Here is a 72,089-nt window from a genome sequence, read left to right as displayed (position 1 = left end):
TGGTGCTGTTCCCACCACGGTTGGGCCCCCGCCCTGCCCTCCTTTCGCCATATTGCTGCATTCCTCAACTGGCTTTACTTCCCTAGACGGTTTAGGAAAGGCACTTGGCTCAAACTCAGCTGCAGAAAGTTCTTGAAAATCTTTCACACTCGACTTAGAAAAGGTCTTTAGTTCAGAGTTTGCTTGGAGAGAAGCCCGTGGAAGAAATAAAGCCGTTGTGCAGAGAAACTCAGAGCATGGAGCATGGGGTGGAAACCTCTGAGGACTGTGAGCAGCCAGCTTGTGCCTGCCTTTTCCATAGCTGATCATGTGAACTGATGTGAGCCTGTCATGGTAGAATGTTACACATGACACGACAGAGCCCCGAGAGTAGACACGTGGTTTAAAATCTGAAAATGTCAGCAAAAGAAGCAGTTCATATCATTAAAACCATTTCCTAGTATTTTCCTTGCATGTTTACTGGCTCAATCAATAACAATGTGTAAGGTTCACCATGGGCCAAACACTGGAGGTATGAAAATGAGAAAACGTGGCTGAGAACTCCAGAGCCTGCAGGATGGTAAGGCACCCGAACCTCTTGTTACAACGGGAATGGCAGAATCATGACAAATACAGCCAGAGTGTGTAACTGCACATGGGACTTAGGAAGGCTTCATGGAAGAGGCTGCACTCTGAAGAGTGTTGAAGGGTGCATTAGCTACTTTCCTCAGTGCTGTGACCAAATGCCTAACAAGAAATAAGTTGAGGGAAGAGGAGTTTATCGTGTGTCTGTGAGTGGGTTTGTGCATGTGTGTGCAGTGCCCAGAGAGGCCAGAAGAGGGCGTAGGATCCCTGGAGCTGGAGCTATAATGGGTTGTTAATTGCCCAACATAGGTGCTGGGAAACCAACGCAGTCCTCTGGAAAAGCACTCTCTAGATCCAGGCTTTGCTCTCTCTACAGCTTGGAAGTCTGTGTGTTTGCTGGAAGATAAAGATGGTGTTGAGAACCACAAGGGAAGAAGATCTACTCAATAAATGGTGGTGGGACAAGTGGTTGCTCCTGTGGTAAAGCACAGAATTAAATCCATACTTCATACGAAACAAAAAAAATCAGTTCCTGACAGGCCAAGAGCTTCAAGTTACTGCTCAGCTCCTTTTAAAGTCAACACACTTCATAATCGTGGAACAGTCACCAAACCTAAAAGCTCAGTAGTGAGACAAAGCAGCTACCTAAACTACCAACTTTATCTGATTAAAAAGATGCATACACTAAACACAAAAAGACTTATGTTAAGTCATAAGAAAATGAAGAGTTCTTAGTCACTAAAGGGCACCACAAAAAAAGTGAAAGAGAAGAAGAAAAAAAAAGAAATCACACACACACACACACACACACATAAAGGCTTAATTAGAAATAAAGATGGGACTGAAGAGATGATTCAGTGGTTAAGACCACTGGCTGCCCTTATAGAGGACCTGAGTTCAGTTCCCAACACCCACATCCAGTGGTTCACATCCTCTTGCAAACCCAGCACTAGGGAATCCAATGCCCTCTTCTGGCCTCTGCAGCTACCTGCACATGTGTGTACATACATATATACATACATACATACATACATACATACATACATACATACATACACACAATTTTTTAAATAATAAAATTAAAAATGGAAAAAGAAAGATAAATGCCCACAAAGCAAAAGGCAGACTACCTAAAGAAAAAAGAAAAAAAAAAACAGACAAGAAGATACATGTGAAGAGCCAATAAACATACAAAAAGTTAAATTAATTAAAAAGTCTGAGGAATGTGAATTAAGATCTCAAGATTAACAGCAGCAAATCGTTGAGAAGATATTCACCAAAACATATCTCTGGGGAAGTGTAAATTGATGCCCCACTTCAGAAGGCTTTGTAGCATCCTTGGGCACTGTTGGCCAACCATCAACAAAAGTCTTGCTGCTGAAGTGTGGTCTGCGGACTCACAGGACTGATGTCACTCCAGGACCTCCCTCCAAATTCACTGATTTGGAATCCACATTTTAACCAGATCCCTAGGAAATTTAGACCAAGCTTGAGACCTGTTGGTCTGGAGAAATGCTCACTCACATGCAGCAGGAGGTGTGTAGGTTATACGAGACCCTGGAATGTGAACCACAACTGTGACTACCTGGCAGAGAAATACACAAACACCCAGGATGTGGTGGCTTTGGCATCTCCAGGAACACCAAGACAATTCCTTTCCCTCTTGACCAACATGTATTTTATTCCGAGATTCCTCCATGCTGGCGTTGTTCATGTTGGAAACCAGACCATCCTTTTTGTTCCGTGTGCACGGGTGCTTAGCAACATCCTTGACCTCTACCCACCAGACACCTACAGACACCTATAGTACCTTTTCATTGTCACCACCAAAAACCAACCCTAGACATTGAGAACCGGTCTCCACTGAACAAGCTTGTTGCCCAAGAATATATTCATCCAGAGAACGGTGTTGTTCTCTCCTTGAAAACAGAGCTCACCTTTAGATATGATCTTCTTGCGGTTTCTAACACTTCATGTCAGGGACCAGGAAAGCAAGGGAGGGAAATAAAACACATGATAGAAGGCTAAACTGATGTGTCATAATCCCAAAGCTCTGAGGAGCTCTCCCTTTGCCATCCCCATCTCTGCTTGGGAAGTGGGGAGGAGGCAGTGGTTGATAGGCTGTGCCCAGTCCTCAGTCAACCCTGGAGAGTGGCTTGCCCTTGTTATTGAGGGCTTTCTTTCCATGAGCGAAAGCAATGCCTGTAGCTAGAGTTTTCCTGCCTTGCCCACAGTCAGGACAAATCTCTGTCACCCGCCAGTCCCACAGCCGCTCAGACCCAACCAAGTAAACACAGAGACTTATATTGTTTACAAACTGTATGGCCATGGCAGGCTTCTTGCTAACTGTTCTTATAGCTTAAATTAATCCATTTCCATAAATCTATACCTTGCCACGTGGCTGGTGGCTTACCGGCGTCTTCACATGCGGCTTGTCATGGTGGTGGCTGGCAGTTTCTCTGACTCAGCCTTCCACTTCCCAGCTTTCTTCTCCTCCTTGTCCGCCTGTACTTCCTCCTGCCTGGCCACTGGCCAATCAGTGTTTTATTTATTGACCTATCGGAGCAACAGATTTGACATACAGACCATCCCACAGCAAATGCCTCTTTATCCAAGTTTCAGGCACTAGTGGTTGTCTTAGCTAAAGAAAAAAGAAAGTGTCTCTTAGCATTCATTTACCATCTGTGTGTGTGTGGCACATGCTTACATATGTATGTGAAATTTCGTATGGTAGATGCACACGCACATGAATGTGGAAACCAGAGAACAACCTCAAGTATCATTCCTCAAGACATTGTCCACCTTTTAGAGACAAGGTCTCTCCCTGAACCTGGAGCTCACTCATTCAGCTAGGCTCGCTGACCAATGAGCCCCTGGGATCCACCTGTCTCTACCTCCCCAGCAGTGACATTACAAGCCCGTGCCACTTGGCCGGGCGGTGGTGGCGCACACCTTTAATCCCAGCACTCGGGAGGCAGAGGCAGGCGGATCTCTGTGAGTTCGAGGCCAGCCTGGTCTCCAAAGCGAGTTCTAGGAAAGGTGCAAAGCTACACAGAGAAACCCTGTCTCGAAAAAACAAAAAACAAAAAACAAAACAAAAAACAAAAAAACCAAGCCCGTGCCACCACACCCATTCTTACCTGAGTTCTAGGGATCAAACCGAGGTCTTCCTCATGTTTGCAGGGCAAACACTTTCCTGCCGGAGCCATCTCCCCAATGCCCAGGGTAATTTTTAAAGCTGTGTTCAAGGTCCTTGGACCAGGCATGCTTGAGAAAGAGCATTGCACAAGTTAGTCTGATGTATTAACCTGTCTGCAAAGGAGCCTGTGTGCTTCTAATTGTTGTAAAATAAACATAGGGCTCTGAGCTCAGGGGAGGCTGGGCTTTGTCAGGGTCTGGCTTGATCTTGCCCGTGTTGCCCTGCCTCTGAAAAATGAACAAGAGGCCCAGAATATGGAACTTGGCTCTCAGCAGGAAAAGAAAAAGAAAAAAAAAAAAAGTAAGATTTGAATTTTAAAACCTTTTCTCAATACGATGGCAAAACTCTTGAATGTGCTACCTGGGCACGGAACAGAAAAACAGCGCTAGACTCGGCCAAGAGCCGCCAACACACACACATAGAACAATCCTTGCATCCCGATGGGGTAAATCTAAAAGGGGGGACCAAGAGAATCGAGGTACATCTTAAAGTGGGTGAGAGGTCAGCAAGCAAGAACTCTGAGGAAGGACTGTTGCCGTGGAGAAGTGAGGAAGACTCTGCAGGCTGAGCAGAGTTGGAAGGGATGAGAGGGAGGGAGCCCGGGGCATGCTGGGGAGGGGAGGATGGCCAGCCTTTTGTTCTAAGCTCTGTTTCTGGAGTGTCCATTGTAAGCATTCCGCAGTTTCCTGATCTGAGATACAACTAGAGGTGTAGGTTGTATTTGATCTCGCATCTCCTAATCTCTTTTCATCTAGAATAGCTTCTCATCTGGGTGGCAGGCATTCCAAAGAGACTTCAGTTCATCAGTGAGCACCAATGTGGAACGATAGTTAAAAGACGGCAAAAGACATAGTGGCTGCTGGCTCCTTAGACAAGCTTGGGAAGCCTGTTGAGATACAGAAAGGCTCTAAGCCCTCAGTATCAGGTACCCTGCAAAATGTGTGTGTGTGTGTGTGTGTGTGTGTGTGTCCCCGTGTGTGTGTGTCTGAGTACATGTGTCTGTGTGTGTGTCCGTGTATGTGTGTGTGTGTGTTTGAGTACATGTGTCTGTGTGTGTGTCTGTGTATGTGTGTGTGTCTGAGTACATGTGTCTGGGGGGGGGCGGCAAGAGAAGAACATAAGTTTTGGCATTCTGGAGACATTCACTTTGTTTTTTGAAACAAAGTCTATCATTGGCCTGGGACTCACCCATTTGGCTAGGTTGGCCTTCCAGAAAATTCCAGGGCTCTGCCTACCATCACCATCCTAGCCATGTTTTTGTTTGTTTGTTTGTTTGTTTTTGTATACAGTTTCTGGGACTCAAACTCAGGGCCACTGACCATAGCCCTGGACCCTTGAGGAGTCTTTAGAACCACAGAACAGGGAAATGCCTCTGAAGTCATTTGGTGTAGCTTCCTAATGCTGCAGGAGAGTTACCTAAAGCCCTGGATGAGTTAAGCAATCAATCATTTACACGTGAGAAACGTAAAACTCACGGAGATAGCTTGACTTACACATAGTCACAACCCTGAAGAGAAGGCAGAGCCTCTATCAAGACCCACATTTCCCTGGACAGCCCTGAGCTCCTGGCTCCATCCAGGGCCCCTTCCACCTTACAGAATATGGGTTAGATTCACCCACTGTGAGGAGGCTGTGAGACGTGTCCAACCAGCCTTCCCAGCATTAACATGGGAGCCGTCAACAGCTCAGAAGAGGGTGCGGGCTGTGGTGGACGACAGCTGAGGAGGCAGCTGCAGCCGCCTGAGTCTCCCCTGAGGATGGAGGGCTGAGCCAGGAAAGCTGGCGGAGGCGGCCTACATACCGGGCCACATACAAATGGCCTGCAGTTTCCGCTGGCAGGCTGCAAGACTCCAAATCTCAGATAATTGACTTTGGACAGAGGTTTCCATGGATTTTTTTTTTTTTTCTTGCCCAGAAAGGCAATCGTGTCCCAGGAGTTCTGGTCAGCTGCAGACCATGTAATCCTTTTGGGCCTCAAAGGAAAAAAAAAAGACATTTCTCAGAAATGTCCATCAGTGAGAACCAGGCCGCAGCAAGTCTGTATTGCTTCTTTTTCCTATATGGTTCTCTCTTTCCAGGTACTCGCTCCCTGCCCAGAACAAGCCCACCTCAGTGACAAAGTGACACTGATCTGCTTTTCCTCCCCTCCACATCCTTTTGTCTGGATTGTTTGAGAGAGAAGTGCTATAGACTAATTCATACGTAAAGGACCTGCTGGGTGATTTACATCCATGAAGAAAAGCCCGGAAGGTCTTTCAACCAAGAAGGTGATCCATTTGGGAGCCTTTCAAACGCAGGCCCAGGCTGAAGGGCGGAAGTCGGGCCTTCAGACCCCATTTCCCTCTGCCTTGTGTCTCAAGGATCTACCTGGGACATCTCTTAAGACTCTGCTACTTTTCTAACAAGTAGAAAGCAGCGGCCAGCGCCACATGAATGGACCTTGACTCTAAGTGGAAGAAGACAGACCCAGGGGCCCAAGCATCACGTGATTCCATTCATAACTGAAATGCCTAGACTAGACAAATCCACACATGAGGAAAGTAGATTAGTGACTGTCAGGAGAGGAGGGGGAGTGGGGACCTGGGGACCAGGGACATGGCTTCGTGGGTAAAGGCACTTGCCCCCCAAGTTTGACGACCTCCGTGGTAGAAAGAACCAATTCAGGAAAGTTGTTCTCTGACCTCCAGATGCACACCATGACATGCACATGTACACACACACACACACACACACACACACACACACACACACACACACTAAATAAATGTAATAAAACATTTTTTAAGGGAACTGATAGAGACTGGAAATGAATACCGGCTTTCTTTCCAGGATGATGGACTGTGTTGGAATTAGATAGTGACAAATGACTGCTCAATTGTGTGGCTGAACTAACAATCCCTGAATCATCTGCTTGAGGGTGTCTGCTTACTGTCCTCTCGGATACCACAGGAACTGGCAGGAGTTCCTATTAAATATTTACCGGAATGACCCAGAAACTTAGCCTCAAAGGAAGAAAACATATTCCATCTAGATCTATACAGCAAAACCTACTGTTCTAGAAACCTGTTGAATGGGAGCATTTCTGGCACATGGGGCCTCAGGAAGAATCTATCATCAGGGAGCTGTCCCCAGGGAAATGTGGCTGTCGCTCAATTCAAAGGGCACATCTGAGAATCCACTTGCAGGAGTTTGAGGAGCTGCCCAATACATAATCTCCTAACAGTCTGATTTGTGTGTGTGTGAAAGAAAATCAAAAGGGGGGCCCAAAAAAAAGGATGGCTATGTTTTGGGGTGTCGTGTATTTGTGTTTTGAATAAACAGAAGGAAGAAATCGGGCTCAGACCCTACTGGTACCTTCACCCCATTCACAGATGGTGGCTCTTCTCTGTTGGAACCACCTTACCATGACACACACTGTTATCATAGGGGCCTCATCAGCCAGGAAAGGAAGACTTGTGTTCAGTGAAACCAGTGGCCCTGAGTGAGAGGTAGACATGTGAAGAAAAAATTCCCTGACCACCTCAGCTGTCATTTTGTGAGCTTCAAGACTTTTTGGAAATTTTGTTGGAATTCACATTTGTATTTGACAAAGCAAGCCAAAAATTTCTACATGGTTGACATGACTTCAGAATTCATGAAGTTCCAGTGGATACAGGTTACTCTTTTCTTTTTTCCTTTTCTTTTTATTTTATTTTTTTATTTTTATTTTTATTTTTTTGAGACAGGTTTTCTCTGTGTAGCTTTGGCACCTTTCCTGGAACTCACTCTGTAGCTCAGGCTGGCATCAAACTCACAGAGATCCATCTGCCTCTGCCCCCTGAGTGCTGGGATTAAAGGTGTGCACCACTACCACCTGGCCAGGTTACTCTTTCTACCAAGGTGGACAATCAGGAAACTATAATCCTCTCTCAGGTTAGAGGGGAGGAGAGAGCTGGTAACACTTGCGTGGGCTGTGAAAGATGAAATATGCCGTTATCATGTCAGCCAATGTCAAGGTCATTGCTGGCAGGGACTCCAAGCTGCAGCAGCTCAAACCCTTGTGATGGGAAGCATATTCTTCCTGTAGTAGATCGACCTCCAGTGTTCACAATGTGCCTGACCCATAAAACATCTCAGTAAGTGTCTTAGTTAGGGTTTCTGTTGCTGCTGTGAAGAGACACCATGACCACAGCAACTCTTAGAAAGAAAAACATGTAATTGAGGCGAGCTTACAGTTCAGAGGTTCAGACCATTATTGTCAGAATGGGAAGCCTTGTGGGATGTAGGCAGACATGGTGCTGGAGAGGTAGCTGAGATTTCTATCTCTGGATCCAAGGCACCAGGAAGAGAGTGAGACACTGGGCCTGACTTGAGCATCTGACACATCAAAGCCCATCCCCAATGACACACTTCCTCCAAGAAAGCCACATCTACTCTAAACAAGTCCATACCTCCTAAGTGTGACACTTGCTATGGACCTATAAAGGCCATTTTTCTTCAAACCACCACAGTAAGTCATCACTGAGTTCATAAATAAACAAAGGAGTTGGTATAATTTTGTTCTCAGAGACCCATGCATGGCCACATGAAGTATGATCTGTCACCTTACTGGTGTTGAGTGCAGATGTATTTGAAGTTTTTCTTAGGGACAATGCAAACCAGTCTCCTTTTTGAAAATGCTGCATCAGTTTGAGGGTCAGTGAGATGTCTCAGCAGGTAAGAGCCTTGACACACAACCCTAATAACCTGAGTTCAATCTTCACATCCATATTTAAAAAAAAAAAATGGGGGTGGGGGTTGTCATGGCATGCATCTGCAGTCTCTGAGCTTCTACCTAGAAATCAGAGGCAGAGAATAAAAAGAACTACCCAGAAGCAGGTGGGCCAGCTAGCCTGGAGTACACAGTGTCACAGAGGCAACATGAGGGCCATAACCTCAACAGGGCAGAAGGAGAGAGCCGACTTCTGACAGTTGTTCTCTGGCCTCTGTGTGTGCTATGACATACACACATCCATATTCACACCTACTACACACACAGTCATCATAATCATCATCATCAAAAATAAAAACATCAGCTTGACTGTTGGAACATGAAGCTACATTTGGAGCCATTAAAATCTGAAACTCCAGATACTTGCTTGAGAAGTTAGCCAAGAACTTACCGCAGTCTATACCCTGCCAAAGACCTCTCTGAGACACTGCCTGTCCCAGATCATGATGACTGACACAGTTCCAATGACATAGGAACAGGGCATCTCTGGTCTCCCCACACTCCACCCTGAACTGAAGTAAGACCTGTGCGCCTTAGCTAACAGGGAAACCAGGGGCTGCGTGTGGCTCTTAGGCACTTGAAATGTGGCAAGCCAAATGCAGATATGCTATATCAGTGTGAAATATACACTAGATAGCATGGGTGTCCTGTGCAGAAAAGAACTTTAAATATCTTAATAAATGTTTACAATGCTTACCTACTGAAGTAATTTTTAAAAATTGTGGCTATAATAGGTTGAATAACAAATTTTTAAAAAATAACTTCATGTCTCACTTTATATCTTAGTGGCTACTAAAATTTTAAATTATAAATATTATTCATAACAGACAAAAATCAAAAGCAACTGAAATATCCATTAATACACGAGTGACTAAACAATCATGCGAGAGCCATACAGTGGAATCTTGTCCAGCCTTAAAGAGAGAGAGCCTGGCTGTTCTGGAGTCACTTCCATCCCTGAGATAAAATATCCTGACAAAGCCGGGCGGTGGTAGCGCATGCCTTTAATCCCAGCACTCGGGAGGTAGAGCCAGGTGGATCTCTGTGAGTTCGAGGCCAGCCTGGGCTACCAAGTGAGTTCCAGGAAAGGCGCAAAGCTACACAGAGAAACCCTGTCTCGGAAAACCAAAAAATAAAAAAATTAAAATTAAAAAAAATAATAAAACCAGCCAGCACCCCAATACATGCAGATGAACTTGTAGGACATTATGCCAGTAGTCGGCTCGTCGAAGAGCAAACACGGTAAGATTCCACTTTGGTGAGGTACCGAGACTAGTCAATTTCATTAAATAGAAAGTAGAATAGAAGCCACTGGGAACTAGAGGGACCAAGGAGGCCCAAGGGCCCAAGTGCCTCCTTTGAAAAACTGAAAAGAGTTTTGAGGGTGAGCAGTGATGGGTACACAACCATGTTAAGTATACTTAATACCCCTGAGCATTGTGGTTAAAACAGTAAATTGTACCTTGGTTTTACTAAAATAAAGAATATAATTAACTGAAAAGACTTTTAACGGGCTCCAAGAATGAGGACAATGTTCATTTTATTAGATTTTTGGATTGCAAATTTAAAAAAAAAAATTTACTCATTGCTTCGCAAATTTGAACTCAACAAATGAAGGGAGGGAACCTTCTCCATGACAAGGCAGAATTTTCTAGGTCACACAGCAGACATTCATTGCCTGTGGGGTACTGAGGCGCCAAGGCCTGCTTATGTCTGGATAAGAGTCAACCTGCGTCGAGAGTTTGAGGGGGCAGAGTCAGAGAGAACTGTAGTCTACCGAGACAGGAACGAAATAAGAACAAGAAAGCCCACCTCGAGCACTCTGTTGTAAGTTAGGTTAGCGAGTCAAGGACTGTGGTCCAGAGAACGTGTGAGTCTGAGCGAGAGTAGAGGCCCCGTGGCCAGTGTCACACGGAGCAGGGGGTCTCTTCTCCCTCCCTTGGGCAGGCTGTGCGTTTGACTCCTCTTCCCCTGCTCCTGTGTAAAATGAACCAGAACCCTCTCCCAGGATGAAAATCGATCTGACAGGGGCCCGGGGGACGATAGTTCAGTCAGTAAAATGCCTGCTGCCCCAGCATGAAGACCCAAGTTTGCTATCCAGAACCAACATAGAAGATACACACCATGGAGACCCTTGTAACCCCAGTGCTGTGGGAGTGGAGTAAGGAGGATAGGAAGCCCACTAGATGGCCGGTCTAGACTAATTCTCAAGCTTCGGGTTCAGCGAGGGACCCTGTCTCAAACAAACAAACAAACAATAAATAAATAAATAAATAAGCAGAGTGGAGCGCAGTTGAGGAAGACACCCAATTGCATAGGCACCTACAGACAGACAGACCGACACACACATACACACAGGAAGAGGGGGAGAGGGGGAGAGGGGGAGAGGAGATAAGAGGGAATCAAGACATTTTGTTCGTTCTAGATGGGGATGAAAGCCAAGACTTCCAGGTGTCCGTCATTAATGACCTCTGATGCCTGTTACAGCTGATCCTTCCACATCCTCTAGGCCTTCCAGATCATTAAAGGTGGCTTGGACTGTGTACGTTACCTTGTCTTTGACCTCTGTAAATCTGGGATCTGGCTGCGACCTGGTGAGAAGTGGGTTGTACATTCCATTAACCATTTGAGCCAGAAACACTTGACCCAGACCACTTGAACTCTCACGGCCAGTGCCAAGGCCTCCCTGTATCTGCCCTCTCCTCCCCGACCACGGATCCAAGGACGGGTTCTCCTGGTAGCCTTCAAAGTATAAACTGAATCGCAGCAAAACTATACTTCCATGGGTCATTTGATGTAAGCCAAAGTCCTTTAGGAAACATTACAGTAACAAGGATTCACGACCGGACTGATTCTCTTCCCCAGCACCCTCCCAGCACCCTCCCGGCACCCTCCACCTGCACACCCTCCTGACTGCACCCTGATGCGGAGGGGGTAATCATTATGATCACCTGCATAGGATTCTGTCATTTCAGAGTTCTCCCAGTTTTAAACGTCTCTACTTGAAGTAAGCTAGGCTTACCCCTTCCCCACCCCCACCCCCCACAAAAATGTAAATGGTCAACCTCTCATGCAACACTAACTAAATGACAGGGATTTTTCAAATTTCATCCCTCATCCCATTAACCATCTTTCTGTCAGGCATCTGATCCTGGCTCCAACTTGGTACTAAGCTGTCTCTCATACTTCCTGAAATCCGTCAGAACCGGTGACCACATCTAACTTCTGGACCTGCGGTATGTGAACATTCTTCCTACCATAGGGCACTGGCAGCCAGCGAAGGTTGGAGATTGGGGGATGGGGGAAGGAGGAGGAGGAGAGGGGAGAAAAGAAGGAATACAGGAGGGGGAGGGAGGGAGATGGAGAACGAACAAGATGTACACTTCAAAGGCACGGTCCCACTCTCCAACCAGGCCCCCACCCCTAACAGCCATCCATCAGTGAATTAACTCATGGATGTGGTCAGCACCCTCAAGTCCCAGCTGCTTCCCAACAGTGCCACCAACTAGGAACCCAACGTTCAACACAGCAGCCTTTGGGGGGCACTTCCCAGCCAAACTATGCCTCTGTGTTTCACATTCACATTTGTTCATTTGTTGGTCTAACATACCAAATGAGAGATTTTTTACCAAAAGCAAGTTTCTGATGTGTCTCAAAAATTCCGACCTGCTCAAGAGGCTAAGAGGGGCCATGAGTTCAAAGGCAGCCTGAGCCACAGAACAAGAACCTGTCCAAAAATGCAATACAATAAACAGGGTAGAGTGGCATGCACAGATCTGCAACCCTGGCACTTAGGAGGCAGAAATAGGAAGATTAGAAATTCCAGGTTATCCCTGGATATATAGATTCAAACTGACAAACAAAAAAATAAAATAAAAATATCAGACCTGTCTCAGTGGATTTGCATTCCTCTAGCCCAGCAACATCAAGTGGATCTACACAGAAGCAGACCCCCTTGGGAAGAGAGTATGAATGACGTAGTCAGACGCAGTTCCCACCACTCTCTCGGGTCTGCCTGACCCTGAACTAAGAGCTTACCCCCACGTACGCTATAGTTTTTTTCTTACAGTTGACAGATATTTCTATTTGCCTCTGTCAGGAGCTGAACACAGAATTCACAAAAGCTGTGTGCAGTAGAATGAGAAGCATCCCCTTTAGGCGCTAGCATGGGAACACTTGGCCCCAGTTGGGGGCGCTATTTGGGGACATCTAGGAAGTTCGGCCTTCCTGGAGGAAGTACGTCACTGGGAATGGTTTTGGAGGTTTCCATGCCTCCCACCATTCCCAGTTTGCTCTCTCTACCCGCCACTGAGAATGTGAGCTCTCTGCTTCCTGCTTCTGCCAACTGCTGCCATGCTGGCCCTACCTTGCTGGACTCTGACCTTCTGGAACCATCAGCCATAACAAACTCTATTTCGAGTTGCCTTGGTCATGGTGTTTTTATCACAGCAACAGAAGAGTAGCTAATACACCATGTTCAGAGAAATGTGCACATGCCTAGTCCTTTACAAACATGGACTTTTTCCCCAACACACTTTGTAAACCAAAATTGTGTCAAATTTTAAAATATACAAGTCGAAGTGCCCTCACCTCATTCATTCTTTTTGCTTCCCTATCTAGCCTAGGATTACAGGCCCTATGGACTCCATTCTTGTGGCTCCCCCTGCCCAGCAATTTTGAGCTATTTTTTGCATAATATAACTCTCTGTCTCTTATTTCTCATTGATATCTTACAAGTAGAGCAGCTATCTATAACAGCTACGGTTTAGTCTGGTGCTAAATCTTAATCATTAATACTGATCAGCATCATTCATTCTAAAATGTCCACATAAGCAGAAACACTGCAGCTGAGAAGATGCTGCAGCTGTCAGAGTCCCTGCTGCTCTTAGGGAGGACCAGAGTTCTGCTGTGGGGGGATGCTCTTGTACACTGTAAAGGTTTGTCACACGAATCGGTTTAATAAAATGCCGGAAGTATAGGCAGGGCAACCAGACTAGAAGAATCCTGGGAAGCAGAAGGGTGGAGTCAGAAGTCACCAGCCAGATGCAGAGGAAGCAAGATGAGAATGTCATACTGAGAAAAGGTACCAAACCATGTGGCTAAACATAGATAAGAATTATGGGTTAAGTGTGAGAGCTAGTTAGTAATAGGGCTGGGCATTTATAATTAACATAAGCCTCAGGGTCAATTATTTAAGAAGTGGCTGCCAGGTATTGGGGAACAGGCAGGTGGGAGAGAAACTCCCCTGCAAAGTTCAGTTCCCAGAACCCACATCAGGCAGCTCACAACCTCCTGTAACTCCAGTTGCAGGAGATCAAGTGCCCTCTTCTGGCTTCTTCAGGTACTGCACTCATAGTGCACATACCTGTACACAGACACACAGACAGACAGACAGACAGACAGACAGACTAACACACACACACACACACACACACACACACACACATCCACACATATAGTTAAAAATAAAAAAGAGAACAGTTGGCATATATATATATATATATATATATATATGTATGTATGTATAAAATCTCTTCATAGGCCAGCTTTGGTTAACATCACAACCAAAAATGACTACCAGTCTTCATTTATAATTCATCCTGACTGCAATACTGTCAAAAGAATTCATGGACAGACATGATCCCAGGTGCCACCCAGCAATTCAGTAAACTGACACACACTATTATGAGTTGGAAAAATCTGTGTGACAGCATATATTTTGAATAGTATTAGGAACATGCTGACATTTCCTCCTGGAGGGTCAGGCTGTGTATACATTTCCAGAATCATCTTAGCCAAAACAAAACTGATCCCCCTTTAGGAAAGATCTGTACTTGGTTGAGTTCAGAGTAAATGGAGAGGATGAAGAAAAGACTTTTTCACTTAATGGATATCTGTGGGAACAAGATGATTACTGGCACCATCATGCCTGTGTCAGATCCTCTGGGCTAGGAAAGTGCTGGGTTGGGAGAAAGGGAGGAGAAAGAGCAGAAGGGATGGAGGAGGTGGAAGGGGCCCTCTCCTGGCCCTGAGAGCCCGATATGATGATGAGGGCTGCAGGGAGCAAAGTTTTGACAGGTCCATGAAAGATAAGAGATCCAGTGGAACAAATTTTCACAGTGTGGTTTCATTAGTCTGGGTTCTCTAAAGGAACAGAACCCAGGAATATACACATGCATTTATTAGAGTGGCTTACAGGCTGTGGTCCAAGAAGTCCAACAATGGCTGGCTCCTGACAGAAAGGCCAAGGATCCCATAGTTGCTCAGTTCCCAAAGCTGGATGTCTCAGCCGTCCCGATCTGGTGCTGGAGTCCCGAGGATTCCTAGAGAGCTGCTGGCTGGTTCAGTGGTGCTGGCATCTTCAGGAAGCAGGTTCCAACACCAGCAAGGGGGCATCTCCGAAAAAGGAGAGACAAACTTGTCAGCCAGGGAGAAGGCAAGCAGGTCAAAAAGCAAAAGCTTCCTTCTTCCTCATTCTTGTACTCACACTGCCACCAGAAGGTGTGGTTCAGATTTAGGACGGGTCTTCTTGCCCCAAATAATCCATCCAAGAAAAATCCCTCACAGTGTACCCAGAGGCTTGGGTTTTAGCTAATTACACACAACCAAAATTAGCTATCACATTGATGTACCAATACCACTGTGTGTGCGTGCATGAATGTGTGTGTGTGTGTGTGTGTGTGTGTGTGTGTGTGTGTGTGTGTAGGCACATGTGTGTCCATGCACATGGAAGCTAGAGGATGACCCTGGGTAGCATTCTTCAGGAGCTGCCTACCTTAAGTCTTGTCTTTCTGTTTCACTTAATTATTTAGGTATGCGCGTGTGTGCGGAGGTGCCCTTGAAGGCCAGGAGAGGGTGTTGGATCCCACTGGAGCTGGAGTTACAGGCAGTTGTGAGCTGTCATGTGGGTTCTGGAACCAACCTTCGGTCCTGTAAAAGAGCAGCAAGTGCTCTTGGCCACCGAGCTGTCTCTCCAGCCTTGTTTTTCTGAGATATCATCTATTCATTGGTCTGGAGCTCACCAATTAGGTTCACAAACTGCCTAGCCAGGGAGCCCCAGGGGCCTGCCTGCCTCTGTGCCCATCACTGAGATAGTGAGTTTGAGGCGCTCTAGCTTTATCACATGGGTTCTGGAGATTAGACTCTGATTCTTGTGCATTTCCAAGTGAGCCATCTACCCGGTGCCTGTATATCATTTTTTAAAATTCCCTGTTCTTTCAGAAAAGGAAACTGTCTGAGGGTTTGAGTTTCCAGAGAACACAGAACAGACAAGAGCTGCACCAGCTACTGCCCTGCATGGCCCCTTCCCAACACTTTTCTAAGTGTCTCTGTTTCACTGACATCCTCACATTGAAAAGCCACTTCAGAGTTACATGTACGTGACCCCTCCCTTCTCAGCAAGTGAGCAAGAAAGCTTGAAGCAGCCCAGTGTAATGAGTAATGACTGCCATGACGAGCACCTACTGTGTGCCACACATTGTGCATACACGGTCCCATTGGCTTTCTACAGTGATCCCATGGGATAACTTTCTACATTTCTACAGTGATCCCATGGGATAACTCAGGTAACATTACCCCTGCTTTGTGGCTAAAAAAACAGAGCTTCAGAGTCCACCATTTTCCTGTGTCTTCATCTTTTGTGGTACTGTGCCACAATGCTACAAACTGAGAAAGTTATGAAGAATAAATTCGTTTCACAGAGTTCTGGAGACTCAAAGTCCAAGATTACCTGCATTGCAGTTTGGTGTCCGGTGATGACTGCACTCTCTAGAGGGAAGAGCCGACTAGGATGGCTGTAGTAATGGGACCACCAGCCCACACATAGCAACATGGAGACTTATTATTAATCATGAAATTTGGCCTTTAGCTTAGGCTAGTCCCCATCTAGCTCTTATAACTCAAATTAACCTGTTTCTATTCATCTACATTCTGCTGCATGGCTCGGTTACCTCTGCTCTGTACTGTATGTCTGACGTCATCAGAGTCTCCCCGGCACCTTGCTGGCATAATCCACTTGCCGAAATTCCTCCTCCTCTTCTTCCTCTCTCTCTCCTTGGAAATCCCACCTATCCTCTCCTGCCTAGCAATTAGCCATTCAGTTCTTTATTAAACCAATCAGAAGGCGCCTTGGCCAAGACACATCTTCACAGTGCATAAATATTCTGCAACAAGTGGTCCCGCTTCCAGCACAATCCATAACGCTATTTTTTTTTAGGGCCTCCCTCCATTTGTGCAAAAAGAGCCCCAACGGCCTGATCACCTCTCAAAACCGTTCAAATGATAGCACCCTGCATCAGAGTCCACTGGCCTACACAACTTCCTCACCCTTTGCCAACCACTCTTTTGTTCACTCACAGCCCAGCCAGAGAAATGGTTCGTCTCTCCTCATGCATGGCACACACGCCAGTGAGTTCCAGCCTCTGTTGGTCAGTGATGAATGCCTTTCTACTCCCACCCCACTGTGAATGGACAGCCTTTCTTGCTACCTCGGCATGGCATGGTTGGCACTCTGGAGCTCTGGCGCTCATCCCACAAGAGAAATTATACACACACACACACATACACACACACACACACACACACACACACCACCCATTGCTCCCTCCTGCCCCCGTACCTTTTATCATGCTTACTGTTTTCTCTCAATTTGTCCTGTCTTCTATAGCCCATTATTGGGAAGACACGAGCTTCATAGCACAAAACCTTGCAGACAGCAGGCTCTACAGTAGACACTGGATTAGGTCAGCAAGCTGAAGAGAGCCACTAAACTGTGAGAAGGGAGCAAAGAGTAAGTCTATGGCTGACAACCACCAGCATGCCCTCTGTTCCATTCCTGGGACCTTCGAGCTTTGTTGCAGCATCCTGACCTTCACCAAGATGAGTCCAGTCAAGTGTCCTGACCTCCAGGACGGGCAGGTTCTCTTCTCCCTAACTGGTAGACTGAGGATGTGTCTCTAGTGGGCTCACAAACTCTCAGGATGCCACACACAGTGGAGAGGGGGGGCTGGGACTGGAAGCAGGTCCTCTGCTCCAGATCTGTCTCGGTTTCTCTTCCTGTTGCTAGGGTAAAATATTCCGACAAGCAAACTAAGGGAAGAAGAATTTATTCTGGCTCACGGTTCAGGGATACAGTCTATCATGATGGCAGAGTTAAGGGAGCAGGAGCTTCAAGCTGCTGGTCACGTGGCATCCACAATGAGGAGACAGAGAGTGAATGCCTTCTACTGCTCAACTAGCTTTCTACAGTCCAGGACTCCCTACCCAGGGAATGACTCCACCCATCATGAAAATGAATCTTCCCACATCAATCAACATAATCAGTGTTACCTACCACAGGCATACCCAGAGACCCTCTCCCAGATGATTCTATTCCATCACAAAATACCACTGTTTGATGAGATCATGTTATACATATAACATCATCTTGGGACATTCTTGCCTTTTCATAAGAAATCTCCAAGAGATACGCTAGCTGCTGGTTTTTTTTTAAATTTAAAGCTTTTATTATTGGGCTGCAGAGGTGGTGAATCAGTTAAGAGCACTGATTACTCTCCCAGGGGACCTGGGTTCAATTCTCAGTACCCACATGGCAGCTCACAGCTGTCTGTAACTCCAGTCCCACAGGATCTGATGCCCTCTTCTGGCCTCCGTAGGCACCAGGCACACAAGTGGTGCACGGACATACAATGCAGGCACAACATCCATACACATAAAAAATAAAATAATAAAATACTGTTGATATTATTATCATTGTGTGTATACATATGTGTGAATGGCACAACTTTGTGGCTTGGTTCTCTCCTTTCACTGCTTCCCATTTTACATGGGATAGAACAGCACCTTCATGCCCACTTAGCCATTTCCGGGCTCCTATCTGTAGTCTATTTTGGATGGTGGGGAGACGGAGGAGTCTCACTGTGTAGCCCTAGCTGGCCTGCAACTTGCTGTCTTGCTGTGTAGACCAGGCTCACCTCAAACTCACAGATAACCACCTGCCTCTGCTCCTGAGCGCTGGATTAAAGGTGTGCACCACTGCACAGCCGACCTGCAGTTCTTGGTCCAAAAGATCAAGAGAGTAGAGCAGGAGGTGGCTCCACTGCCCGGTCTCTTGTCCAGTGTGATCTTTAAAGCCACCACCAAATGCTGTGTACTGACTCATCCTTTTTTTTTGGTTTTCGAGACAGGGTTTCTCTGTGTAGCTTTGCGCCTTTCCTGGAACTCACTCTGTAGCCCAGGTTGGCCTCGAACTCACAGACATCTGCCTGCCTCTGCCTCCTGAGTGCTGGGATTAAAGGCGTGCGCCACTACCCAGCCGTTACTGCCAGTCTTGACCCCGGGCTGGGCCGTGTAACCAGGACTGGTCCAGCCCCCTCTGCCCTGCCTCCTTTGATTAATGTCAGGCAGACTCTTCTTGCACCATCTTACACTCACTCTGCTACTTGAAGAAGGAAAGGAAAGCTCTGGATTTGCTTAATCTTAATCTTGGCAATAGAGAAAGTTTTTTTTTCCTGGTTTCTCGCCCAAAAGGATATAGGCATTTGTGCCAGTTTAAACAGACAAGTCCCCTGGCATTCCCTTAGATGGGTGATTCAAGTAACCGTGCCTGTGGACCAGAGAGGACTCCAGCACTCTCTGACCCCATCCCCCACCCCTACTCCCTTATTCCCTTAGTCCACCATCCTCACTCCCACCCCACCCCCACCCCCCCACCCCCACCCCCGGGGCTCTGTGAATTGCAGGGAGTCCCACCAGCACTACAGCCTTGTCCTAAGAAAGCCACTTACTTCTGGCTGCTGTGGAAGGAGGCACAAGTGAGCCCATGGGGCCTCTGAGAAGTTCAAGGACCCTGGAGAAGCATCCTTCCTAGGTCCGGGGCTGAGGGAAGGCCAGAGAGCTAACTTTTAAGGGCACATGGAAGAACCCGGTCGTCAAGGCACATAGGACTTACATGCAACATGGACATTAATGCACAAAATTAGAGGCAAATGGGCAGTCTTGATTCTTCTCCGAGTCCACAAAGCTGCCCACTGATTTTCACACGCGCCCATTCTCATGTCAGGACGGCTCACAGCACCAGGATGGAGTTTTTGCACTGAATTTGATTTTTTTTTTAATTTATTAGAATACCTATTTCAATTACTGAAGTTTTGGGGGCCCCTTGTGCTTAATGCAGGAGACAAGAGCTACTCTTGTCCCAGGCTCGTTCTGACCAAAGCCAAGTGACACAGGGGTGCTGAGAGTCCTGCCTCATCCCTGAGCAAGTGCAGAACAGTAACAGAAAGCACGCCACCTGTCCCTAAAGTCACCCAACAGGGCCCTTCTACAGCCAGCACTTCTGCCCACGGTCATTTGGCCTCAAGGTGGGTCTAACTTTGGCTAGAAGCAGGAAACACCAGAAAAGCATGAAGAATCCCAACACTGAGCTGGGTGTGGTAGGGCAGGCCTTTAATCTCAGCACTCAGGAAACAGAATCTCTGAGTTTGAGACCAGTCTGGTCTACAGAGGTAGTTCTAGGACAGCCAGGGCTATGCAGAGAAACCCTATCTCCAAAAAAAAAAAAAAAAAAAAAAAAAAAAAAAAAAAAAAAAAAAAAAAAAAAAAATCCCAACACTCACTTCACCAGCATCTGGAAGTGGGATTTGGTATCTGGAATTGGAACCCAGAACCTGGAAGTTGAACCCAGCTCCCAGAAGTCGAATCCAGCATCTGGAAATGGCAATGCATCTTAGTTTGCCCCCAAAGGGGAAAAAAAAATGTGACCCAGAACATGGGATTTTCACTACTTAAAGCTGAGACAGTCCAGAGCAATTTGGGGTGATGGCCCCTTGAATTCTGTTTTTCCGTGTGAAGGCCTGACAGAGACCCATGGTGAATAAACATTTTCAAGGAATCGGCTGTGCGTCTCCCAATCCTGGAAACCATCTATTTTCCTGAAACAGCTAAAGGGATATAGGTAGATATGGGAAATGAAAGCAGATTCCCAGAGATGGTGGCTACTTGTTCTGGGCGGACACTGGGGGGGAAATGGCTGGAAGGCCTAGATCAGGCTTCTAAACTGCATCAATGGGGGGCGGGACGGGAAGGGACGGGACGGACACCCAATGGCCCTATCAAACACTCAAGCCAGCCTCTGGTTAGGGACTCCCAGCCTCAGGCCTCTCCCCTCCTGAGGGGTAGAGCTGTTGCTGTCCCTTGTCTCTGTCTTCTTTGCCTGTGCCGGGAACCATACCCCCATGAACCCACAGATGACTACCAATAGCCCCTGCCACACTTCCCTCTAACCAAAAACACTGTTCAAGGGATGGCGGGAAACGGTGTGGACCGACCTCCACGGCAAGCTGAAAGAAAAAAAAAAAAAAAACCATAGCAAGTATAAAAGCCAAGAACCAACCTACTTTGAAAATAAGGTTTTACAACAAAACTATGTATTTTTGAGGACAAAGGAGTATGTAAGTAGAGACACCCCCACATCTCAGCAAAGCTGCGCTAGCTTGCATGACCCTGAGAGTGGGCAGGCCGGAAGGACAAGGACGGGAAGGAGTCATCTGAGGTATTAAACGTGGTAGATGGCCACGTCAGAACATTCCTGGGCTCCCAGCTCCCGGCACCCTCACAGGAAAACTCTGTCTTATTCTTTGACCTTGTCATGGTTGTCTGTGGTGGCCATCAGAGGGTTAATTGAACAAAATCGGAGATAGATTTGAGGAGACAGCGGTATATTAAGTTAGGAGGAAGCATTCCCACGGTTTTGATTTACAGAAGGAAGCAAAACATTGGCCATCTTCTATTCTTTCACTCTTGCCTGGAGGGTAAATGAGAGATAAACTTGCAGAAAATTCTAAAAAAGCTGCTTTAATCCCCAGAGTCTCTCGGATGATGTTTTCATTTACAGACAATACCAGGTCAGTTTTTAAATGCAGACAGACACACCTTAGCAACTCTCTCAAGAATCTCCAGGTAGTCGTGGGGTGGGAGAGCTCGCTATTTTAATTCTGAGATTTCCAAGAGAGTTGCAAAAGGAAAATCCATTTATCCATTTTGCTTTTTTTTTTTTTTTTTTTTTTTAAACAGGAAAGTTGTTTTTAAACTTCTCTGTTCTCCCCACGGTCCAGGCGTGTTTGCTGGGCTATTGAGAGACTGCGAAACTGCGCAGGCTTTTCTAAAAGTAAAGAAAGCTCTAGGCCCTCTGAGAAAGCGGCCTGACAGGTAACGGAGGCCCTCTGGGGGCGCGATGGATGCTTCATTAAGCGTTTCCGTTTCCGCGGGAGTTGAAGCTGATGCTGGAAGACTCACCCAGGCAGCTTGGATCAAGCTAAAGACTGCAGCCAGCATGGGAACCGCGATCCCCAGCCACTGAGCTCTCCACAAAGGGGTTCTTCTGGGAGCTGATTGCAGGCCGTTAAGGCATACCACAGTAGCCCTTCCCACTCAGTATCAGAAACCCCATTATACAGGTGAGAAAAATACAAGTCACAAGTGTTCTCTGGCTCGTCTGAAGCAGTAGGGGCTGAACAGGAATGAGACATGAACAGACAAGTTCTGTGTTTCCTGGCCCGCTCCTTATTTACTGTTCCTAAGAGAGCAACGCCAGCAGATACAAACCAAGTCCGCCCCCATCTGACGAACCTAGGAAATGCATTGGCTCCACTTCCCAGGCGTTTCCCTAGGGATCTACAGAAGAAAATGAGACAGTCGCCGAGGAATTTAAACTCTGAGGTGAAATCATTTCCTCCGAGTTATTATTTATTTAATGACAAAGACATGCCACTAAAAAGTAGCCTGTGCATGCTAACCTTTGGGAAGACCTGAGTCCGCCGGCAATTATACGTGGAAGAGCGAAGGATTATGAGGGCAGTTTTCCTTCATCTCCGTTCCCTTCTCCCCGTGACAGTTTTAAAAAGTCACGTTCATTTATTTTATCATTTAGACACATATTTCAACCCTGGTCTTCAGTGCTAACTCTGTCTGAGCACAGCTATCTATAAGCAAGCTTGTCTCTCAGCAGATGGACCCCAAATGATGACGCCTGACTCTTGCCACACTTGGAGCGTGTTTGTAGAAGCCACCAGCCCAAATTCGAAACTGTTTTCGAGATCTGGCATGCTGTGGGCCCTTTTCTGAGTCCAGGCTGCTTAAATAAAAGGGAAGTTGGGATAGACTTATGAGAGATTTTACTTTTTTTTTTTTTTTTAATCAAAATCTGTTCTGACTGATGGCGACTGATCAGAATAGACCTAGAGGAGAGGATGCACGCTTCTGTAAATCCTTAGGTTTTGCCTTATTTTACAAAGTTGAGTTCCCGAGGTGGGGGTGTAGCTCCTTTGACAGAGCGCTTGCCTGATATTCATTCACAAAGCCCGGGTCCCATTCCCAGCATCACAGGAACCTGGAGTGCTGGTGCTCATCCGCAGTCCCAGCACTCGGAAGATAGAAGCAGAGGAATCAGGAGTTAGAGATCATCCTCAACTATACACAGAGTTGGGGGCTGGGGGCTAGCCTGGACTACATGAGACCCTGTCTGAAAGATAGGGGGAAGTAGGAAAGGAGGGAGGGAGGGAGGGAAAAGACCAGAGACGGGGCGGGGGGGCATTTAGCAGAGTTTCAAAAGACTACACAGAATAAATAGAGGACTCAGTGTGGTTGGTTTTAGCTAATTTCTTGAATGGATGATGGAGGTACATGGTATACATTTCAAAAAAGAGAAAAAAGACTTTACAGTAGAAAGTACATCCTTCTACTCTGGACCTGGGCCACCTGGCTCATCAGCCTGATACAACCTTGCCAGCTTTTATCCTTTGGGATATTTTCTATGCTTCCCCACAGTACTTCTTTTCAGTTTTTAACCGCAGAGCATACTACACAGCCTGTTCTATACATCACCCCTCTATTTCAGCCACACATCTCAGAGTGCCTCCTATCCATACGTAGAATTGAAGCAAGGAGGACCAGTGCGCTGCACCTCCGAGAGCACCCTGTAACGTTATAACCTTGGAAGCAGATGATTGCTCATTCTTGGGATTAAAAGATCTTTTCCTCTTTGGAGGTGCCTCCAAAGCATGTCTGGAAATGCAGCTTCTAATCTTACCTTCGTTTATGAGACTGGCTGACACATGTCACCTATATACATTTCAATTTAATTTTCTTCTTCAGTGGACTTTTCTCCTTTAAGAAGAGAGCATCTTGATTTGAGTTTGGTTCCAAGGAGAATTTGGCGAGGCTTCATTTAAAAGCAAGCAGCAGGTGCTATGGAGGAAGGGTGAGCAGAGGGCAGGTCTGGGGACCCAGTCTGCAGAGGACGACACAGGACTAATCCCTGAGCGCCTCAACGTGCTGGACTTGGTTCCTCTTAAGCTGTGTATGTGTATCTGCATGTGTTCTTAAGTATGCATGTGTACATGTGCATACATGTCTAGGTCAGAGGATAACTTAAGCCGTCATTCCTCATGTACACTTTGAGACAGGACCTTTTGTTGGCCTAGAACTCAGTTAAGGCCCTTTGTAATTAGGCCTGGCCAAATCTAGGGAATAGCATCCCCTCAGAGAGCAATATGGGCCAGCCTTTTTAAGAACGGGCATTCTAAAGCCAGGCAGTGGTGGTGCACACCTTTAATCCCAGCAGGGAGGCAGAGGCAAAGGGATCTCTGTGAGTTCTAGGCCAGTCTGTTCTATAGAATGAGTCCCAGGATAGCCAGAGCTGTTAGACGGAGAACCCCTGACTCGAAGGAAAAAAAAAGTGTGGATCTAGGAAAAATCAGGGGTGTGTGTGTGTGTGTGTGTGTGTGTGTGTGTGTGTGTGTGTTAGTGTGTGTGTGTATGCATGCACAAGTGTGTGGGCGTGTGTGTGTGTGTGTGTTAGTGTGTGTGTGTATGCATGCACAAGTGTGTGGGCATGTGTGTGTGTGTGTGTGTGTGTGTGTGTGTGTGTGTGTCTGCGTGGACATCTGTGTGGACATCTGTGTGTGTGGACATCTGTGTAGAGGCAGAAGTTGGTGTTGAGTGTTTTTCCTCAGTGACTCTTCATGTTATTGTTTTGAGACAGGATCTCTCACTGAACCTGGAGCTCATCAGTTTGACTGCCTAGGCTAAAAAGCCCAAATGATCCTCCTGTCTCTCCCTCCTAGTCCTGGGATTATGGCACACACTGTCACACCAAGCTTTATGTGGGTATTAGTCACCCAACTCAGGTTCTCATGGGCCTGTGGCAAGCCATCCCTCCAGCTCCAGCTTTTAAGTCCACTCAGATCCAGAAAGGATTGACAGTCTCTTGGAAATAGCTAGGCACTCTATGCACAGAGCTTCGATTTCTTTAGTCCCAGAGTGGAGGGGGTAAACCTGACATCCGTCCTTTTCCCTTCCAAGGCTCCTGACATGGAGGGCAGCAGACATTGGTTGGGGAGAATTGGATCAAGCAGCAACCTTGCCTGGAGGTCCTCTGGGTTAAACGCATGCAGCGTTCCCACGAAACACAGTCAAACACTCTTGGAAGGATGTCAAAATACATCTCTTGATCCCCACATACTCCTCCCCCAAAGATGCTTCCAAGGATAGTTTCCGACTAGCCTCGTGTTCCATGAAGATCAGGGCAGCTCAGATTAATATCAACATTTCATAGAGTCTAATAACAAAATGCTCCACAAAGATGTTGTCTATCAAAAGTACATGAGACAAAGACTTTGCAATATTAAGACCAGATGTGGGAAATATCGGAGAAGGGATTTACTTTCGGCATACCCAGTGAGATACAGGAAGAATGTATGCAATATCAAACGAATGTGGCTTTTGCTGGATTTTTTTCCCCCACAAATATTGACCAGTAACAAAGCAATTTGTGCTTAAAGATATAATCAAAAAAAGAAAAAAATGGCGGTTTCATTCTTGGCAGGAGCTCCTCTTAGCACTAAGCCATAATAGCTCAATAAATAAACAAAGTCACCTTTCATTGTCCTCAAGTGCTGGGGGAGGGCAAACAGTTCACCTTCCCTCAAGCACCCACCCATTTACATCATAATTACTCCCCCGGTGACAGCCAGCAGGGTTAGCGAGGCCAGCAAGCGGGACAGTCCCCAGACAGAAATGTTTCTCTCTCCGTGAAAGGCGGATCCCATTAAGAGAGGGTCACCTGGGACTCATGGGTGGGATTCCTACTGCCCTTCCCGTCTGACGCCCCTCAAAACACAAATAGAGGGACACAGGTTAAAAGCAGGTAAGAGCCTCACAATGGCCAAATTGATACTTGGTGACACCAAATGACCCACAGATGTGATTCCCACAGAGATACTCCCCAGTCTATGGATAGGACTTTCCGGGCTACCTAGCCACGCCCTGAAGCTAGGCGATAGAGCTCACAGCAGACACTCCAGCAGAGGAGGGTGCAGCCCTGTGTTTCAAATTTCCTGGCTATTGTCAATTTGTCTAGCAAGCTCCACATTATCTACACTTAAGAGACTTTTAATTTCCTTCCTTAATAACAAAAATCTGTCCAAGGTGGTTATAAAATGTGTATTTATTTACCTCTGGGACGAGGGCTGAGGGTCATGCGAACGTGCTATGGGTTAGGGAGGAAGAAGGGGATGAGGGGAAAATCTGCTTTTCTTTTTCTTAAACGGCTCCAGCCCCCCTGGGTCTCATCGTCCCTCGCTCTGGCTGATCTCAGGAACAAAGCTGTCAGACCTGGGGGCTCATTCACCTGTGTACCCCGGGCCACTTGAACCTTTGCTGAGGTGATCCCAAGTCCCTGCAACAAAGGCTTGGACTGATCATTAGAGGAAAAGTCAGGGACGCCCACCACTGGGCAGTGGGTCTTGTCTACTGCAAACTGCAGCCATTGGGAGATTCTGGAAAGTTCTTCAGGAGCTCCATAGCCACCTCAGGACAGGGAATGGCTTTTGCAGAAATGAGTTATGGGCATGTGGCCTATACCACCTTAAATGTCTTTGGTTCTTTGCAGGAAAAGGCCAGAGAGAAAACAGAAGCATGCAGGAGATTGTTCTTAAGTAGACAGTCCTGTTGGATGCTGCCAATTTTAGCTGCCCTGTGTCTTTACCTGCTTGAAAGAAGGGCAGTATATTCCGGGAGGAAAGAGCTATGAAGAAATGCATTTATCATTCTCTATTCTGTCTGTGATCCAAGGTCTAATGAGAGAGGGTGACAAGGAGCTGGGGCACCCAAGATACAGTCAGTGCAGGGTAAGGGAACTAAGGTGGTCCTGACAGCTGAGCTGGAGTTGCGTAACCTGAGAAACCGAAGTGTCCTTGGTAAGGGTTCATCACCAAGTGGGAAGAACTCCCCGAGGCCTGTGAGCCAGCCTCAGAGGAACACAGAGCCCCAAACCCACCAGGTCAGTGATAATAGCTACCACTTCCTGGGTGCTGGTTAAAATTTGCACCCTTATTAATTCATTCTGTCCTCACAACAGCCGCCTCATGTTGCAGATGAGGCACCAAGGTTCAACAGCTTGCCTAAGGTCATGCAGCGATTAGCAGCAGTTTTTGAGTCCAGCAGAGTGAGCCTAACCATGGTGTTGAGAGAGCATGCCCATCAGGCAAAATAGGGCACCAGATGAATTTTTGTTTTCTTAAGAGCTAGTGTGCCGGGCGGTGGTGGCGCACATGCCTTTAATCCCAGCACTCGGGAGGCAGAGCCAGGCGGATCTCTGCGAGTTTGAGGCCAGCCTGGTCTACAGAGCGAGATCTGTAGACCAGGACAGGCACCAAAACAACAACAAAAAAAAAAAAAAAAAAAAAAAAAAAAAGGAAAGAAAGAAAGAGAGAAAGAAAGAAGGAAGGAGGGAGGGAGGGAGGGAGGGAGGGAGGGAGGAAGGAAAGAAAGAAAGAAAGAAAGAAAGAAAGAAAGAAAGAAAGAAAGAAAGAAAGAAAGAAAGAAAGAAAGAAAGAAAGAAGAAAGAAAGGAAAAAGAAAAAAGCTAGTGTAACCTGGTGAGAGTAGTTATTGGGGGGGTGGGGCGGGGGAGGTCGTGATGGATGGAGACTCACAGCCAAAGAAACAGAGGAGACCACGGTGGTGATGTAGCTATGATGAACAGTTCATGAGACTGCACGGTGGCGATACCGAGGAGGGGGGCGAGAGCCAGACTAACCCAGAGCTCTGCCGGAAGCCCAAAGGCTGCTGGGCACCGCAGCCCACAGGTCACTCTCCTGCTTGCCTTGAGCTGCTGATGTGTCTCTCTTCTTTGGAGTGAGTTCCTGAAGTTCTCTGGATGGCTCTCTCGATCCTTCTTGCCCTGAGACCAAGCTTGCTTCCCCACACAGAGCAAACATGGGATGGAGCTCAAGCGTCTAGCTGGAAACACCCGGAAACAAGACAGGAGCCCTACAGAGACACGAACACCCAGAAGAGCAAGTCACCTTGCAGAGAGTGAAGGAGCCAGAGGCCTCGGAGGTGGAGGGGCCAGACAGGAGGGGAGATGTCCTGTCAGCGATTGAAACTGTTGTCTGGGGCACGGGAAAAGGTCATGGCTGTAGAGGTCATCTACAAGGAGGTGTTAATGAAACCATGAGAATGGACGAGCTCAGAGAGAGGCAAATGGCGGTGAGAAGGGGCGGGGCCTGAAAGAAGCCCTTTGTTGGAGAAGACAAAGGAGGAGAGAGGAGTCTGGGCAGGAGTGGTCCAGGAGGTAAGGGGAGAAGAAAGGAGGGCAGGCTAGAGGGCAGCCCCTTCTTTGGAGCTGACAGACGTCCTTATCAGCTGGGACAGGAACTTTCACAGCCAGAGGCCCAACCCCCACCCCGTCACAAGAGCTCTCTGCAGAAAAGTCTCCCTGAGGGAATAGCAGTCAGTCAAGATGAGCCTGAACTTGGGAGAGCCTGGGGTCATTTTGAGAAACTTTGCAAAGCCCCCCCTTGCCTAAGGATGCGTGCCTCCATCCTTCTTGGGCTCTGTTCCGGTTAGAACAGGTCGTACTGCCCAAGAAGAACACCATAGGTGAGTTACACCACACCAGAGTGAACGGAGTCTCTGCCAGCAGGTTTTGGAGCAGAGTCCAAAGATAAGGATCAGGTTGTCACCAGGCTCCCAAAGGCACGATGACAGGAGGTCAGTCAGGCAAGCAGCAGAGACTGAATATTTGGTAACTTTGCCAAAGCGGGATCTGCCAGGGGTAGAATTGGTCTGTCAGCCAATTCCCTGTGTTTATTCGCTGACGGGTCAACATGCCAACAAGAAGGCCCAAGCAAGCAAGTGATAAGAACTCACTATGACCCAATTAACTGTCTACATATGACTAAGCATTTCTAGCCTGTCCACTAAATGGAAAGGCAGACTCCAGGCCCATAAAGGTTCCTCAGTGCCAGGAGTCTTGAGAGGAAGAGCTAAAACCTGGCCCTTCAGATGAGGAGTGACACCTGTATAGATCTCAGTGTTGCAGGAGCCCCCGATGGACATGGGGGTCCCATCCTGCAGAGCCTAATGGAAGAAGAGCCATTGGAGTCACCTCTTAGAGATGCAGAGATCTTTGGTGGAGATAGAACCAGGGTCTCCTGCCCGAGGCCAACAGTGGGAGAGAAGTCAGGGACAGGTGAGGGATCCAGCACAGGAATCCAGTGACTGCTGAGGGCTGACTGGCCCCTGGATGAGGAAGGCCTTGAATGTCACTTGAAGGAACAAGGCTTTGGATGGATTAGAGGTTGAACGCCAGAAAAGCCCAGCATGAAAGCAAGCAAGGCAGGCAAGCAGGGAGGGAGGGAAGGAGGGAAGAAAGGGGAAAAAAGAAGCATTTGTGTGCCCCGTGGAAGCTGGATAGCATGAGAGTTAGAACATAAACCATTCAGATCCCTGTTGCAACTCAAACACTGGTCTCCTGACATTCTTTAACCTGAGTAACGAGACCAGGGTACTTGTAGTGTGGATGTCAAAGGCTGATTAGGGAACAAGCTGGGACCATGCACACCCACATGGTGCCTTTCATCTTGAGAGTTTGATCATCATCACATTCTGAGTTACCGAACCTGCAGGAACACTAGAGACGGAGTTTTCTAGGATCCATCCCCATTGGTTATGACTCGAAAACACTGAGGCATCTACACTGAGACATTAAGAATCAGCCAGCTAAGCGGATTCTCTCTGCTCTTGGTACATGAGTGGCCTGGGCTGGTTCAGCCACAGTCGCATGAACCAAGTTTAATCAAGTAGGACTGTGAACTCAAGGACCAGGCTAAAGAGTGAGTGGGGACCTAGGGCAGGGAGGCGTGAAGAGAGACACGGCCTGAAGTTCCAGCGCAGAGAGAAGGCCGTACATGTAGAAAGCAGAGTGGGAAAAGTGGGGGATGGGGTGGAGAGGGCTGGTGTGTAGCTCAGTTGGTAGAGCACTTGCCGAGCATCCGTGAATCCCTGGGTTTGATCCCCAGTACTGCCTTAGCCAGGTGTGTAATCCCGAGAATCGGAGATTCAAGGTTATCCGAGGTTACAGAGTGAAGGTGCAGTGAGCCTGGGCTACATGAGGTCGTATGGAGGGGAGAGAGGTGGGAAGAGAGGAAAAAGAAAGGGAGGAGCAAGGAAGGAGGGAGGGGAGGGAGACAGGAGGGGAGGAAGTACCCCACCCCCGGCAGCCACTGTCCTAACTCCGCGGAGGCAGGGTAGGCTCTGCCTTGCCCCCACTAAAGCTCTGCATTTAGCAAGAGCTGGAGGGAGGGCGCTTCCCAAGCCCTCTTTGGTGTAGTTCACCGCCATCTTGTGGCCTTCCGTGCTCCGGCTGCCTAGAAGACTTGGCTTTCACAGTGAGCCTCCGACCTCGCCTCCGGGGGTTGAAAGGGTTAGACAGGTCTTATAGTTATGGCACATGCTGACTTCCTCCAGTGTCCCATAGAGCAGTAACCAAAGCCAATCCTTGGCTCTGGAGGCTCTGTAAGTCTTATCTCTACAAACTGGATCTTACTGATAAGGACACTGAGGTGTGCAGAGCCTGACTCATCTGCATAGTTCACCCAGCAAATACCAAATGCTAGTGCGTTTTTTTTTTGTTTTTTTTTTTTTTTTCTGGGAAGACCTGGGCAGGGGCAGGGAGGGGCAGGGGAGCTGCTGGTACATGCAGCCGAGGCCACAGCAGGAGACAGGGTCTTGGGTACAGCTGTCCATGAGTAATCTGTAAGATTAAAAAAATCCACTTTGGGGGCCATTGGGTAGGGAGGCACTTTGCTGCCAACCAGGGTTCCACCCCCAGAACCCACACGGTGGAAAGACGGAGCCAACTACTGCAAGGTGTCCTCTCCCCCCACATACATGCATGTGAATGTGCTCAAGGGCACACAAGCACTCATGTACACACACACACACACAAACACACACACACACACACACACTTTTTTATGTTTAAAAAAAAAAAACCAAAACATTGGGCCATCTCTGGCTGAGTTTTGTAGAACAGTCTTAATATGTAAAGGAGCTAGGAGAACCCAGGCCAGTGAGGGCAAAACTCAATCAATCTCAAAATGTCACTCCATTATTAGTATAACCTAGATTTTTCCTTCTTTTTTTTTTTTTTCTTCGACTATCAAGATGTAAACTTATGTAGAAGATACAGAAAGGGACAAGCTTGAAATTCTGTTGATGAAAGCTATCCATCCTAGCCCACTCACTGTGAATGTGGGAAAGTCTCAATCGAAGGGTTACATCCAGGTGAAAAAGTAGCCACTGAAGCCACAGTCACCCTGAGTCTTCACTTAACGCCGTTTCTAAAACTTTCTAGGAAAATGAGATTTTTCATATATGGATAAGGAAATAGCTCAGAGCAGGAGAGCTGGGCCTGCCCCCCTTCCATGGGAGAGCTGGCCCTCACACTGGTTAGAGATGGTCCCCACACTTGGTAGAGCTGGCCCTCACACTGGTTAGAGATGGTCCCCACACTTGGTAGAGCTGGCCCTCACACTGGTTAGAGATGGTCCCCACACTTGGTAGAGCTGGCCCTCACACTGGTTAGAGATGGTCCCCACACTTGGTAGAGCTGGCCCTCACATTGGTTAGAGATGGTTCCCACACTTGGTAGAGCTGGCCCTCACACTGGTTAGAGATGGTCCCACACTTGTAGAGCTGGCCCTCACACTGGTTAGAGATGGTCCCCACACTGGTTAGAGCTGGCCCTCACACTGGTTAGAGATGGTCCCCACACTGGTTAGAGCTGGCCCTCACACTGGTTAGAGATGGTCCCCACACTTGGTAGAGATGACCCCACCCCACAACAGGCAGGCAGGGAAGAGCTGGCCCCTATGGCACGGGCCTAGGAGAGCTGTCTCTTCACCTCGCCTGAGGGTGACAGTCCCAGTGGCCTGGACCGACCAGCTCAGCTACCACCCAGACCCACATCCTGGGCCTTCTATTGGCCCACCCTAACATCTACCACATCTTTGACCTCCTCGGGTGGGTGAAGGGACTGGTCCTGTGGAGCGCTAACCAGAGGATTACCATGACTTGGGGCAACAGCAGGATGTCTGAGAGGAGTTTTGGTGAGGTCCAGTGATGGTGATGTGCCAGAAGACTTGAATCTGACCAATGACTCATTGCAATGGCCATTTTGTGGGTGGGACTGATTGGACAAAAGGGTATACTGCATGACACACCACAGCAACTAATGCCACTCAGATGAATAAAGGGGTGTTGGAAAGACAGGGCACTGAGGTAGGTTGTGTGTGTGTGTGTGTTTTGTTTTTAATTGAATTGGGGGGGCTGTTGGGGGAAGCTGGAGGAGTGAGGGGAGGATTCGGAGGAACTGGGAGGTGAGCGGGACTGGGGTGCATGATGTGAAATTTCCAAAGAACCAATAAAGAATTATGTTTTAAAAAGAAGAGAAAATAGCTCATGCACTCTTGATGTCCTTCAGCAGAATCTCTTATCCCCTTAGGATGAGCAACTTTACCATCAAGTATCCTAGAGACATCTCCTGGGATACATTTATCATTTGCCTCTACTGCTCAGGTCCCCCGACTTGTACTCTACCTCCCTACACTTGTAATTCCCAGTGATATCAGAAATGACGTGAATGTGGAGGCAAGCGCACATATGCTTCCAATATGCCATTCATCCGTGTTACATTTGGAGAATGTTTAGCAACAACCACAAAATTGGAACCTTGAACTTGAAAAAATGTCTGGGAATGTTGTGAGTCAGGATTCCCTAAGCCACACATCACAGCTTCCATAAACTGACCTTCAAAGCAAAATCTTGGAGGTTTGAAGGTGAAAAAGAGGGGTCAGAGATACTAATCTGAGCATTTCTCACTCTTACACAAAAGAAATGTTAAAAAATGAGGGGTGGGGACTCGCCTCAGCTCCCTCTCACCACTGCAGTTCTTAGAGAAAATATCCAAACCTATGGAAGACAATGAGGACATTCTAAGAAGAAAGTTTACAGCTCTAAATGCCTACACTGAAAAAAAAAGTGGAGAGATCTCAAACAACCTAATGATGCACGATGCACATCTGGGCATCAGACAAGAACAATCCAACCCCAAAAGCAGTAGATGGAAGAAACAGCTAAGACCAGAGCAGAGATTAAATAAATTGAACGAACAAACAAACAAAATACAAAGAGAATTAGGTAGGACTTTAGAGGAGGAAAAACAGGGTACAAATGGGTGAAAATTTTCTCAGTTTACATTTCCTTGGTGGTTCCTTCAAAGATGGCAGTAGACAGATGCACCCCTTTGTTATTTTTAATAGTTCAAGATGCCTAATGAAACTGCACACACATTTATTGTCTTTGTATGGACTAGAATGTCCATTCCCTAAGTGAGTATGGATGTCACAACGAGGGGAGCTGGTAGTAACATGTCTTTGAGTGCATAACAAAGCCAATTAATACCAAGTAAAGACTTTCTGAAGAAAATCTGAGCTGTGTGTGTGTGGGGGGGGGGAGTGAGTACCAGAGCCATCGCTGAGGAAGAGAACAGAACACTGGGTGGGCTGCACTGACGTGAGCGGAGCCAGCCCTCCATGTGGAGTTAGTAGGGATCTATCACTCCATTCAGATTAATGTTTTTCTTTTTCTTCAGTGCATTTCACGTATATTTTATGCTCCTAAGCCTTCCAGGAGGTTGGACGGAACATGGTGTGTTGTTTTGCAATCTGGATGCTGGGGAGAAGCAGAGTCAATTTGGAAATAAAAGATATTTAATTGAATTGGCTTTTGTTTTGACAGATGTTTTATACAGTACTTTGTCTGTGAAGAACAAGATGTTCCAATAAATACTGGATAAGTGGGAGAGAAAATTTACTACAGGGCCGTAAATCAATTGGCAAGAGGTCGTAAACTGCAAGATTGGTGCTCAAAGCATTTATTAGATTATCAGACTCTAAGATTGATCTGTAGTTTTATCTACCTTCCCTCATCCGTCATTTTTATGGGATGTGAAAAAGAGTTATAAAGGATAAATTGCTTTAAAAATTAAAATATGGGTTTTAGACAAAGCAGTCCAGCAAGATGTGGAGCAGAGACTTTTTAAAGTGATGAACCCAGAGAGATATCCAAAATAGAAATATATTTGATACTATGTAGGAGGTAATTGCCAGTTTAATAGGAAATTAAACACTAAGATGGAGGAATGACAGAAGTCTTAAAATCCAGAGGGTCCTAGGGGTTATTGCATCAGAGTCCCATCATTTTACAAACGACGGGATTCCAGTCTTCAAGATCAAGGGCTGCTACAGAAACCATCAGTCAGTGGCACCAATGACCCTCTTTGTACTAAAGATAATGCAAAAATGTTTGTGATTTTTTTTTCTTTTTGGAGAGAAAATAAATTTAACACACACACACACACACACACACACACACACACAATTTAAAGTTAAGACACATGCCATGGGTTGGGGAGATTGCTGCATCACTAGAGTGCCTGCTGAAGAAACATGAGTTCAATCCCCCGCATAAAAAGGCCTGCACCATGGTGTACAACTGTAACTGGCCCTGAGGAGGTGGAAACAGGAGTCTCTCTGAGCTTTACTATCCAGCCAGTCTAGTCAAATCTGTGAGCTATGGGTCCAGTGAGAAGCCTTGTTTCAAAAAAATAAGATGGAGAGCAGTTGAAGAAAACAGCCAGTGTTGACCTCTGCTCCTGCCCCACAATGATACACAAGAGACACCACATCCTAAACTCCTCAGGACAAAAATCATTTCTCCCATTCAGTACCGTGTTTTCAGGGTCAATGGATACCTGTCTACCCACTTTGGCATGTCTTGGGGAATCTTTTATGCACCTCAAGTCTGTGTTTCGCATCCTTCTCTGTTGGCAATGCCCTAGTAGCCCCAGAAAAAAGATTTCTGCACCAAGCGCTGTGGATGAGGCAAATGGACAAAAGCAACTATTTGAGGCTTGTGAGACTTCCTAGAACTTCCTACTTGGGTGATCTAAAGCCTGTGTCAAACTTCGATGCTCACTAACCCTCTCAGCCAAAGGCAGGGCCAAACTAAAATGACGCAGGCCAGAGACTGGGGTGTCCAATTCAGGAGTCACTCACCCTCGGAGGTCCCAGACTGGGAGGATGAGAATGTCTGCTGAAGGAAGAGCTGGCAGGTGGGATCAGCCTCTCTACAACCAGTCGCTCCATGCTATGTCAAGAAGAACCAGGAGACAGAGGATCTGAAGAGTGGCTGCTTCCTGATCAAAGTTGTGCTGACCCCAAGTGTTCTGGACCCTTGGATAGATGGTGTCCAGATTAAATGCAGACATTTAGTTGAGCTGGAATGTTAAAGAACTGCAAATAACCTTCTCATAGAGATACATCATAAATGCTAATGGGACATACTAAAAAATCCGCTTTTTATATGAAATTCAAATTTGACTCATTGTCAAATTTTTATTTGCTAATTCTGACAATTTTAGCCAAAGAGAGCTGAGAAAAGCCAACAAAGGCAAAGAGAAGGCTATGAAGGAAGGGGTCCAAGGAGAGTCACAGATCTAAACTACCATACTGCAAAATAAAAAAGAAGTAATAGAACATTCTGGAAAAATCCAAATACAGACTCTCAATCCAAAGTGCATGCCAGAACCTCCCTGGCAGCCCCACCTCAAATTAGCACACACACATTAAAAAAGAAATACACTGTCAAACTAATTACATTATTTTTACAAATCAATAAATGTTTATTTAGTGTCATTTTCTATATGTACTGACTATGTGAAGAGAGCTGGATGAATCACTGAAGACATTTAATGGGCTTTCATTGTTTTAGATTCTGTCGGTATCTGAGAAATTTCAGCTAATTCTCAGTCTGCATTTCACAAATTTCACCAAACTGATGCTGAGTCTAATATCAGCCACAGGAGGACCACTGCTTGGGGGACTCTAAAGTTCAGTCTTCCAAGGCGACGTATCGTGCCAGCAGGTTGACATCACAGAACCCCAGCAAGGTTCAGAAACAGAAGCATAGGGATGCTCTACCGTCGTCCTAAGAGGAGGGCTAAGCCTAGAGGAGTCACTGGTGGTGTGCGTGAGGAGTGGAAAGACCCCTCCCTCAGACGCCCTCTCCCATTCCCTGCATCAGATAGGGCAAAACACAAGGGTGTGGTGAACTCCAGAACATTCGGTTGACTCTCAAGGAAATCACTCTAGATGCACAGTGGAGAGGACAAAGCAATTTATCAAAACAGGAAGACGACATGAAAGATTGCAGGCTGAATGAGGAACACATCCCCAAGGCAGAAGAACCTGAAAGACAGGCAGAGGATGTGTTGGGGGAATCAATTTCTCAAAGAAAGTCTGCATGACCCTCTCCACTCTAGGGTCACTCATGGGACTTCCTCAGCCTTAAAAATAAAAATCAGCTATTCATTCTGATATGTCTGTATGTGCATGTGGAAGTGTGCGTGTGTGTGTAGGGGGGGAATGCATGTAGAAGTCAGAAGTTGATGGCAGGTGTCTTCTCAATCATTCTTCACTACATTTTTTGAGACAGGGTCTCTCGCTGAACCTGTAACTTGCTAGTTTGGCTAGACTAGATTGGCCAGCAAGTCCCAGGGAACTTCTTGTCTCAGTGCTGGTTTTACATGTGTGTACCTCCATGCACATTTTTAAAAATTTATTATGTGTATGGTTGTTTTGCCCTCAGGTATCCAGAGTCCAAAAGAGGGTGTTGTATCCCTCGGAACTGTAGTTACAGATGAGTGTGAGCTGCTCTGTGGGAGCTAGGACCTGAGCCCAGGTCCTCTGCAGGAGCAACCAGTGCTTTTAGTTACTGAGGCATCTCTCCAGCCCCTCAGCTTTTTTTTTTTTTTTTTTTAAATGTGTTCTGGAGGATCCCTTACCTGACATGCTTGGAATCAAAAAGTGTTTCAAATGCAAGACTTTTGTCACCACAGGTGAAGGCATTTCATACAGTACTTAATAATCTTGTGCATGAAATAGAAGTTTAGGATGTGTTGCGGCTTGTTGCTCATTTCAAATAAGGGAGTACCGAAAACTCTACACTTGAGCATCTGGAATGCCTGAGCTTAGCCTGAGCTGGAGACACAGCTCTGTCAGTAAGGGTACTGCTGGGCAAGAAGGTGGACTTCAGTTTGGTCCCTAGAAACTATGATTTAAAAGCATAAAAGGAGGAGGAGGAGGAGGAAGAGGAGGAGGAGGCAGCAGCGCTCCCTGGATGTGGTGGTGCACACCTTTAATTAATTTAACTTTAATTTAATTTAACATTCAGTGGGAAGAGGCAGGTAGATCTCTGAGTCTGAGACCAACGTGGTCTACGAAGAGACTCCAGGCCAGTCATGGCTACACAGTGAAACCCTGTCCCCAGAAAAGAAATATAGAAAAAGGTGGGCTCAGGGGTGTGTGCTGTCATCCTAGAGCTGAGGAGGCAGAGACAGGGAGATCTCTGGGGCTTGTTCATCAGTTAGTGAGCTCCAGGCTATGGAGAGACTATCTCAACAAACAAGGTGGACAGCCATCCTGAGAAACAACACCTAAGATCAACCTTTGACCTTCACACACATGTGCACACAAATTAACCCAAACACACAAACAGGAACACGGGTAAGCATAGAACACAGACAACTAAATGAACACTCAACCCATGTCATGTCCTGGATTGATACTTGGACAAAAGGGAGGCATTGTGACTTGCCTAAAGAGTTCTCCCAGAATTCTCTGAGGCAGAACTAGGTCTTCTGTATTCAGAGCACCATCAGAGCACATCTGGGTTAGACCTGGAGGTGAGGTACACCTGTGCATGGGTGTGCAATTTGCTCAGGGGGAGAGGAGCCAGAACACAACTATTTTACCGAGTAACTTCATCAAGTTCCCAGTAACAAGGTCCCAATAGTCTGGTTTAGGAACAAGATGTTCCGTTCACTTCATAACCTCAAGGCCAGAGTGGGGCATAAATATTGCTAATGTTTAATCAATGAATCCTTGGGCTCTCTGGGAGTAATATATACAATTCATCATATTTTCCTCTTGTTTTCAATTTAAGTGGAAATCCTGTGTTCACATTTTAAACTTTGTGTGTGTGTGTGTGTGCATGCGTGTGTGTTGAGGAGGGCGCATGTGCACATGTGTATACATGCATATGAAAGCCGGAGGACAAGCACAGGTGCTTCCTCATGAAGTCTCCAGACAGGGCCTCTCACTGGACTGGAGCTCACTGGCTACTCCGGCAGGGAAGCCCCAGGAGCACCCTCCCCCAGGCACCCCAGCACTAGAATTGAAATGAGCTACATGCCCACTGTTTTGCTTCTGTCTTCTGTGGCTTCTCGTGTTCTGGGGAGCCAAACTCAGGTCCTCATGGTTGCAAGGCAAGCAGTGACTGAGCTCGCTTCCCAGCCTAAATTTTGAAATTGACAGCAGCAATCGACAGGATCAGCCAAGGAGCGCTGGCCACTTACACAGCTGTGTCCTTTCTGCCGAGTTCGTGATGAAGCCTGGCCCACTCAGGGTGGGTCCACCATGGTTCTGCTCCTTTTCTGACTAACTGAGACCCAAAGCACTCCACCAATCAGAGCCAGGTGAGAAGAGCTAGGGAATAGACTGTTCCCCTTTTAATAGCATCTGAGGGTCCCGGGCTGGGAATAGCCATGCCTGACAAGTACACAGAATGTTCAGAGTTGTAAGTCTCCTCCAAAAAATAAAATACTAATAATAATAACAAAAAAAAATCAAGCTCAGCTAGGTTCTGATTTAACAGCATCTGGCAGGCTAACTATATTATTTTTGAACACACAGACATAAATTTGATATGAATAATAAAACAAGTATACCATGGACAAAGGAAATATAGAATTCACCTAATCTTCAAAAGAAATTCTATACTTGAATAATTAACTACGCTCTATTTATAAAAGCAGAGTAATTGAAAACAGGATTTTTCGGTTGATTCATATAGCCTCTGAAATATTTATTATTGCAAGTCGAAAGATCTGTCTGGGGTTTGTCACTGAAAATGTCTAAACTCAGTGTCCAGATGTTTATTTAAGTTGCTCCCACAGAGTTCTAATGTCAATACCAGGGGTTATCAGAGAGCATCGCTGTGTATCTTCCCTGACTAATATTCTCATTTCTCCTGCATCTTTGATGTTTTCTTTCATTAAAATTCCTGGCCTAGATCCACAAAAATCTGCTGAGCTTGCATAAAAAATTAGTCCGCTGTTTTGGCATCCTCCGCAAAGATAATCTATATCAGTGGTTATCACTCAGGAACCACCATCAGCCATGGAGAGTCAGCTTCAGAAGGAAAAAGAGTTCAGAACCAAGACTTACGAATGCCTAGGTGTCTAAGGGCATACATAATCTTTTCCCCAGCGTCATGCGATGATGGGATTCCTCACCCTCAGCCTTGGTGCAAACTTTCCTTCACTCTCACACACCATGTCTTCTCTGAAAAAAATTAAAATAGAGGAAACCAGACTCTGTCTCAGCTCACTTCCCATAGGTGACTACAGAACATGACACCTGGGAGCATGTTTTAAAGACGCATTGTGGGTGTCCCTTCCCTTGGTATGAGACTTCAAAAGACAAAGAGCATCTGTCTGTAGGGTGACCAGATGAGAATGCGTACTTCCAGTTCCCTTTCCCAAAATGAACTGAATTTTATGCAAATTGTTGAAGCACCTAAAACCCGAAGAAAATGAGTAAACGAAGTTTGCATGAACTCTCAAAAGAGCCCAGTGCCCCTGAAGGCTGGTCCGTTCTCCTACACTAGGCTGAGGTGGAAAACCATGAGGTAAACTCAATTTCTCCACCACTCATCATCTCTGGTTAAAAAGAATGGCATTTTGGCTCGAACAGCACTAAACAATGTCCCCTGGAAAGAAGGGGGTCACTTCTGTAGGAAGCTTAATTAGAAAACGTGATTAAAGCCGGGCGGTGGTGGCTCACGCCTTTAATCCCAGCACTCGGGAGGCAGAGGCAGGCGGATCTCTGTGAGTTCGAGGCCAGCCTGGTCTCCAAAGCGAGTTCCAGGAAAGGCGCAAAGCTACACAGAGAAACCCTGTCTCGAAAAACCAAAAAAAAAAAAAAAAGAAAACGTGATTAAATTGCCATAAACTCAAAGCCCAAGAAGTAGCATCCTAGCACAACATAGTCAATAAATGTTTATTGGCTTCTCACTGAACATGTAGCCCAGCATTTCTGTATTAGTAACTGTTATGTAAAACTGGCTCTGTAGGTAAATGTCTCTGTGAAATGCTGCCTTAAATACAGTTAAATGAGCTCTTTATCCCAAAGCTCTCGAACCTTCTAATATGTTAAAGTGATTTTGAGCTACCACAGGGAGAGGAGGGAAGCTGTTCCCTAAACGCATTTCCCCACCAAATTTCAATTGTCTGTATTTCTGCTCTGAGAGACACATACAGAGACATGTGATCAGGCCCAGGTCTTCCATTTAGCAAATGATCCCCAGAAATTCACTGACTTGACCAAGCACTGTTAACAGAAAACCCAGGATTCCACCATCCACCACCCCCACCTTACCTCCCCCAACCCTTATCTCCTCCCTACGCTTACCTCCCACCCTACCCTTATCTTCCCCTACCCTTAATCCCCCTCACCCTTACCTCCCCCACCCCACCCTTACCTCACCCTCACCCTTACCTCCCCCCCCAACCCCACCCTTACCTCCCCCCACCCCACCCTTACCTCCCCCTCACCCTTACCTCCCACCCTACCCTTATCCCCCACCCTACCCTTATCCCCCTACCCTTACCTCCCCCTTACCTCCCACCCTACCCTTATCCCCCCACCCTACCCTTATCCCCTCCCCCTTACCTCCCCCTCCCCCTTACCTCCTCCCCCACTTCCCCCTTACCCCCACCCACCCTCACCCCCCCTTCCCTTACACCCCCCTTCCCTTACCCTCACCCTTCCCTTACCCCTCACCCTTCCCTTCCCTCCATCACTCAGTTTGTCCCCATTTGTCCCTGAGAGCCCAGAACTCTTCCTGGGAGCACTGTTTTTGCTCTTTTGCTAACAGATTCATTTTCACTTCAGGTTGAGCCCAAATAGAACATACTTTATTTATTTACTTTAAATTTTATTATTAGTGTATGTGCATGATGCGGGGTGGTGGGGAGGGGCATGTGTGCCTCAGTACAATGGGAAAGTCAGATTTCTCCTTCCACCTTTATGCAGGCTCCAGACTTACACTGCAAGCCCTTTACCTGCTAAGCCCTCTCAACAGCCAAGGAGCACACTTTAAAAAGCAGCACTTGGGGTGACACAGCATGAGCTGGTGATGTGCCTTAGCACTGTGAATAGGAACCTTAGAATGACTTCAGTACTTGGAATATGGAAGAAAGTGAACAAAAGCATTTGGAGGGGAGTTGAGTAGAATTCCTGTTTCCATTGCACATTTCCATTGCACTTTTCACTGGTCTATTGATTTTTAAGAAGAAAAGTTATAGTTTATTATGTGGCATGTAATGGATGTTGGTGAGCACCAGTGGACAGGCAGGCGGGCAGGATGGATGGATGGATGGATGGATGGATGGATGGATGAGTGGATGAATGGGTGGATGGGTGGACGGGTGTATGGGTGGGTGGATGACCAACCAAGCAAACCAGGTTGCTTGCATGGATGGATGCTCCAACTAAGTAAGCCAACATGCAGTGTCTTTCTTTAAAGAAGGCCTCAAAGGTCTCACTCTCTTCCAGGTTGCTGATACAATGTGACAGGCCAGCCTCACCTCTTGCTGCCATGCCTTCCCCATTCCCTCTGGAATTATAAGCCAAAACAAACCCTTTCTCCAGGGGCATAGGAGTGGGGGTGGGGAGCACAGGGAGAGAGGGGAGAGGAGAGACTGCCAGCAAGAGAGTTTTCCAGCCCTTTGAAGAAGACCCGGCACCACAGTTCCAGATGATGGAGGAAGAAAATGATTTCTGTCTCCATTGATGATTGGGCTGTGCTACAGGGACTAGGCCTGGACACCGAGAAGGCCAATGGCTAAACAGTACTGACCTTGGAGATTTCACAAAGAAAGCTAAATAGGAACAATGCAGTCGGTACCCACTAAACAAAAATTTGTAAACATGAGGCTGGAGAGATGGCTAAGAGCACAGGAGCTGTTCTTGTAGAGGACATGGATTCAGATCTCAGAAACCACATGGCAGCTCACAACTCTCTGTAACTCCAGTTCCAGGGGATCCATCACCATCTTCTGGCCTCTACAGGCCCTGCACACATAGGGCACATACATGCAGGCAAACGCTCATACACATAAAATCAAATGAATCTTTATTATAAAAGAAGTTTGCAAACTAGCTTTTTGTATCGCTCATTCTTTTAAAATATGGAATAGAACTGAAAGCACATAACTGGGACGTGTATCTAAGGTCAACAGTGGCAACAGTCTTAAGGTGAGGTACCCTGTTAGGAAAATAGTTTTGCCTACAAACCTGAAAATTATTAATGACTGTGTTTGGGACATCAAGTATGTAATTGGATCTAGCACTCTAGTGGTGCAAACTCACAGCGTGGTTCCCAAAGTATGCTTTAGTAAAAGAGTTGCCTATAGAAATTTCTGGATGCCCATGGCCCTTCCTGTTCCCCAGATGGTGTCAATGTAAATTTTATCTAAGAGTTTTGCTCAGAACAGAAATTCCTTTTAACATTAATAATTTGGCAAATGCTTCTATATGCAGATTCTTCTGAAAAGAAATGTGTAGGCTCAGTCTGAAAGACTTCTCTCTTGGTTCTGAATGTGCCATGCCAAAAATTCCTGACAAAATAAATGTGTTTAAGAACATTTAAGCAAGCTGCATCGCATCTGTGTTATTCTCAATAAAATGACTGTTTTCTAAGGGTGAGAAATTTAGTTTCTTCTTTTTTTAGGAATCAGTGGAACGCAAAGGAAGCAGTAACCCGGGGACACACAAGAGCAGCCACCCATGAACTCAGCCCAGGTGTGTATCCTGGGACTCAGAGCAGGGAAGGATCCCAGGGAAGGAATGTGGCAGGGCCTCCTGATGAGAAATCCCATCTGGGACCTCAGAAATCTGGATCCAATTCCGGGCTCCATCTCTAGCTCACCACATAATTAAGGGGCGACTTGGCTAATCTGTCCTTCACTTTGTCCTCTTTAAAACGATAGGATCTGGCCTCTCCCCACTTCTCAGGAATGCCATGTCAGCAGAGGCTGGGGATGTGGAGTGCCAATGGCCAAGTGGCTGTAGGCAGCCGGGAGCTGTGCCCGGCCCCAGCTGCCCTCCTGCCCCAGCCTGTCTCACAAATCAATGCCTTTGGTCACCCAGGGTCTGCTGGAAAGAACTCAAGTGAGCTGTATACAACTCCAATCTTCCCTTTAGATAATGAGGCAAAATCACATTTCTTCGGTGAAGCACAAATTTCAACTGCATACAAATATTTCCGTGAAATACAGCCATGTGTAGGCACACACAGGGAAGGGTCCGTTACGGAAGCAACTGCCTAAGAGTTGGAAGATGTGAATTCTGTCGTGGCTCTGGTGGGTGAGTGACCTGGGAAGTCTCTCAAGTAGGAGCTATTGTTTACTGGAGGCCTACTACATGCTGGGCATTTGGCATGTCTGAATACATTCACATGCTGGCATGCCTGGCACATTATTATATTATGTGCTCCATACATGCTATCTGTACGATCAACTAATTTAATCTCCTGGTAGCTGTGCCAAAGGTCTTATTCCCATTGCGTAGGTGGGGAGAACTGGGGGACAGAGGGGTGGCTGTTCTATTCTACCCTGCCCAGACCCCTTCCAGAATAGAGTACATTCCCACAGCTGCTGGGAATGCTGCCAGACCAAGACCCTGTCAGCCGTCTTTGGAGACTGCCATCAGCTGAAGAAGGCCGGCTCACTCAAGGTCATGCTTTCTGCCAGGATCATGCTTTCTACACCCAGTGATTGGTCAGACACGGTAAAAGGGCCTGGCTTCCTGTATTAGTTTCCCGGAGCTGCCATAACAAATTACCACACACTGGGTGGCTTAAGACAGCAGAAAGGTATTTCCTCAGAGCCGTGGGCACCAAGGCCTAAGTCCAGTCGCTGGCAGGCCGGCTCCTTCCGGAGGCTCTGGATGAATTAGTCCTTGCCTCTTCAAAACTCTTGGGGCCAGCAGGTCATCCTTGACACCCCAGCTGGTCTGGGGGATGCTTCCTTCCCCTCTGCTTCTGACTTCTTTTGACCTTCATGCCAGCCTGAGGGGTGTCCAACCTGCCTCCCCCTCCCCATGTGCCCGTTGTGTGTGTGTGTGTCTGTCTGTCTGTCTCACGTGTACTAGTTCATGTGTGTATATGTGTGTGCAAGTGTGCACGTGGAGGCCAGAGGTCAAATCCAGTGTCTTCCTCACTCACTCTCCTCTAGAGACAGGGTTCTCGCCGAAGCTGGAGCTCCTTGATTACCTAGACAGGCTGGCTGATGAACTCCAGGGATCTCCTGACTTCGCCTTCCCAGCTCTTGAATTCCAGGAGCACACTCTGCTTTTACGTGGGTGCTGGGGATCCACACTCAGGGCCTCGTGTTTTCACAGCAAGCATTTTACCCACTGAGACGCCTCCCTCTCCTCTCTCCTAGGACCACAGCCACTGTGTTTAAGACTTCCTCTAAACAGAGTGGTTCTATCTGGAAATGAGATCCAGGGTCCTGATGCTACCGTCACAGGCACTGAGGGTCAGCATTAGGACCGTTAGTCAGTCCTTTCCAGTCCCCACAGGGAACCTGAGCTGAAGCAGTGTCCCATCTCCACGAGATCACCTGAGGCCTTTGCAGAGACCTCCTCACAGCCCTGCCATCTCCCTTCAAGTCCACTTCTCTCCTCATTCTCCCAGGTCCACTCCCTAACAAGCATCCTCCACACTTCTCTCTGTGTGTGATCAGCATGCATTTCGGTACCCTGGAACATCAATATTTTATTCAGATATTAAAAAAAAAAAAGACTTTGGGGACTGGATGGATGACTCATCTCTCATCCTACATAATGGGTTTCATGATGACATTTTCACGCTTGCCACAGAAACACAAGGACCTGAGTTCAATCCCCAAAGCCCAAGTAAAAAGCTAGGCACAGTGGCTTGTGCTTAGAGCCCAGCTCTGGGGAGGCAGAGACAGGAGGACCCTTGGCCTTGCTGCCTGGCCTGTGTAGCCAAATCTCATTTCAGGTTTAGCACAAACCCTATCCGAGTTTCATTCTGTTGCAACAAAGAGCAATTTGTGTGTCGAGGGGCTTATTTTAGTACACAAATCCAGTTTACAGTCCATTATTGAGGAAAACTGGGTAAGAGTTTAAAGAGGAATCGAAGCAGAAACCATGGAGGAACACCACTTGCTAGCTCATGCTCAGCTAGCTTTATCCCTCCCAGGACCACCTGCCTAGGGATGGTGCTGCCCACAGTGGACTAGGGACTTTTACAGCTATTAGCAATCCAAGTGCCAACACCCCCAGGCCAATCTGATGTAGGCAATTCCTCACTTGAGACTTCTCCTCTCAGACGATGATAGCTGGCTGGGTCAAGTTGATGATTAAAACTAAGACAATGACATCATTACCCTTCTCTACCCTCCAGTTTCTATTTCTCCTTTGTTTCTCCTACCACCCATCTATTCCTATAAAACTTAGTTTCTATTCCCATTTTAGCTCCATCTCCAGGAGGAGATGTTGTGAAGCTGGGCTCATTCAAAACACCAAGTGAGGCAATGAAAAGAATGGGACCGTATTTATAAATGATAATATGGGTAGCACACCCTCCAGACTGAAAGCTTGTTTTGTTAGTAATTGGATTTACCTGCAATAGGTAAAGCTATGTTTTCTGTGGTTTTTAAATTAGAAAGGAGGCTTCTGACACTGTAATTTTTCTGTAATTGTAAAAAAAAAAATTGTGTTGAGAAATTAATTCTAAGGTGATTCAGTAGGTAAGGTCTCAGGACAAAGAGTTGGTGCTCTTGGACATAGCTTCACAGTCATAAGCAAGGCTTCATTCTTTGTGCCTCAGTTTCCCCATTTGCAGTGTCGAACACACATATGGCACTGAAAAAGAAGACATACATTTGCTAGCAATGTTTTCAGACAAAGTACGCATGTCCAGAGTCAACACCTCCACACCCTTTAAGGAATGCGCCCAAGTGCTCAAAATATTGCATGCCTCTATTTTGACTTACTGTGATTGTTTTCCACATGAAGCAGGGGCTCTCCGTACCTCAATGCTCGTGCAAATGGCTGTTAAATAACTCTCCATTGTTCTCAACTGTTTTTGTCAGCATAAACTATCCTACATAATGGGTCTCATGATGACATTTTCACGCATGTATATAATGTAGTTTGATCACATTCACCCCCACCCCACCCCCTTTTGTACACCCCCCACTCCCACTGATCACCCTCCTCCTCCCAAATAGAGCCCTGCATTAGTTACTTTTCTGTTGCTGTGATAAAAGACCATGACCAAAACAACTTATAGAAGGAAGTGTTTATTTGGACTTCAGAGTTCCTGGGAGGGTCCATCATGATGGGGGAGGCATGATACAGTGGCAGGCATGGCTGGAGGAGCAGGAAGCTCAGATCACATCTCAGCCACCGACAGGAAGCAGCACTCTGGAGTAGGCAAAGGCTATAAACTCTCCAAGCCACCTCCTTCAGTGACACGCGTCCTCTGAGGTTCCACCATCTAAACCTCCATAACAGGACCTCCATAACAGGACCCCCCAGCCAGGAACCAAGAGTTCAAATATATGAGCCTATGGGGGACACTTGTCATTCACATCACCGCGAACTCTTTTATTTCATGTCTGTCTTTTATGACCCATGCAGTTTCGTACGGTTGCTTACAGGAATATGGGGGCACCTTGCTCATGACTACATTACTAAACAAAGTAGCTTTCCTTCCCCCATCAACTACTAACTGCCTATATATGCTCAGAGAGGGGTGAAGCCTCATGAGACCTTCCCAGTTCTCAATTGACTTTAACACTAAATTTAAGTTTATTTTTTTTCTTTAAATTGGCAGTTTCTATTTTAAATTTTTGCACCGATTATTTGCCTATTTATGTCTTTGTGTGCCTGTGCACGCAAGAGCACACATACATGTATGCATCAGAGGTCAGAGGACACATTGTGGGAGTGGGATCTCTCCTTCCGCCATGTGGGTTCTGGGGCTGGCAGTCTAGTCAGCTTTACCCCTACCCCACGCCCCAGAGCCATCTTATTTAAAGTTTCGTGCGGTGGTCATTTCAGAAAATATTGCTTCATACAGCCTCAGGTACCTTCTAACATGCTTCAGTCATAATTGTTACCATCGATACAGTAAGGTCTTTATCTACTTTCCTGCCTTCAAAGGGTTCCATAAAGACCACACTTTGAAGCTGTGTCCTCCCCAAACATAGCCCATGTATTAGATAAGGGGTGCTGACGTCATCTTACAGCCTGGAGTTGGGAGAGTCCATGACTTCCCATAGGGTTAAAGGCAACAGTAGTATTTAAATCCTGGAGCTAATAGCCCAGCTATTCCAGTGGTTCTCTCTCTTTCGCCTTTTTTTTTTAAATTCCAGTTTTCTAAAGTCATCTGGGAAGTAATAGATCATAGTTAATCGTTCAGGCTTTTGTGCTGTGCTTTCAGAATCAGGTCTGATTTGTGGTCTGGCTCTAGTTCAGTATTATCCAACGCGAGGGTTATTTCATCGGCCCAGTATCAAAGCTTCCTCACTTTAGCCAGAAATTAAAATAATAGCTTTAAGTTTCTCCCTGCTGTCAGGCAGCTGGTCAATAATGAGGCTTGCCGTGCTTTAAAAAATGATTTTTTCATGCTCCCCATAAAAAGCTAGAAATATAATCCTTTTATTGAGCACAGGCACTCAACTCTTCCTACATAAAGACAAATCTTTCTCTATTTTCTAACAGCCTCCTCTCCTGTAATATTACAAACTGTGTCATTGAGCCCACAGGGAGTAAAACTGTCAGGTCCACCTGGTTGAACAAAGTCTACGATGCCCACGCCATTCCTCAGTGCTCTTTGGAATCATTCTGGGTGGTGGTGAATTATTAAGGGGGAAGAAAAAGATGCCAGCAGTGGCTAAAATGATCAGTGAAGGTATGATTGAAAAGAAAGTATCCTAGAAGGCTGGGAGAGAGCTCCACTGAGACAGTAGCGTGGGGCGCCTCGGGTCCTCAGCAGCTAGGTGAAGCCAGGGACAGTAGGGCGTCTGTGATCCCACTGAGTCAGAGAAAGTCCCTGGGGCTCTCTGGCCAGCTGCTCTAGCCGAATGGGTAAGCTCTAAACACTGTCTCAAAAGAGAAAGTGGAGAGTAATTGAGAAAGACACTCAGCATCAACCTCTGGCATGAATGTGCACGTGCCACATAAGAAAACATTCTCAACAGAAAAATCCCTAGAATGAAAAGTCTCTGTAGTGTCACAGGCAAATGACCTCAGGTTATCTCAAGACCTTACCAAGGAGTCACTTTCCAAAGCCCACTGCAGGTATTCAGCTGCAACACCAAGCAGCCCAGGTCCCCACATTCCTGAGTGCTGGTTTCCTTCCTTGGTGGCTTCTGAGTGGCCCTGAGCAAATCACCTCACCACCTCTACAGGAAAGAGAGCTAGCCCACCAGCTCGCCTCTGCTTCTCCTCAGCTTGTAGCCATCACCCCGGCTCCCCTGGGAATGCAGTGCAGATTACAGAGAGGCCTGTGAAAATGAAAAATTAGTACCAATGACAACTGTTACATAAAGAGATTACTCTTGTGCCTTCCGTGGTTCAGGTTTAAATCCAAGTTTTAGCATTCACTTCCTTTTCTTGACGTAATCACTTAAAAATGGAGACTGATGCAGACTCCATTTTTCAGTTTTAAGCCTCTAATTGACTTTTTAAAATAGTTTCACTGTTACCTCTTCTTAGCCCAAACTATACTAGATATTAACACAAATGCAGCATTCTGAAATTCCTATCTAGATTACAGAAAATAGAAGGCATCCTCATGAAAATGAAAGCATACTTCAGTAGTTAATATGGTGTCAAATCCCATCTCCTGAATTTCAGAACAGAATGTGAGGAATAAATTTTTTTTTTTAATGAGTGAATTTGTATTCCCAAGTCATTGTTTGTGGAACATGACAAGCTGCATCTTTGTGAAAATGGAGAGAGCCATTTAAAAATAACAAAGCAGGGGCTAGAGAGGTGGCTCCCTGGTTAAAAGCACTGGCTGCTTTTACAAAAGATTCTGGTTCAATACCCAGCACCCATATGGCAGCTTACAATCGTCCTAACTCCAATTCCAATGAATCTGATGCCCTCTTCTGGCCTCCTCAAGCACCAGTCACATTCATGGTGCATATATACACATTCAGGCAAAACATTCATATACATAAAATAAAGCTTTTTTAAAAGCTAATCAACTTGAAGAAAAGGAGGCCTTGCTCCAGCAATTAAGGCAATATATTGTTAACACAAATAGGCTAATGAGTCTGAAGAGAAAATGTCCAAAGTACCAGACAAACATAGCACAAGTGTGCAGGGGAGCAGGTGAGGACTGTATTTGCATCCCACAATGCCAGGGCAAGAGGTTACCTAAGCCCTGCCCTCCCCCTCACACAGTGCTGACAATATTCCAGGTGACATAATGATCTAATGCGAAAGGCAAAAGTATAAAGCTTTTGATAAAGCTTTTTTGTTATGTTTTGATAAACATAAAGATTCTGTTGGCAAGAGGGCCCAGTGGTTAGAGTCCATGCTGTGTAAGTGTAAGGACCAAAATTCAGATCCCAGGACCACAGAACACTGGATGTAGTCTCATGCATGCTTGTAATTCCAGCACTGAGGAGCCAGAGACAGGAAAGGCCTATTGAATGCCAGCCTAGCTGAAAAACATGAACTCTGGATTCAGGGAGAGACCCTATTTCAAAGGAATAAGGTAGAGTGTCATAAAGGAGGACATGTCACCCTCATGAGGACATCACACACATATGCCGATGCACAAGCACACACCTACACACACACATAACTCTCTGGAAATGGAGTTACAGATGGTTGGTAGTCACCATGTGGTCCAACATGTGGCGTGGTTCGAGTAAGCAGGGATCCCATAAGCTCAGATATTTGAATGCTTGATCCCAGTTGGTGGCAGTGTTTAGGGAGGCTTAAGTGTGGTCTTGCTGGAGGGAATGCGTCACTAGGGCAGGCTTTGTCCAGTTCCCTAACCTCTTGCCTGCAGTTAAGTATGTGAGCTCAGCATCCTGCTCTGGCCACCATGCCTGCCACTTGCTGCCACTCTTCCCCACCAGGATGGACTCTTAGCTCGCTGCAATCAACCCCAAATAAATTCTTCTTTAGGCTGCCCTGGTCCTGGTGTTTATCACAGAAACAGAAAAGTAACTAGAGGAACCAACGCTCTCTTCTGACTTCTGTGGACAGTGCACACATGTGGTGCCAACATACATGCGAACAGAACACCCATACACGTAAGATAAAAATAAATCATTACAAAAGACTAAAAGTTGATAAGTTCAGGACAGGAAAAGATTCCTTTCAAGAAAAATTTAGATAGATTTGCCATTAAGTATTTTTATCAATACACCATAAAAAGGATGAAATACCAAAAAAATGCAGAGGATATTTACAGCAAATATAACTAAACAAATATTAAGTTCTTTGAGTACCAAAAATTAATTAAATCTATGCATCTATGTATGCACCAGCAAGGAAGTAGAGAGCTAACAAAACACAAAAAGGATATGCAAATAGACTGTATGTAAAAAGCTCTTCTGAAAAGAGCTAAGTATGTGATGTCACCTCAATGTCATTCCTAATTAGGGGATGCAAAAGAAAACCAGTATTGGGTATGAAATGCCCACACAGGTCCATGTGTTTGACCGCTCATCCCAGGCTGGGGCACTGTTTGGAAGGGAGAACCTGTAGGTGGAGGCTTGCTGGAGGAAGTGAGTCCCTGGGGGTGGGCTTTAATGTTCTGCATCCTGACTCCACTTCTGGCACATGACATGGGATTGCCCGACCTCACACTCCTGCTACCTGGGCCCCTGTCCCCATGACGGAATGCATCCCCTCTGGAACTGTGAACCAAGTAAACCCTTTCTCCCCAAGTTGCTTTTTGTCAGTTTTCTAGCACCACAGCAGAAAATAACAAATACAGCCACAAGGAATACTTAAGTAACCTACAGTCTGGCAATGCCACATGTGGCTGAATGAAATTCTTATACCATCAAGAGGTGATGGGAGCATAAAATGTAATGACAGACAGACAGCGTTACCCAGCAACTCCACTCCTGGACTACATTCTATAAAATGTGTTCTAAGTCAGGCATGGTGGCACACACTTCTAATCCCAGCCGTGGGAGGGCAAAGGCAGGCCTATCTCTGTGAGTTCAAGTCTGGTCTATACAGTGAGTTCCAGGCCAGCCAGGCTAAAGTGAGACTCTTGTCTCAAAACAAAACCAAAAATGTTCAGATGTGCACAGAGACTGTCTCACTGCTTTCCACGCCCTAAACCCAAATGATGTCAATCACTGAAGAAACCACATACTAATGGAACAGCACATGATATATTAGTCCCAATGAAAATTAATCAACCTGACATGAATCCCCTAAACAGAATCTTTGTAGAAGTCCGAAGTGGACATGCATGCATGGTAAATAACAAGAGGATTCAGGAGATGCTGCCACTGTCAGGACAGCGGCGACTCCTTTGGGGAAGAGAGTGTGCCAAGGGGACACACACATGGATACGGAGGGAGGGCTGCCAGCAGCTTCTCTGCGTCTGCTTTGATCCAACAGCTGCTGCCTTTATCCATTAAACTGGTCTGATTTTATATACTTTTTTGTAGGTTGTGTGTCACAAAACTTAAAGAGGACTCGTTCTACTGAGTATTAATACCCATTAAAGCCATAATGATTAACAGTTTAAAAATATTAAGGGCCCAGAAATAGGCCCAAGACATAAAAGGCACTTTTATAGGACTGTACTATCCCATTAAAACAGCCTTACAAAGCAGAAGGCATGGCGGCTTCTGATACTGAACCAACTGTTACACATTCTGCAGGAACTGACATGCAGCTCTTCCCTCAGCCAGTGTCCAGGTAGATGAAATCTGTTATGGAGCAAACACTGCTCTTTCACCCCAAGGCTGTACAGACTAAATGAGCTGATGTATGGAAACAAAAAATTAAAATTCCTTCCCAGTGAAAGGTTAACCATAAAACATGAATAAAGGGACTGGACAGATGGCCCAGCAGTTAAGACCCCACACTGCTCTTGCAAAGGATGCCAGTTCTATTCCCAATACCCACAACTGTCTCTTGAGTTTGAGGCCAGTCTGGTCTACATAGTGAGGTCCAAATTAGTCAGAGCTATATCGTCGGGGGAGGGGGAGGGCAATAACATGGACATAACACACAAAGGACAGGGGATGGGACAGGGGTGGGGACACCACAATGGACACATAATAGAAGGGGGGTGATAACAAAACAAAAAGTTCTTTGAGGCACACAAGCAAAGGCAGACTCGAGGATAAAGCCAAGATAAACATCATAAACTGTATTGAAAGGCAAATGGCCCACTGAAGAATAATCGCATGACAAAGGGTGAAAAAGTCTTCATTCATCAGAACTGGTAAGCCAAGGAAAGAGGCAAACTCTCCAAGACTGCAAACATGGACAAAGCCATTCTCAGACAAGTTCTTCAGAGAGGAGCCGTCACTACCCTAGTAAGCCATTAACATGAAAAAACCCAACCTTCATTAAGAAACATGTGTTTGAACTGTCGCCCTTTGCAATCTGCAAATGTCTTTTAAGTATTAACTTCAAATTGTTTTTTTCTAGAAGGACTATAAATAACCTCTGCCATAAGTAACATACACCAAGATCCTCAAACTTACCTGCATCCTCACTTAGAAATCCCACTTCTAAGCTGAGCCTGATGGTGCAGGCCTGCAACCCCACCTACCCTGGAGGTTGAAGCAGGAGAAAAGCAAGTGCAAAGCCAACCGGTGTAACGTGGTGAGACCTTGTCTCAAAAGTCAAGTCTATTGAGGCTGGTGATGTAGGTCAGTGGTAGAGCACAGGCTCAGTCTGTACCGGGCCCTAGGTGCAAGCCCCAGCATTGTGAAAAAGAACAAAACACGTTCATTTTTAGAACAGGTCTGGGAATAAGCAAGATATGACAACCTTTCGAGGTGTGGTCACATCGCCATTCACTGATTATACTATCATCATTTAGTGAAATACGCAATTGTTTAAAAAGCTATGGAGCAGCCATGAAAAGCATTTTGTGGCTGAGATTTGAAACATTTAATACAGGAAAATGTTTGCAAAGCAAAGCACACTGAGAATATATATAAAATATTAACAGACGGAGTGGTCAGTTCACAGGGGACTGACTGTACAACTTCATGCCATGTGCATGAGCTCTCCTTTACCAACCTTCCAGAAATGCTAGTTCATTCTACAGGTAAAGAATATCAATCTGTTTTGAAATCTATTAGTAGTTTTAAAACCACAGGTTCCATATGGTTCTTACAGCAGCTTAGTGGGAGGGATATGGAAAGTGCTTATTTCTGTTAGCTAAAAGCATCCACTATGGAACCTTCACATGGGTATTCGACCTAAATGTTTTCAGTCCAATGTCATGTACAAACACTGCTTTTAAAGATGTCCAATTCAAACAAGTACCACAAAAATATAACCATTAGCATGTGAAGTTGCTCTGATTGGTATTTTATTTCTCTTTTACAGGTTCCACATAATAGACAAAGGTTTTTTGATAACATATTGTTATCTTTGCTGGAGATGATCATATGATCATTTTAAACAACACAAATGTGTACATACATGAGACTGTGGTTTCTGCAGCCTATAAACACCTCTTTGGGTTTAAAAAGGGAAAAAGCAGTATGCTGACAATTCAACCGTAACTCTTAGAAAAACACCGATTTCCTTACCAAACAGGTATATGGACCTATCACCCAAGACAGCAATGAATCAAGTCAGGGGAAACCGAGCGCAGCTCCCCACACCAGCTCAGAAGACCTCCCCCACCCAGCATCTCCTCAAGGTGCTCCTAGCTTCACCACAGAAAGGTAGCAGTCACCCCCAGAGAAGACAGCAGCAGCAAATAACCCCGACAACTTGAGTGTCCTCCAGTGCTTCACATCCACCATCAGGAACTCCATGCAAGCATGCGTACCATTCTCTAGACTGCTCCCTTCACTTCTCAAGAAAGGGAACCAGGTCTTCCTAATTGATTTAGGTGCCTGGGATAACAAAGTATTTCACCAGAAGGGATATAAGCAATGCTATTTGATAAGAGTAAGAATAAGGAAAAAGCAGCTATCTTAAAGAAAAAGTGTGCTCTACTCACACTAAAATATCAGACCAATGCACAACATACTGCAAAACTGGAATACAATACGGTCAAACACAATGTTCAAATATTAAACTGTTCAAGCACATGAAGATCATCTTCTGAAAGACAAACTGGGCTCTTAGTTTGTAGCTACCTTTGTGTAACTTTAAAAACTGCTGTCCCTCAACAAAGTCTGACACTGATCTTGATACTTGTTGGGAAGTTCACTGAGGCAATGATAGCTCATAGAGATATACAGTCAGCTTTAGAGAGATTCTCCCAGTGCTCATCTTCAGAATTCATCCGAGGACTGGGCATCATCTTCGTCCCTCACTTCTCGATATCTCCCTGAAGACTCCCCTTCTGGATTGTAGTTCTGCATTTTAATATTCAGTCTCTCGGCCAGTTTCTGTGCTGCGAGCTTTGCCTGCATCTCCTTCAAAACAAAGAACAAAGCCCAAGTTACACAGTACAGCTCCCCTTACAATATTCAACAAGACCCGGGATAAACGAGCATAATTCCCACCGTCTCTGGCAACACAGAAGATTGACAGCTGTGTCCTGTTAGACACAGGCGATGTATCTGAGAGCTGTCCGCTTGCTGCAGTTGCCAGTGACTTCCATTAGCAAGCAATGCTGCAATCGGAAGAGCTTACCTCTGCACAAGAAACTGAGAAATCAGCTGAGCACCACGGTAGCAAACAGATACACAGATGCACACAGAACCACCTGTCTGTATTAGAAATCATCAATGTGGTGCCAATGTCTCCAACAGACAAGACTTCCTTCCTTCTCTAGATTAAATCTTATTTTCTAAGTCTGAGGAGTATACCTCAATGGTACAAAAAGAGCCAAGACATTAATGCTGCATGCTGACTGCTCCTCAGTAAGTAAAGTCTCAGAAATTAACACTCAAAAGGTACAAGTAAATTTCAGAGTGGCAGGGGACTTTTCCACACATAAAGATTACCCAACTGCTGGTAGACTTCAGGGTTCATCTCTGATTCACCCAACCCCAAGCCCCATACATTCCTCAACTTCAGCAGCTCCTTACCTCAGCCCATGAACATTATGGGTAGGCATAATAATTGGTACCTACTATTACTATTCTGTCAAGGCAACCCATTTCAGAGGGTTTAGCCTAAAAATGTCTCAAGACAGGTATTTAAAAACCCCCTAGAGACAATTCAAAGGTCACTTCTCCAGCATAGCAGTTGGATCTGATGCTAATTCTAATGCACTAAGAGGAAGAAACACAAAGGGCCATAAAGATACCAGTCCATGCCAGCTGAATGCTTAGGAAAAGCCAAGCAGAGTAAAAGCTAGTTTGACTTTAACAGATGCAGGCACCTGACTAAAATCCAACTAAGCAATTCAGGAGAGGGGATGGCCTTTTCCCAGAAACTCACAATGTTACAATCTAACCATAACTAATCTCTATGCTTACTTCTCCCATCCTGCTAATCTGAACACAAACTTCAACAATGTTATACATTTTATTTATAGACAGGGTCTCATCGTTTATTAGCTGTCTGCCTTTACCTCCCAACTGCTGGAATTAAAGTGGTAGGATTAAAGGTGTGTGCCACCAACACCTTAATATCCATTTTTAAAAATTCTATGCAAAACACAGTGCTATATACAACTGATTTAGACCCAAAGTAGAAAGGGCCTCTATTCACAAGGGTCATGAGTAATGGTCTCAAGCACCCCATCAGTGGCTGGCAACCCAGCATGATCTCCTGTCCTTCTGGGCTGGCCCCTGCACTGCAGGAGATGGAACTGGGAACCGTGCCCCTAAGCAGGTCCCTGAGGGAGCTCTTACCACTGAGAAGCTGCCACATGGGAGAGAGACATATGCTGTCCCAGCAGCAGCAAACAGCTGCTCCATGTCACTCCAATCCTCGCCCTCATCTACTGGGGAATTATTACTGGGGTCCCTATAATTCTAGCAACTTTGTGACTGAAAACTAGTGCACATTTCTAAAACGTGACCCGTCTAGTCAGCCAAAGTTAATTCTGACTCCCGAAGCAGCAGCCACCACACAGACAAGAAAAACCCAAGACTCCAGAATTACCTCATAATTCTGCTTCTGCTCTTTCTGCAGGGCCAGCGACTCTTCTATGGAGAGCAGCTGCGCAGGCAGGTGGTGGAGCGGAAGAAGGCGCGCTGCTGTGATGTCATCAAGATGTTGCCTAGCCCTGCGTCGCCGCTCTTCTGAGGAAGCAGGAGACTCATCCCTCTGACAGTGACTCGGTGAGTCACTCTGTTGGGTGGGTAACCTGAGAAAGGAAAAGCAGGCACATCAAACCATGCACAAAGACGGCCCAGGAGCCTACTGCTTCTACAGGGTAATGGCATGAAGTCTGCCCATGCTCGATGCTGACAATGGTCACACATACAGATACAAACACTGCCTTTCCTCCTCACACATTATACTCCCTCCACTCACTCAGAGAACGCTTATAAAAGAGCTTAATGCCCAGTAAAAGGAAGTAAACATGGTACTGCTTCAGTGGAATATAATACAGGCACTGACAACCTGACCAGTTCTGAAGGAAAGGGAGGCATTGGAAGTTGAGGCTAGAGGGAGGAATTGACAATTACAGCTCCAGAGATGAGAACCTTCTCCTTCAAGGATGATGGTGAGATCAAGGAAACACCACGTACAGTCATGGGCAGAACAGGATGGATGGGTAGGGGTGGTGGTATATGACACAGTGCTGTCACTAGTCACTTCATGAATGTGTATGTCTCAGAAGGAACTGGCATTCTGGACTGGAAATGAACCCCCAGGTGGTCCTGTTTCACAGCTAACTGACCATGTACATATGAAGTTCTGCAAAGTCAGCCATGAACAGATGAGGTAGTCTCCAGTACCCAGATAGTATACAAATCAGAAAAGGCAAGGTCAGAGAACTAGCAGAGGTCATCAACCTTCCTAATGCTGCAACCCTTTAATACAGTCCCTCAGGTTGTGGGGACCCCAACCATAACATTATTTCATTGTTACTTCATAACTGTCATTTTGCTTATGACTCATAAATATGATATGCAGGATATCTGATGTGACCCCTGTCAAAGGGTCATTCAACCCCCAAGGGGTCATGACCCACAGGTTGAAAACTGCCACCAGCACACCTTTTACTGTGCTCAAAGCTCCGCTCACACACAAGCCCAATACCACATATCTGTGGCCAGCTGCAGCCTCTCCTGGTCTCATGCACTCGCTGCCCCTTCTCTCTCAAGCTCACTAATGTTGGCGGCCCTCACTGCTCATTCCTCACCCTCCCTATTCCTGGCCACATGGCCGTGACTGGGCCACCTTCCTCTTTCTGACACACCTGGTCTTCCAATGTGACCTCCTAGAAGTGAAGAGAATGCTTGGCACAGAAGATGAGACCTCTTCACAAGACACCTTCCTCAAAGGTTACTTTTCTAGCTGAAAATCAATGTACTAGGACCTGGTTTTCTAAACACAAGAAACCATTTAAGGTTAAAATAATAATTAGTGGAGTAGGTTTTTTTTTTTTTTTTTTCAGAGCTGAGGCCTAGCAAGCACTCCACCACTGAGCTAAGTCCCCAACCCCAGTGGAGTAGGTTTAAAGTCTCTGCAAGAACAAGCATGATGTGGGGTTTTTGAAGCTTCCCTAAGCAGATGGTCTCCCTGTGTCTGAAATCACCACGTAAAGATGGCTGTTACCCAGCGGTACTCCTGCAGATGGCCTAAGTACTACTACAACTCTCTTCTCCTCACAGAGCTCTTTGTTTTCCTGCTGATCTCAGAAACATTATAGCAAAGAACTCAAAAGCAAGATTCCCCCCCCACTCTCCCCAAATCTATTTTCAGTTAAATCTTTAAAAAATCCTTTTAGCGTCCCTTTCCTGGAAACTACTATCATCTAGTCTAACATTTCTTCAAGTTTGGAAACCCTGAGTGGTCCTCTAGATTCCAACCTCTTTAAGGAGCAAAACCTTTACTTCACTGTGTCCCCAGAGCTCTGCTGCCCACTTGTAGTGAACACAGTTTGTTTTGTTTTGTTTCCTGATGAACAGCCCATGAGTTCCTGCAGTTGCTTCTCTGGGCTTACACAGCAATTGAGGGGGAGCTGCACACTAGCAAATGGTACTGAAAAAAGTCACGATACATCTGCCCTCCCGCTGTGTTTATGACGAAACACTGGCCAAGTACCTTGAAGCACACTGCTCCCCGGCTGCTATTTAAAACTCCTTCTATGACTTCCTTCAAAACTAACTTCATTTTTTTCAAAAGCAGTTCTCCAGTCTAGCCGTGCTGGTCTATTTTCACAGTATGCTCACTCCTGCTTACAAGCTCCTCACAGCACTCTCTGAACTGACATCACCACGTAACAGCCTTAGGACAAGCCTGTTCCTCGACACTTACACATTGGTCTTAAACTTAGGAGGCGGCGGCACTGGGTTTTTAGCTCGCATTTCTAGCACTTCCATGTAATGAGGCCTCTTAGGAGTCTCAGTCTGGAGCCCTGGCACGTTCTCAGCGCTGGTGTTTTCTTCTGAGGGTTCACTCTGGTCTGCGATTGTGATCTTCTGCAGCTTAGTGATAAACAGACTGTCAATGCTGCTGGAGATGTCTTCCGCTTGACTTGAAACAGGGCGTTGGGGGGGATGTTTGTTAACTTCAGATGAGGGTGCCCTGGCTCTGCTGCCGGGAGCTGCGCCTGTGTTCACTGTGCAGCCAGCCTCCAAAGTCTCCTCATCGCCTTTGTGAGTGAGGTGTACAGGTCCTTGTGTTTCTGAGGTGGTTTTAGATGATTTGACGTCTACAGAGGAACAGTCAAGAACTAATGAAGTATCAAGCATCAGGTCAGAATTCTGGGCTTTGTCTATGTCGGTATCAACTCTTGTGGTTGCTTTTTGCCTTAGCTTACAGTCTACACTAACAGGATCAAACAGTTCACGTCTCCTTCTAACCTCTTCTTCACGTTCTGCAATGGCAGCTTTCAGTTTGGCAACGGTGTCTGAAATCTTTTTACCTTTGTCGGGCAATTTGCAAATGAATTTTCTGTCGAATGCAAAAAAGAAACCAACAGGTACACATTAGAGCCATGTTTTGACACATGAAAACACAGTATTTAAAAGGCAAAATGTAACCCTTGAAGAAAAGCTGGCTTTTAATTTTTTTAATCTCCCCCCCCATCAAGGGAGTGCTTTGATTGGGGAATTATTTCATTGAATCAGAATTTCAGGAATAAAAGTTGTATCTTCCTAATCTAAAATCTGCAATTGACTGCCCCATGGAAAATTTCACACCTGACCACATCATGAAATGCAATCAAACCCAAGCTATAAAGAACACAGTACAAAATTACCTTCAAGCCATGTATAAAAACAACCGAAGTTCATGTTTGGATTTGGGTCTTAACTCTACACTGTCTCTATATACACTCACACGTATATTCCAAGCCCCTTAAAAATATGAAATTCTGGTCTTAAACATTTAGGAAAACAGATACTCAACCTGTACAATAAACACATTGACAAAGACCAGTGGTCTTAAAAATGTTGTCTCTGAACCCCTAGGGCTGAAGAATGGCTCTGTTGGGTCAAAGGCACTATTTGCTATCTCTGTCATAGAAGGTGAGTACTACAGGTTTACCAGAGGTCACATAATGGGATGACATCACCATCTTACAAAGGAAGGGGGCTTATGTGTTTTTGTGTTTGAAAGAATTATTAGTTGTTTCTGATAAATAGGTAATATTTCTAGGTTCAGCATACATAAACAAGAGCTCTTAGGGATGCCTAGTAATTCTTAAAGAATCTAAAAATGTCCTGAGATCAAAACATTAATTTATTGCTAATATTAACAACCCATTCTGGAAAAATCAAAACACCTACCTGTCTCCAGTAGGAACCCCTCCTGCAAAGTGGTCACTGGCTCCTTTCTCTCAGTGAAATTCCCTTTCTGGTTCTTTTCCATGGTTACATAACAAATGGAGACCTCTTAGGTCCCTACTTTTCCTACCACCACACCACATTCATTCATTCGCATGTTTTCAACAGTACCAACATCTCTGCATCGGAGCTTCCTCTGCCTTTTTGGCCCTCTCTGGAGCCTAGTACCATTTCTCAGGGTTTAATCAGTTGGCTTTTAACTAACTAAACGCCAGCCATTATTCCCCTCAATTAAATACACCCTAAATAAAAAGTTAACCTTGAATCCATTCCTCTCTCCCAATTTTCTCATTATTCTTTGTGGCTCTCCAGAAATTTCAGCCACCTGTTAACTATGAATATATATACATACATATATACATATATATATGAATAAAACAACTATATATTTATCTTCAAATTAGTTCACCAATATTTAAGTTTTCCAGTCTCTCGACTGCTGAAAATCTCTCGGAAAATATCCTTTTGGTGTCTTCTGCCTCTTATTACTTCAATCCCATCTTAAACAAAGCTGCCTTAAAAAAAAAAAAAAATCGGCTATCATAATCTACCCTACTACGGGGGCGCGAAACTTTCTAGGCCCGATTGGCCACTCTTTAGAGCTCGCTCTCCCCATCTCCTTTGGTTTGGGGAAGAGTGGGGCTCTAGATCGAGAAGAGGGGACCGACACGTTCTGGTGAAGAGGACTTGGTACCCAGACTCTCTCCAAGCCGTTGTGGGAACGTGGAATGGAGCGGGCGGGCGCTGCTGCCCAGTGAGGGCCAGGTAGCATGGAGGCATGGCGCGCGCAGCCCGGGCCTGCCCAGGAGGCCTGCCCACGCAAGGTCACCTTCGCCCGAAAGGCCGCGCTGGGGCGCGGGAGGCTGGTCCCGGATCCCGACCCCCGAGGGCCTATTCCTCGATCCCCGTTCCCGGCAACCGCGACCCCCGCCCCCGAGCCCCCCGCTTACTCGTTGCGCAAAAGTCTCTCCTGGCGCCTCAACCTCTCCTGCAGCTCCGCCGAACTCCGCTGCCCCAAGTCCTCGGGAGCTGGGGGCTCGAAGCCGCGGGGCAGCGAGAACATTGTGCACGGGCTGCGGCTGGCGCGGCGGGCAGGGCTCCCCAGCGGGGCCCACGGCGGGCGCAGGCTCTGCGGCCGGCGGCGACTCTGGCGCGCGAGCGGGAGTCGCCATTTTCCCGGAAGAGAACGGCTTCTTCCAGCCGAGCGGAGCTTCAGGGAAAGGCCGGAAACGGACAGAGCCCAGGAGCAGGGGGCGCCCGAGGAAGCGCGCAGGGGCGGAAGTGATATCACCGCAGAAGTGTCTGGCTTTGGCGCGCTTTCTCGGGATGTGGGTCCTTTGCTTTTCCAGCTATTCGCCTGCGCTTTGAGTAAGTGTAGGACACTCATGTCAAAGACTTCCTTACTCACTTCTAATAAATGAAATATGGCAGATGTAATAGTGTCGCATCTAAAATTAAGAAATACAAAAATTGGACAAATATTTCACAGGGATTCCTGAATGAACAATAATCACAATAAAAATAAATGACACGGGGTTGCAGAAATGGCTCAGTTGTTACGAGTGCATAGTGTTCTTGTAGAGGACCAGAACTTGGGTACCAGCACCCCTGTTGGTTAGCTCACAGTTGCCTTTAACTGCACCTCCAGGGCATCTCTGGAAGCTTCTCTGGCTTCTGCAGGCACCTGGTTTGTGTGTGCACACATACACATATGTACACACACAATTTAAACATAATAAAATAAATCTTTAAAAAATAATGAATGACCAATATAACCAGCTGTAATAAGATGCATATTATAAAGACAATATAGCTAGGTGTGGTGGTGCATGCCTTTAATCCCAGCACTTGGGAGGCAGAGGCAGGCTGATCTCTGTGAGTTCAAGACCAGCCTGGTCTACATAGTGAATTGGAGGCCAGCCAAGGCTACATAGTGAGACCCTGTCTCAAAACAAACAAAACAACAAGATTTGAATATTTGAACAAGTCAGAATATCAGGATTTAGAAAGACTGACCATGTCAACTGTTAGAAAAAATGAAGAGCCACTGAGATTCTTATAGACTGCTAATGGGGGAGGGGTTTACAAAATAGTACACCCTCTTTGGAAAATAGTTTGATAATTTCCAAGTCTGGTTTTGTTAATGTTCCTCTATGCCAATGTTTCTTTATATTGCTAAGTAGTATTGCACTGTGTGAGATTGTTTATGCTGAAGGGCATTTGAGTTGTTTTCAGTTATTAATGATCATAAATCAAATTACTATCAACATTTTTGTGTAGGTGTTCAAGTCAACATAAACTTTCATTTCTCTTAAGAGCAGCCTTAGTAGGCCATATTATCAAAGGGGACAGGAAGAACAGCTCCATTCCATTGCATTGCCTTCCACAGCCTGAGAAGTTCCCCTAATCTTTTAGGGACTTTCAGGCCATCGCAGGATTTGTAGCTTTAATGCAGAAAATATTCAGGACTAGCAGAGTAGGAATCTAATAAAAACTATTTTAACGTAGGCTTCATTAGGAGTGTTAAGAGAGGCTATACCCAGATGTGGACATAGGCTTCTCAAGGGAGAGTCACCATTCATTGTTTTTACAATACTTATACTTAAGGGTTTTTGAAGTTATTGTCTTTGTAACATTGCTAAGAAATATAAAAGAGACCACAGATATGGTTCCTGTTTGTTATGTCTCAGGAAGTTCATATATCCAGAAATGAACTCAAGCTGGACTATAGAAGGATTTCTGGTGGTTAGATAAAAGCCAGAATTTTTCAAGAACTTGTGAGCTGGGTTTTCTATCCCCAGAAGGAGTAACTCCCCACAGCTACTTGTCCTATTTATAATCTGCATGATTTACCCCACCCCACCCCCCCCACACACACGTTCTCTAGCACTCTTTCACTATGCTCTGTCTCTTGCTATTTCCATTATTCTCCCCTGCTCCCCACCCCCACGTCCCTAACCCTCGACATGTCCAGTCTGCTTTTTCTCTTGGTTCTGGACTCTTCCAAATGGTTTCTCTCTCTCGCTTATTCACAATAAAAAACCCTGCCTCTAATAATGGAGCAGTAATGTTGAAAGTTTCTTTATTGTGCCCTCTCACATGTACTGACAGGATTACAACTGATAAGGTAAAGATATAGACCAGAGGGATGCGGGAAGGTAGGGCACCTTGACTGTAAACATAGTTAATAGTCTTGTTTGAGATTCCCAGAAAATGTGTAGGGAAGAAATAAGGACCTGCTCCAAGTCTAACACATTTAGGACTTAAGTCTGGTTTGTTGCTATTTTAACATAAAGTCTCTCCATATGAAAGGAATATTAATTATCTCTATCAGCAGCCCTTGCAGCAATGTGCGAGAGTTCTTACTTCTCAGCTGGCAAGAGACTTCAACCAGACTACAGGGTAGGGGATCCTTTCCATTTCTGTGTCCCCATAATTTTCCCCATCTTTCTGTCCTGCCTCAGTATGGGGTAAGTGAATGTTTAACTTCTTAAGAAGCCAGGGGGTAAGTGAATGTTTAACTTCTAAGATGCTGCCAAACTGTTTACAAAGTGTCCCTGTCATTTTTCACTCCACAGGCAATGTATATGACCCCAGTTGTTCCTCCTCTTCCTCATCAATTGACTTTTGTTTCATTTTGCTTTTAAATTTTTAGCCATTAGCCCTTTGCCCAAGTGCCCTGGCTTGGACACACTTAAGAAATAGCACAGAATTTGCACTAAACATTTTTATGGTATTGTTTTAGTTAATATTGTCAACTGGACAGGCTCGTCACAAACTTCTGAGCATGAGAGGGAGCTTTTCGATGGGGTTAAATGAAATGGGAGGATCCATATTAACTGTGGGCAGCACCATTGCATAGGCTGGGGTTTAGAGCTGTATAAAAAAGATACATTGAGCTAAGGACCAGCAGTCATCTCTCTCTCTCTGCTTCTTGATTTCAATACAATGTGAGTGACCACCTCACATTCCTGCTACCATGACTTCTCCACCGTGATCTGCTGTATCTTCAAAGTGTGAGCCTAAGTAAACCTTTCCTTGACTTTACTGTTGTCAGATATTTGTTACAGCAACCAGACAAGTAACGAATAAAGGTGTGTGTGTGTGTGTGTGTGTGTGTGTGTGTGTGTGTGTAATTCTCTCTCCAAGAACAATTGGCATAATCCATGAAGACTGAGGGGATAGTGGAGGTAGAGGATGGACCTAAAATTCCCAAAGGTCATTAACAAGCATGAAGCAAATTCACTTTTCTTCTGTGATTGACTTGATTCCCTCCCCCAATGTTTTCACTAGGGAATAGAACATACTGAAGAGTCAAACAAACCCAAATAGCAGCTCTACCTAATGAGTAATGAACCAACAGTGTCACCCCAGTGACTTTTGAACAATAATGGCTGCTATCCATACACTACTTCAACCCAACCTCCTTTGTCAGTCAGTCCCCCAAGGTGCCCCCTCCACATCAGGAGGGGCCAAGACCTTCCTGACTTCTCTGTCTACAAGCCACGCTCACCCTCTTCCCTGTCACAGCCTCACAAATATATGGAGGAGAGAGTAAGGGGGTGGGGAGAATTAGAATTGAGGTATGAAGAAAACAGTGAGAAAAGGAAAAAGAGACTGGGAAGAGGAAGATGGATGGAAAGAAAGACAAGGGAAGGAGTGAACAGGAGCGCATGCTTTATTTCAGGAAGACTTCCCAGGGGCATCTCTAGTGAGAGGTCCAGAGAGCTCAGTGTCTACTTATAGGCCAGCTAGTCACAGGGCAGAGAAGGAGAAAGCAGGGAGGGGACAAAGAGTGAATGAAAAAATAAATAAAATAAAAGGAGGAGGATGTGGCTACTCCTAAAGTATGGAGAAGATTTTTAGTGCTGATATAAGGGAGAAAGCAGGCAGAGGGACGAGTTCAGGCTGGACATGCCCAGCAGACTAAATGAGACCATGAGAGGGGAGAGGGGGAGGAGAGGAAGAGAGGAGCCACTGACCAAGGCAGGTGGCCCAGGCCAAGAGACCAAGAGAGCAGTGTAGACAAAATGGCTGAGTTCTACAGCAATCAGACTGGGGAAAGGGAAGCCCCAGCCCCCGGGAGGGAGAGGGTTAGGGGCAGTGAGAAAGTGAGTGGGATTTTCTTCTAGGGCTTAAGATTTAAAATTCCAGGCTTTTATGATGATAAGGTGCAAATTAACCTCTTTTAAAACTACTTCCTGCTGAAATTGGGCTGTCATTTTTGGGGCCCAGGAAGGCTGGAACGATGGTCAAAGGACAGGAAGAGAGAGGGATGCAGCCTGCCTCTTGCCTGGGTTCTGTGGGGCTGCCTGGGGCTAGGGAAGTACAGGTGGCTGTAGAGCTGTCTTAAGAGGTAGGGGCTCAGGGTGGTCAGAAAATCCATCAGAATCATCCAGACCTTGCTCGTTAGGAATTTATAAGCTTTGATTCTATTTAATCATCCTAATCCAAGATATTTTGGAGACCTGCTGTTGTCTTCTTAGTCTAAAAGGGAGATACAATGATAAGCAGAGAGAGTTCAGTGGGACTAAGAAGTTTTAGTTACTTTATGCCATGTGGTCATCTCAATCAAGATGGTCATAAAGTCACATGCCATGTACCCTTTAACCTTAGCAAAGATAGCTGCCAGTCACATGGTTTCTCTCATCCTGATGAGGTCATCAGGCAAGATGGAGGCAAGTCACATGGCTGCTATTTTAAAACATCTATTTTTCTATTCAAGTTAGAATTAGGATGATTAAATATAACCAAAGTTTATAAATTCCTAAGGTTACCAAGGTCTACTCAAAGTAAATATATATATATATATATATATATATATGTGTGTGTGTGTGTGTGTGTGTGTGTGTGTGTGTGTGTGTGTGTATACTTAATAAAATTTCTGAGTCTGAAGAAGGAATTGAGTCTGAGGAGAAAGGAAGAAGGGTCACAAAACAAACTCCAACATAGAGTTCCAATACGCTCCAAGAAGAAGCTGGAAGTCAGTGAGCAGTGTAAACATGAGAGATAATTGGGGACAAGCAAGAATTCCACCCAAGGGAAGGATCCAATATTGTAGAGGCCATAAGGGTGTGGAGAGGTTGCAGCTTGGTAAATAGAGAGTTGCCCATGTGATGAGGCCCTGGAGGGCATACCAGGGCCAGAAGCCAGAGAGAGAAAGAGAGATAACTAGGTGATGGGTACCCCGAGGGCATAGCAGGGTCCAGGAGACAGGGAGACAGAGAGATAGATGCCCAGGTGATGGGCATCCCAGAGGATGTAGCGGGCTCTAGAAGCCAGAGAAAGGACATTTACAGAGTAGGTGAAGAGAGACAGGTGGTTAGAGCCAGTGGAGACAAGAAGCCGATGAAGAAGTGGACTCTAGAATTTGGAATTGAATATGGTGGGCGGCTGGCAGAAGCCAGCAGAAACAAATGAGCTATACATACTTAGGAGAGTGAAATCGGCAGCATGGTTTAGAAAGGCCATGTCCTAAAGCTCCCTAAAGGGAGCTTGTTTATGCCTCTCCCATGGTTTCAGCACTAGATAAATGAAAAAGTGAAATAAAAGGAGGAGGGTGGGCTGGAGAGATGGCTCAGAGGTTAAGAGCACTGACTGCTCTTCCAGAGGTCCTGAGTTCAATTCCCAGCAACCACATGGTGGCTCACCACCATCTGTAATGAGATCTGGTGCCTTCTTCTGACCTGTAGTCATACATGCTGTATACTAAGTAAATAAATCTTAGAAGAAGAAGAGGAAGAAGAAGAAGAAGAAGAAGAAGAAGAAGAAGAAGAAGAAGAAGAAGAAGAAGAAGAAGAAGAAAAGGAGGAGGGCGTGGCTACTCCTAAAGTATGGAGATTTTTATTGTTGATATAAGGGAGAAAGCAGGCAGAGGGAACATTCTAGGCTGAACATGGCTGGCAGGCTAAATTAGACATAGAGGAGAGACAGGGAGGGAGATCAAGAGAGGAACCACCCATCAAGGGAGGTCAAGATACCTAGAGAGCAGTATGAGCAAAATGGCTGAGTTTATAGAGATCAGACTTGGGGTGGGGGAAGCAGACGACCAGCCCATGGCAGGGAGAGGGTTGGGGGGTGAGACTTAACAAGGAGAAAGAAGGGGGGACTTTTGGGGGACCTGGATGGACATTGCAAGGGATAACTAGGGAACCAAGAGGAATTGAAGAATGTCAGGTGATTGATAAAATCTCTCTCATGCCCAGTCATTAATGGGGATGGATAAAAAGAATCTAGAGAAACAAGTTATTTTTATTCTAGGAGCCAAATTAGTTTGGGAACTGTTATTGTTTAATCAAAATAGAAGAGCTTCAGAGAATGGCATGGTCATGGCTAATGGGAAACACAGAAAAGCAGGTAGGAACACTAAAGAGATCAGAAACACAGAGCACCCTAGTCCATGGGAATTAGGGTAGAGTCATTTCCGGTCCAGCTCTAAAATCCAAAACTTCTACGAAATGTCCCATTTCCCCCAGCTAATTTCCCTGCGATCGAGGACACGGAGCCGCTTTCCTCAGCCATCCCAGGGTTCGGGCTGTAAAGTGCACGCGATCATGAGAAAAGTATACCCTTGCATTAGTTATCCAAACTGTTGGAGATGCAGGGCTGAATGCTCAGCTCCTATCTCCCTTTTTATCAGCAAATACTAATTTAGAGCCATTTGCTGGGTTATGGTTCCTGGGCGGCAGCCTGCAGTCTATTAAAATTAATCCTGACAGAAGTCCCTAGCTGCTTTCTCCAGGCCCATCTCAGCCCCAGTTTACGGACAAGATGAACAGCCCACCCATCCCAGAGGGTCTGGGAGAGGAAGCACATTAAAATGGCTGCCTGCGTCTTTGTTTGCTCAGCTGCTCAGACGAACTAGAACTGGGGGAAATGGGATTAATTAAGGGGCAGTTGCCCATGGGGGAAAAAAAATACAAGGACTCTGGTGAGAAAAATCTCAACTAAATAAGTTTCAAGTCAGAGGAAAGACCTCTTTTCCCTCGTCAGACCTTTGCATGGTTGAGTGCTGTTCAGTGAGGGATGGCTCATTCCAGCCCACCAGTGTTTTATGAGCTGGACAGTGTGGGGAGAGATAGTCTGGGGTGAGGAGGGATTGCCAAATGTATGGTCCTCTGAATTTTCACTTAATTTTATTTTTTAATGAGAAAGTTTAAGGATGATTCTTAGTTAAATAACATGGCCATTTATGGATACTAGACATTGGTAAGATTTTTTTCTATGAATAAGCTCATAAACCAGAAATGAGAATGTCCTTGAACATGCCCTTATCTTTAGTACAAACCATATAGGCACTAGCTCTGCCCCTACTTCCGCTTCAGGTCAGAAAGTCTCAAGGAAGATTTCAGATGCTTTCTCCTTCCTTTGTGGTCTTTTACTTCCCTTTGATACATGGGCTGAAATTTCACCAATAAAAAGACAATTTGGTTAACAAAGATCTTCCTTTGAGGCCTTAGAGCCTTCTGGAAAGGCTGTGGGCTGTCAGTCATCTGCACAGGAACATGTCTTAGTTCCAAATGATCCTGCTCGTAAAAGCGCCGCTGAGGTAACGGCCTACAGTAAAAGCGTGGAATTTAATGGGAGAGGAGAAAGAGGACAGGCGTGGAGCACGCCGAGGACAAACCAGAGAGCGTCAGAGGGCAGAGTTTGGAGTAGAAGGATGACCCTGGGGGTTCTTACCCTAAGAACTGGGAAGCAGGCAGGCAAAGGGAAGGATAAGGAGAGTTAAGACCAAGCCTTGCTTAGAAGACCTTCAAGCTGGTGCTGGACAGCAGAGTCCTTCTGTGTAAAGGGTCTCACTGAGTGTTGTTGCTTTGTTTTGTCATAAAATATCTAGGACATTTTGTATCATAAGTCTGGCTATAAAAATTATTTTAGGGCTGGAGAGATGGCTCAGTACTTAAGAGCACTGGCTGTTCCTCCAGAGGACCCAGTTTGCTTTCTGATGCCATATGGCAACCAGCAGCTATCTGTAACTCCAGTTCCAGGGGCTCCAATGCCATCATCTTCTGGCCTCATTGGGCACCAAGCATGCACATACATACATACATGCAGGGAAAACACTCATATACATCAAATAAAAATAAATAAATCTAAAAAGTTTGCTCAAGTAATAAAATAGGATCAAATGAACTATACTGGTAGTTCTTTTCTGCGGCAGAAAAGATAGTTTACACACACAGAAAAGGGATAAGGGTAGTAGTTAGCAAAGTCTCTATGGCAAAAAAGTTTCAACCTTCCTCCTAGGCTCATGGGCTGAATGTGGTCCCTGTAGTGACTGGAAATAAGTGGGTCTTCATTATGGTCACAACTATTGCTCTTTTAAAAAATATTTATTTTGCTGGGCAGTGGTGGCACACGCCTTTAAACTCAGCACTAGGTTGGCAGAGGCAGGTGGATCTCTGTGAGTTTGAAGCAAGCCTGGTCTACAGAGTGAGTTCCAGAACAGCCAGAACTGTTACAAGAGAAACCTCATCTTGAAAAAATAAATAAATATAATGTGGCTGAGGAATCCAGAAGAGGGTGATGAATCCCCTGGAGCCAGAGTTACAGGTTTTTGTAAGATTTTTGGATGCTGGGACCCAATCTTGAGTCCTCTGCCAAAGCAGCACACATTCCTAAGCCGGAAGCCATTGTTCTAGCCCACATCTGCTACTCTTTGGATGGAGATCAGAGGCCAGGGAGCTAAAGAAGCTGGTGCTCCACAGCCCAGAGCAGGGAAAAACTGACTACCCAGTCTCTCATCATCCCTAGCCAGAATCCTGTCTCGTCACCTTTACATGAAAGAAAAAAGCTCTGGACCATGCCAACCAAGAGCTGAAGAGGAGGAGTATGGGATGCCTACGAAATAGACAGGAGAATTGCTCAGGAAAAAAAACAGAAAACAGAAAATCCCCCAAATGGGAGAGACATAGCACAAGGTAATCCAGATAGGAGACTGAACACAGTTTGAAGAAAATTAGTCAATCTCAGGCCAGCAAGATGACTCAGTAGGTAAAGGCACTTGGGTACAAGCCTAGTGACCTGAGTTCAATCTCTGGGACCCACATAGAGGTGGGATGAGGGAACCAATTCCACAGTGGTCCTCTGCGACCTATTCTCTGACAGACAAACAGACAGACAGAAAAACAAAACAGACACAGACATACACACACACACACACACACACACACACACACACACACACACAGAGAGACAGAGAACTAGGACAAACACAATCTACAACCAGGACTTCAGGGGAGAGTGTCTGCATACCACTACGTTTGTGTTAAGTCCATGAAGGTCTCCGAGCCTCAGTTTCCTCCCACTTAAAAGGAGGGTGTGGAGCTATCCTCCCACAGGCCTCTCAGTGCTCAAACTGTACAATTCTAAGATGGCTGGTCTCACAACACATTCTTTGGCAACATCTGCATCTATTTAAGCTCATAAATGTTGAGAAGAAATACTTGGTATGCTGTAAAACCAGGAAGCAGGTATCCCCCTTTAAATAAACACTCCTCCAGTGCTGACGACGGTCCAGGTTTATCAGCTTTGCCACACTCCCATAGCCATCCATATCTTGTGGGACTGGATAATGTTTTCCATCACCCAGAATTCTTGAGCGTAATTTGATTTTCATATCTAGGGGATGACAGCTTTGAGTAGTTTAAGATTATTTATAGGGTTAAAAATTCAAAATTTGTCAAAATAGCAGAAGACAAGCAAATTATAACAAATGGTGTGGGAGGGATGCCACTTGGAATGGGCTGAAGAAAGAGGTCGTTTTGAAGGAATAGTTTCTCTCTTTTTCTTTTTCAACATCCAAAGTTGGTTTTTTGTTGTTGTTGTTGTTTTTGTTTTTTAATAACAAGGTTATTAAAACCTTGTTCCAGGGTTAGATTTTGTAGCTGTGGCTGCCCCATTCTACCTCTGGAACATTCAACCTTCTGGACCTTGAAGTGGACACAGGGTTTGGTGTGGCTGTGTGGAGTTCCTGGGGCCTTGCCAAAATGCCAGTACATCTCTCAGCCCTTTCGAGAACCAGACAGGAGCGCAGTGCCATGGCCTTTGGGAGACTCCAGGGCCAGCTGGTCAAAGGTGAAGTTCTTACCACCACCACCACCACCACCCCCCCCCCCCCCCCCCCACTACCCCTGCCTTGAGGATGCGACTTCTAGCCCAGCTGCTTACCCTCAGCGCACATACCTTCAGCTTGGGCACTTCCAGAATCCTCACATCATCTGTGACTGTCCCCACAACCACAGTTGCTTTGTTCTCTCAGCCAGGAAGCTTCATCTTTCAGATCATTCTGGACAGGGACGGAGGTGGCCAGTTAGTGCAACTCATAAATAACCTTTCAGCACAACCTGACTGAAGGTGGAGTTGGTTCCTCTAGCCAGAAACCTGTACAGCTGGACTAGCAGCCCCAGGTAGATGTCCTGGCTCTTGGGTTCCTTGTGCTGAACCTTTCCATCATTCTTATGGCGAATGTCAACACCCATGATGGTGCCTCCTGCTTGGCCCGGTCCAGAAAGCAACAGTTTCTTGATAATATAAGAAAGGAAACAGTTAATGTGAGCCAAGGGTTGCAAATTGTGGTTTTCTGAACTTGTTCAATCTGCAGCTGGACACACAGTGTTGTATACAAGCTAAAGAGTTGGAGAGATTGCTCAGTGGTTATTGAATGTGTACAGCTCTTCTAAAGCACCTGAGTTCTATTCCTAGCACCCATATCAGGCATTTTATAATTGCCTGTATTGTAGATCCAGGGTATCTGATGCCCTCATCTGACCTACACAGGTAGCTGAATTCATGTGCACATACCTACACACAGATATGCACACAAGACATACAAATAAAATAAATCTTAAGAAAGAAAGAGTTGGACTTAGGGTGAACATGTCCTTACAGTCTGGG

At 45.9% G+C, this 72,089-nt stretch overlaps 1 protein-coding gene and 1 pseudogene across 1 annotated transcript; both read right to left on the bottom strand.

Moving 5' to 3' along the window:
• Positions 1-53,604: 53,604 nt before the first annotated feature.
• Positions 53,605-61,437, bottom strand: Polr2m (RNA polymerase II subunit M). Its single transcript, XM_028865606.2, has 4 exons — positions 61,142-61,437; positions 58,660-59,298; positions 56,332-56,536; positions 53,605-54,689 (listed from the first exon to the last, which is right to left on the bottom strand). The coding sequence occupies exons 1-4, from the start codon at positions 61,252-61,254 to the stop codon at positions 54,546-54,548; spliced, it is 1,101 nt and encodes a 366-aa protein (XP_028721439.1). The 5' UTR covers positions 61,255-61,437; the 3' UTR covers positions 53,605-54,545.
• Positions 61,438-68,700: 7,263 nt separating this feature from the next.
• LOC114689951 lies at positions 68,701-71,674 on the bottom strand (annotated as a pseudogene).
• Between the last annotated feature and the right edge of the window lie 415 nt (positions 71,675-72,089).

The sequence above is a fragment of the Peromyscus leucopus genome, chromosome 7 (genome assembly GCF_004664715.2).
Source record: "Peromyscus leucopus breed LL Stock chromosome 7, UCI_PerLeu_2.1, whole genome shotgun sequence".
Lineage (NCBI taxonomy): Eukaryota > Metazoa > Chordata > Mammalia > Rodentia > Cricetidae > Peromyscus > Peromyscus leucopus.
This window is presented reverse-complemented; position numbering and strand designations above follow the sequence as displayed.

What these genes read in the sequence shown, in the direction of transcription:
- Polr2m (XM_028865606.2), bottom strand. Translation starts at nt 61,254, where the DNA reads ATGTTCTCGCTGCCCCGCGGCTTCGAGCCCCCAGCTCCCGAGGACTTG. An exon ending in GAGAGACTTTTGCGCAACGA is followed by an intron (nt 59,299 to 61,141) that starts GTAAGCGGGGGG and finishes TGCATTCGACAG; the next exon opens with AAAATTCATTTGCAAATTGC. An exon ending in AGCAGAAGCAGAATTATGAG is followed by an intron (nt 54,690 to 56,331) that starts GTAATTCTGGAG and finishes TTTGTTTTGAAG; the next exon opens with GAGATGCAGGCAAAGCTCGC.